The sequence below is a fragment of the Vigna angularis genome, chromosome 8, assembly GCF_016808095.1.
Source record: "Vigna angularis cultivar LongXiaoDou No.4 chromosome 8, ASM1680809v1, whole genome shotgun sequence".
NCBI lineage: Eukaryota > Viridiplantae > Streptophyta > Magnoliopsida > Fabales > Fabaceae > Vigna > Vigna angularis.
In genome coordinates, this window is record NC_068977.1 from 8,819,105 (window position 1) to 8,882,348 (window position 63,244).

General features: G+C 30.4%; 5 protein-coding genes and 1 long non-coding RNA gene across 14 annotated transcripts in view; 2 read left to right on the forward strand and 4 right to left on the reverse strand.

Annotated features, from left to right (window-relative positions):
• Nucleotides 1–37, reverse strand: part of LOC108345309 (protein PHYTOCHROME KINASE SUBSTRATE 4) — a 1,506-nt gene extending 1,469 nt beyond the window's left edge. The window contains exon 1 of the mRNA XM_017583902.2: nucleotides 1–37. This exon is cut by the window's left edge and continues 1,469 nt beyond it. The gene's annotated coding sequence lies outside the window, so the exon portion shown is untranslated.
• A 20,650-nt stretch (nucleotides 38–20,687) lies between these two features.
• On the forward strand, nucleotides 20,688–21,524 carry LOC108345509 (heavy metal-associated isoprenylated plant protein 45). The gene is made up of 3 exons (XM_017584084.2): nucleotides 20,688–20,726; nucleotides 20,959–21,034; nucleotides 21,138–21,524. Exons 2-3 carry the CDS (start codon nucleotides 20,980–20,982, stop codon nucleotides 21,458–21,460), a joined length of 378 nt encoding a protein of 125 aa, XP_017439573.2. The 5' UTR covers nucleotides 20,688–20,726; nucleotides 20,959–20,979; the 3' UTR covers nucleotides 21,461–21,524.
• A 6,009-nt stretch (nucleotides 21,525–27,533) lies between these two features.
• LOC108346129 (bystin) lies at nucleotides 27,534–36,605 on the reverse strand. 4 transcript variants are annotated; one of them, XM_017585120.2, is made up of 11 exons: nucleotides 36,125–36,605; nucleotides 35,118–35,244; nucleotides 34,930–34,981; nucleotides 34,456–34,783; nucleotides 33,686–33,765; nucleotides 32,961–33,008; nucleotides 32,638–32,784; nucleotides 29,734–29,806; nucleotides 29,576–29,651; nucleotides 28,924–29,012; nucleotides 27,534–27,769 (listed from the first exon to the last, which is right to left on the reverse strand). In XM_017585120.2, the coding sequence occupies exons 1-10, from the start codon at nucleotides 36,431–36,433 to the stop codon at nucleotides 28,933–28,935; spliced, it is 1,320 nt and encodes a 439-aa protein (XP_017440609.1). In that variant the 5' UTR covers nucleotides 36,434–36,605; the 3' UTR covers nucleotides 27,534–27,769; nucleotides 28,924–28,932. The 4 variants fall into 4 exon arrangements, with proteins under 4 accessions (XP_017440609.1, XP_017440612.1, XP_017440610.1 ...); XM_017585123.2 differs by having other exon boundaries at nucleotides 27,534–27,885; XM_017585121.2 differs by lacking the exon at nucleotides 27,534–27,769 and adding an exon at nucleotides 27,904–28,041.
• A 4,478-nt stretch (nucleotides 36,606–41,083) lies between these two features.
• Nucleotides 41,084–49,667, reverse strand: LOC108345765 (UBP1-associated protein 2A). 6 transcript variants are annotated; one of them, XR_008245100.1, is made up of 3 exons: nucleotides 48,247–49,667; nucleotides 41,409–41,553; nucleotides 41,084–41,328 (listed from the first exon to the last, which is right to left on the reverse strand). XR_008245100.1 is itself a non-coding variant. In XM_052867732.1 (2 exons), exon 1 carries the CDS (start codon nucleotides 49,570–49,572, stop codon nucleotides 48,247–48,249), a length of 1,326 nt encoding a protein of 441 aa, XP_052723692.1. In that variant the 5' UTR covers nucleotides 49,573–49,667; the 3' UTR covers nucleotides 41,084–41,328. The 6 variants fall into 6 exon arrangements, 4 of the variants coding, with proteins under 4 accessions (XP_052723692.1, XP_052723691.1, XP_017439994.1 ...); XR_008245099.1 differs by having other exon boundaries at nucleotides 48,235–49,667; XM_052867732.1 differs by lacking the exon at nucleotides 41,409–41,553.
• Nucleotides 49,668–52,969: 3,302 nt separating this feature from the next.
• Nucleotides 52,970–56,119, reverse strand: LOC108345766 (14 kDa zinc-binding protein). Its single transcript, XM_017584506.2, has 5 exons — nucleotides 55,849–56,119; nucleotides 55,297–55,354; nucleotides 54,788–54,877; nucleotides 53,405–53,522; nucleotides 52,970–53,288 (listed from the first exon to the last, which is right to left on the reverse strand). The coding sequence occupies exons 1-5, from the start codon at nucleotides 55,980–55,982 to the stop codon at nucleotides 53,221–53,223; spliced, it is 468 nt and encodes a 155-aa protein (XP_017439995.1). The 5' UTR covers nucleotides 55,983–56,119; the 3' UTR covers nucleotides 52,970–53,220.
• A 3,958-nt stretch (nucleotides 56,120–60,077) lies between these two features.
• On the forward strand, nucleotides 60,078–60,638 carry LOC108345429 (uncharacterized). Its single transcript, XR_001833661.2, has 2 exons — nucleotides 60,078–60,300; nucleotides 60,419–60,638. It is a non-coding gene; the product is annotated as an uncharacterized LOC108345429 (long non-coding RNA).
• The last annotated feature ends 2,606 nt before the right edge of the window (nucleotides 60,639–63,244 follow it).

The window sequence follows — 63,244 nt, forward strand, 5'->3', positions numbered from 1 at the left end:
AACATTGGAAGTACAGACTCTGAAATTCCTTGTCCTCGTATATATTTATGTGATTGTGTGGGGTGTTCTGAGACTAGGTAGTTTCATAGATATGTTGAACAGGAACCTAAGTGTGAACGGATGTGAGAAAATTTTCTAGTACGTTAAAAAGTAATGGTTGAAATTTGTTGAGTCATTGTTCATTTTAGGTTTAATAGGTTCGGAGGTCCCTATATTTGCGGGTTCGTTTCAATTGGGTCCTCTAATTTTAGAAGTGATCAATTAGGTCCCTTATTGTGAAAAATTGAATCAATTAAGGCCTCGCCGTTAGTTTCATACTAACACCGTTAAAGGGGGTGACACGTGTCAGTTCATGATTTTTTTGAATTTTTGAATTATATTTTTATTATTTTTATTTTTATTTTTTATTTTATTTTTTATTTTTTTAAAAGTAAAATTTTTAAATGCCACGTGTCAAACGGATAGTGTGCCACGTGGCAATGGCAGTGTGACATGGCACTGACAGTGCCACGTGTCATTGTCAGGCCACGTGTCATTGCATTAGTCTCAATTTGGTCCCTGTATTTTTATTATGTTGCAATTTGATCCCTATATTTTTATTTTGTCTCAATTTAGTCTTAATTTTAAAAATTAAACAATTTTTTCCCTCCTCAAATTCAAACAAAATTTAAATTGTATATAAATCTTAACAAATATTTTTATGAAAATTGATATTTTTAATAAATATTTTTAACAAGATTAAGATTAAGTTTAATTATATTTATATTTACTTATAGGTATATTTTTAATGAAAATTCACACCAGTATGTTATGTCAATCTTTTATTAAACCCTTATAGGTATATTTAAATAACATAATTAACATTTATATGATATGTCACTCTTTTATTAAACCCTTATAGGTATATTTAAATAACATAATTAACATTTATATGATTAAGTAAATATTTTCATGTTATATATAAATATAAATATAACATGAAAATATAAATATAATTATATATAAATAACATGTTAATTAACATAATTATATATAAATATAATTAAACTTAATCTTAATCTTGTTAAAAATATTTATTAAAAATATCAATTTTCATAAAAATATTTGTTAAGATTTATATACAATTTAAATTTTGTTTGAATTTGAGGAGGGAAAAAATTGTTTAATTTTGAAAATTAAGACTAAATTGAGACAAAATAAAAATATAGGGATCAAATTGCAACATAATAAAAATACAGGGACCAAATTGAGACTAATGCAATGACACGTGGCCTGACAATGACACGTGGCACTGTCAGTGCCATGTCACACTGCCATTGCCACGTGGCACACTATCCGTTTGACACGTGGCATTTAAAAATTTTACTTTTAAAAAAATAAAAAATAAAATAAAAAATAAAAATAAAAATAATAAAAATATAATTCAAAAATTCAAAAAAATCATGAACTGACACGTGTCACCCCCTTTAACGGTGTTAGTATGAAACTAACGGCGAGGCCTTAATTGATTCAATTTTTCACAATAAGGGACCTAATTGATCACTTCTAAAATTAGAGGACCCAATTGAAACGAACCCGCAAATATAGGGACGTCCGAACCTATTAAACCTTCATTTTATTGTTATAGAATTTCATTTCCATATCAGTTTAGAACAATTTTAAGTTTGATTTAAGAAAAAATATGTATTTAGCATATGTAACTATCTACCAATTAAAAATTATTTTAGAAATAGTTTTTAAGATAGTTGATGTAAAAGTTAATAAGTATTAGTAATATTATTATTATTATTGTTGTCATCAGGGTATTCAAAATTAAATTAATCTAATTTCAAAATAAAAAATGAAGTAAAAAAATTGCAATGTAATTAGCCGAGTTGTCACATTGTATCTTTTTCTTCTTAAACTGCGTCTTTTGATTTGGTGGGAAGTTTGAGAGTTGAAAATTAACTCAAACCAAATTAAACCGTATATTTATTTATTTATTATTTTTAATTTATGTTTCTTTTGTTAAAATATAACTAAATTTCATTCAAGACAATTGAAGTGATAACTTATTTGCCGAATGAAAATATTCTAGTGTTATATGGTTGTAATTGACTTTCTAAGACTCTAACTTTTTAATTATAGTACAAAGTTAAAGTGAATTTATAGAATGAGTATTTTATTCTAAATTTGTTTTGTGTTTGAGAACAGTTCATGTTTGAAGTTTTGTTTTGATTTCATTCATTGCTAATTGTGATTATAGTTTCACCAAACAAACATAAGAATGATGAAAGAATGTGTCATATATAAATTAAGTACACCAAGTTGAAATGAAGAACAAATAGTAAATTTAATGTTCGAAAGGAAAGAATTGTCTCATATTTAATAATAAGCATTATTTCATATAGCCTAATGTGTCTCTGTTTTATTGTATGTGCATGACTCTTATGAACATTGTTTACACTTATAAAGAATTGGAAAATGGTTATAAATTAGTTAGATTTACCAAAAAATAATTTAGATAAGTAAGAAATATATACTTATTGATACATCAAATTACTAAATGTTGAGTCAAACATTTTAATCAAAAAATTATATTGGTCGATGTTTAAAACTATCAAATGGGTTATTTTATTATTTTAAAAAGAGTTTAGTACAACAAAATCTAAAAAAGCATTACCTTTTTTATTTAAATTTTTATTTTTCGGAATTACTACCAACATTTGAATTCAACAAGTTCAAATAATGTATGAACTTATATTTAGAGAGAAGTTTCAAGAAGACATCCAGATCATTTTCTTTTATATCAATCTTATTCCAATCACCAACTTTATATAAAGGAAGTGATATCTAACATCAATATAATGCATCCCTACCATCTTACACATGATTCTTGGTCAAACAAATTATACTCAAATTATCATACAATATGATAATCTTTCCTTGAATTAAATACAGATCGATCATCAAACCCTTTTACCATATCTCTCCTTAGTTTCCTTCATTAACATCATATAATTCGCCTTAGTAGTCGACAAGTCTACTTTTTGTTGGAAAGTATCTTTAACTGACTCATGACCCTTTACTCATGAATGTGTAGCCTGTTATGAACCTTCTAGCATCCAAGTCTACAACAAGTCAAACTTAGAGAACCTTTCTAAAGTATACTATAAGTTACCCTTGAAGATAATTTCAATGCCCTTGATTCCACATATATCGTAGGATTCATTTCACAATTTGCCAATATTCCTTCTCTATAGGTTACTCGCATCCTTCACCAAGCTAATTGTTTGGGCAAAGTTTGATATAGTGGAAACAAATGCATACATCAAACTTCCCACTACTAGAATAAGGAATACGTATGTATTCTTTCTCCTAGTAGTTTAAGTAGAATTGAGCTCAAAAAAACTATAGACATTGTGAAAAATCATAAAGTTTAACTTTTGCTAAAAGGTAGTTTTATTTAGAAAAGAAAATGAAATTATATTATGTATGTTGAAAGAGGAGTAGACATGGATAAAAAGTAGTTTGAAATATGCATGAAGAGAAAGAAGGAAGTGTTGTAAAATCTGATAGAAAAAGAATGTAGACAAAATGGTTGTGGAGGGCAAAAGCAAAATCCAGACCACCTAAACAAGAAACATACATGAAATGTCCAGAGGCAGGCAACGAAAGCAATGCATGATAGATACAACGTTAATGCTGACCCACTCACTTTCTATCCAACTTTCATTGATTCAACAATTCATCGGATTTTAACTCATAAACACACTTCTTTCCCATCGCATTTCTCACCACATCACTTCACTCACACATTTCTACATTCACAATGCACTTTTTATTTTCTATTTCAAGCAATATAAACAATTCCTCTATTTTATAATTGATCTTTTGAAAAACATTTCACTGTTTTTTCTTTATAAATAAATAGGTTAATTTAGTAATAACAGTTAATCTGTTACATTTAAATTACTGACAGTTTGACATTATCACTAACCAGAATATTTAGTAATAACCTATTTTATTTATTTTACGAGTACTATTGTTAATATAGATGAGTTGAGGTTACAAACCTTATTCTCCTTTTTCTCTTTCTTTCTCTTTCATCAGGTGGCCACATGAAGATAAAAACTTGAAAAAAAGAGAGAAAAAAAGTGACGAAAGGTCACGTCTCCAGTTTGGATATATATAAACAAAAGTGGTTTAACCACTATTTAGGTATTTGAATAGTGACATTGTGTTTGTTAGTGCTGATTCACTTTTTTCTAATATACTATTACTAGTAATTTCGGAGCGTGCCATTTGTAATTTAAACAAAATTTATATATGGAGAGAGTAAATAGATAAATCAAGATGGATATCGATGGATCTTTTAAGACAAGACTCTACAAATCATTACTATCTTACTTTATTACCATTTATTATAATAAACACTAGTGTAACCAATATTCTTTTATGATGGGTAGAAAAAGTTTTTTTTATGCTGGTTTGGAAACTAATATAAATATAGCATAATTTTTTTTTTACTTTCTATTCGAATTATCGTAGAAAGGTCATATTTTATATTAGATTTCGACTCATTGTAGAAAATTCACTTAGAAATAAAAAAGTTTGTAGTAAAAGTTATTTTTTATATTAATTTTAGACACAACTAATAATGAAATATTCTCTAGTCATGATGAAGTTTCTACAAGAAGAATTAAAGTCATTTATGAAGATGGTTTAAACTCTACTTTTTGGGCCACCTTTGAAGTTATCATAGAGCATAACATAGAGTAGTGTAAGTTTCTTTATGCCATGTATTTTGGCCAAGTAGTGTAGGTTTCTTTAGGTTATTTATTTCGGTCAAGTAAGTAGATTTGTTTAAAGCTTGTATTAAGACCTAATTAGTATAAGATTTTTCCTTAAGCTAGACATCCAAACCATGTAAAAAGTATGTGTCATGTGTCATGCTTCCATTGAAGATGATTTAACTTTAGTAGTGGCCACATGTTCTTCCCTCATTGGAGAGGATTTGTGGACACTTGCCCACTCCTGAGAGGAACACTTTTTTGGTCAATGAATGCAAGGGAGAGAGATCATGCTTTTAGGAGACACCCTCGGCTTACAAATAAAGGTGTCTCCTATTAAATATTTACCTTTGATTTAGAGTAAAGTTATGTTACCAATTTTGTGTCATACTACTCTTATTAGGTCATCCTAGGCCAGAGCAACCCAAGTGGTCTCCTCTAGCCACCTTTCTCCAAGAGTTGACCCAACCTCTCTTATAGAATCAATAAACACCACCACTATCACCATAAAACATCACAAAATCATGAGCTTAGCTCCCTTGTCCATCAAAGGTTCCACACCCATCATCCTTTCGCCCACCTCCATGGCTTTCCTTCTAGTTTTGACCCAACTTAGCTAGGAGGTTCCCATCATTTGGTCTCAATAGCTTAGGTTCTTCAAGAGCTAAGTCTTTTGGTCCTTTATCTATCATTTTATTTTCATGTTGTCCTTGTGTTATCTCCTTATTTTCTTGTTGTAGCTATCTTGAAATAGTCCAAATCAACCTCCCTTACTTTACAATTAATGTTGACGATTTTCAAAATTAAACTGCATCTAGCTTAGAGGTCAAAAAATATGTATTTATAGTCAAATTAAAGCCCTTTAAGTATAATTTCCAACAAAAAATAATCATATCATCTGGAGTTTTATAGAGAAAGTTATGATCAAAATAGTCAGCAAAGATCATAATTGCCAAAATGTTGTCATCAACGTTTTTCAAGTTTTATTTTGGTAGTTTTAACTATTTGTTTATGTACTTTTAACTTTGTTGTGTGTTTTTTCATCTTATTTTGGTCATACCACATATTTTGAGTCATTTTTATTTTCAAATCATTCCATATTGTCTAAAGTAATGTTTACTTCTTTTTATGTCATTTTTTCCTAATTGAACTTTACAAAAATCATAAAAATATATGTTCAAGTGTGTTTTTCGAAACTGAATTATATATGTGCCTTTGAGTGCTTTAAGTTTGCATATACTTATTGTTAGATCATCAATAAGTTCTTAGAGTTAGGTTTCCTTTGTGTCATTGTTTTGAGGTTCATGTTCTATGTTGATTCTAGTAAGATTTTCTTCCATTTGGTATATTTGAACTTGTGAACTTTCAAAAGAGTTTTCAAATCTGAATTTGTGTTGTGTAGTAGTGTTTTTATGTGCTTAAAAATCAAGACAAAAGAATAGATAAAAGGTATGAAAGAAAAAGCAAAAGCAAAAAGCAAAAGAATATTCATGTATTACTACCACTACTTTTTGGTGTGCACTCTCATGTTGATTTTGTGAGCTATTTACATGAATGTGCTACTGTTTTATAGCCTTCTCAGTTTGCAATTGAAGCTAAAAGTGTGTCCATTAGGCATCATTTGTTCATTACTTGCTAAAGACAAGAAACACCACTTTTACTCTAGTCTTATTTTTTGGTTTTTTATATCTAATCTAGAGCTTTTTTTAGGACTTTATTTTCTTGTGCTAACCTTCTTTCTTGACCATTTATTTTCTTGATTGTCTCCTTGTTATTCATGGTCTTTTCTACATCAAATCTCTTTTGAATAGCCTCTGTTCATTTTAGACCCTTTTATTGCTTTCTCTTTTGACTCTTTTGGCTTTTGTGGTGTTATTTCCCTTTGTGTGGTATAGGTTTGTCTTTGTGGTGAGCCAACACTTGGAGGTAACATCCTAGGTGATGGAGGCCTAGTTGGAGCTTGAGGTCTTTGTGGAGTTACAAGAACACAAGAGAGTAAACACTTAGTGAGAAGAGTGATTTGTGTTTATTTCATTTTGAGTTGTAATATTGTGTTTGATCTGCTTGGGCCAAAATATTATTTCATCTACTTTAACCCTTGATTCGTTTTATAGGATTTCTGTTTGTAAAAGCGCTAAGGAAATGTGAAAAATTTTAAGAGTAACTCATGAAGGCAAAAATGAAGTTAAGCGTGCTCGAAAGAACTCTTTAGTAAAAGAATATGAGATGTTCCTTATGAAACACTGGGAAACAATCCATGATGTGCAGAGTTGTTTTACACATATCATAAATCATTTATCCGATTTAGGTAAGAATTTTGACATTGAAGAGTTAAATATTAAAATTCTAAAATCTTTGAACAGGACATGATAGCCAAAAGTCACAGCTATCACAGAGTCACAAAATCTTGCAACTATGTCTATGCCGACTCTGTTTGGTAAATTAAGAGAGAATGAGATTGAACTTGAAAGGTTGACAAAAGAAGAGGATCAAGGAATAAAAAGAAATATTGCTTTTAAATATGAGATTGTCTATAGCAAAAGCTTCAAAGACGATGATGATTATGATTGCGAAGATCCAGAGAAATTGATAAAAATACTCACAAAGTTCATGAAGAACATACGAAAATACAAAGATCGCAAAAACAAGCATCAAGGATCCTCCTCAAATTTTAGGCGTTACGGTTGTGGAGAATTAGGACATATCAAAGCAAATTGTCCCGATAAAGAAAGAAAGCTCTCCAAAATAAAGGAGTGGGAAGAGTATAATTCAAGCTCTTCATCAAGTTTTGCATCAAGCATTAACGACTTTAATGAGCAAGCAAATATTTGTTTAACGGACAACGATATAACTGGAAGCTAAGTAAGTACCTCTAGTGATTCTGATAATTCTGCAAGCAAATATCTGCTTAACGGACAACGATATAACTGGAAGCTAAGTAAGTACCTCTAGCGATTCTGATAATTCTGATGATATAGATCTTCATGAAGATGAATGGCATGATACATATAAGGAATTATTGCTAGAATCAGAAAAACTAGATCTTCCTTATAAGAAATTAAAAATTGATTTTAAAAGAATTAAAATCAAAATTTGAAAATATGCTTGAAGAAAATGAAAATTTGAAAAACAAAATTTTCTATTTAGAAAAACAGAAATTTATTAGTAGTGACGAATCAATATCTTGCAAAAATTTGAAGAAATTACAATAAATAATCAAAGGAAAATGTAGTAAAAGCTCTATAGTAAAGGAAAAGGCCGTTAAAAATAGGTATGTTCCTAAATATAAGAATAGAACTAAAAGAACTTGTAGAGTTTAGGTAGAAGAAGGAACCACTTATTATAGGAACCCAAATGTTGTTACTTGTTTCTATTGCACGAAAAATGGTCTTACATCAAATAAATGTAGAATAAAACATTATGGTGTTCCAAATGGAATATATGCATGAATTCCTATTGTAAAATAACATGTCTCTAACTTCAAAGGACCTAAATAAATATTTTGTTTTGTAGGTTATATCAAAATTAAGGAAGAAGTTTATGTATGTGCACCAAAACTTGGTAAAGTATGGATTGTCAAATTAAGGGGAAGTTGTTAGTAAGAAAAAAAAATTTGACAATTTTTTTTGTATTGTTTTATGTTTTGCATTATGCCTCTTGTTTCCAATTAATAAAAATTTGTTTTATTATTTATTTGTTTATGGCTTATATTCAAGCGAGTCTTATTTTAAGGGGAGAAATAATTAATCATGCATAGCTCTTTTTTTATAATGATAAAAAAGAGGAAGAAATATGTTTAAACGCTTTAATATATATGTATCTCTTATCTACTAATGTCCTCTCTTCTTTAAGTTGTGTATGAGTTACTTATTATGAGTACATGTTAAAAAAAGCTTTAAACTCAATGAGTTTTTGGTCATCATAAAAAAAGGGGAGATTATTAGTAAAAAGATGAAACATAATAGTTTTGATGATGCCAAAATCAAGTCTCAAGTGCTCACTTTTCAATTATGAAGACTTGTATTATGTGTTAAAGCTTTTATAATAAGTAGTTTATGTATAGGACTTAATGTTTTGTTTCATTCCATGTAATTTATACTTTAAAATTGTCTTTGGAGTCAAAATACTCTTCAATAATCGATTAACTACTTAAGATAATCGATTATCACAAAGAGGTTTTTCAAAATGCTAAAAACTCTATTTTGGCCTCTAGAATAATCGATTACCAAATACTAATAATCGATTATCCACAATTGATTATGACTTACCATAATTGATTATCACAACTAGCCGTTAGAGTTTTTTAGCATGTTTTTTACCGTTATGCATTCATTAAATAAATAATCGATTACCATAAGTGGATAATCGATTATCACGCGAGAAAAGGCTGAAAACATAATTTTGGAGGTGTCCTTGACTGAGGTCTTTATAAAGATGTTTTAGACTCCCATTCTAAAACACAACACACAACTGAACCTTTCTTGACGAAATAAAGTGTGACCTATGGTTTGTGTAATTCTTGTGCTTTGACTTTGAGAACTTGGTGTTGGCAAGAGCGAGAACTTTCATTGAGAGTGTGATTTAGTGTCCATAATTTGTCAAACATTCGGAGAAGGTGTTCATCCCATGTGGTCTTCAGGGGAAGTGAGTATCATCTCTTCAGGTAAGAAGAGATGTGTTTCTAAATCTTAAACTTGTTTTTCTGTGTGATTGTAACAGTTTATTGGTTTTGTGATAGTAGAAGTTAATCTCTATTTGGGATTAATAACTATACTTAAGATTCTTGTGATCTGAACCAGTATAAAATTATTTGTGCAATTTTCTCTCTTCCGTTAATCTTTATAATTATTTTAATGATTTGCTACGTAAGTTAAAAAGAGAAAAGGAAAATTATTTTAAAACATAAGAAATCAATTCACCCCATCATCTTGATTTTTTTCCAAACACGCAAACATTTCATTGCACTACTCTAACAAGCTTGACCAAATTGTTCAGCAACTTCTTAAGGAAGGTTTTTCCCTTTCACTCATTGTAAGATAAGAAATTGCCTCTATTTTGTTCTAATTGTAAAATGGTTGGTCATGATTTATCTAATTGAAGACAATTACAACAAGATGCAAATGTTATTTCTAGTGGGGAGAAAATAATTAGTGCAAAAATACAACAATATTATCGTCCTAAGCCGGTTGATGCACAAGATGGGATTAAGGGCTCTTTAACTCAAGTGGTAGAGCCTATAGTGGAGCTTATGGTGGAGTTTGTGCTTTAGTCTTTTATGGTATAACCTGTTGTTGAGTGACAACCTAAGCTAGTGGTGGTTAATCGTAATAATATTTGTATTATGAATGGATCTCCTCTTGTTAAGAATCTAGATGGTGGTGTGCTAGTGGAATTTGATTCCTTGACTGATATGTCTTCTTTGAGGATGTCACTCACATAGTTTGCAAGCTTTACAACAATTAGATTCAACTTATAGTAGTTTAGAGGTAATTCCTTATTTAACATCTAATAAGAAGCTTGTTTTGTAGAAAATTTGAAAATAACTTATAGATAGACTAATATGCTTGATGAAAGGAAATATTATAATATTAAAGAAGATAATGAATTAATTCAAACTACCAGAAAACTTAATAAGAGTAGACTAAATAAAATTAATACTAAACCTTTCAAAATAAAAACTTCTAAAAATTAAAGTTATTTTTTAAAATATGAGAGAATTAACTAATGATAAATTCTTTTAATATGACTATGAATTTGTTCTTTTCCTTATATATAAATTCAAAGTATGAAATAATTTTTATAAAGAAAATAATAGATTTATTATTAAAAAAAATCAGTATCATCATAAATATTGCAAAAGCTCAAACTCTAAAATAGTTATAAATACTCAACGTTTATTAAATCAATTGTAATAAGTCGACTATTTGTTCATCTCTAAATGAAAATTAATTATCCACATGCTTATTTAAATTATTCTTTTGGATTCTCTGTGGACACTTATATATCCAAAGGCTTAAATTAACATATATGTTGACGGTTATGCACATCAAAATTAAACATTATTATTAATTATCAATTTACTCAAAGAATCATAGTACTTGATTAAAAATAAAAAAGGTTTATATTTAAATATTTATATCGATTATACATTTTGTTACTTAGTTTTATTATTAAGAATGTTAAGAATAATTCAATTATGAGTGTGTATTCCAAATTATATTAACAAACTTAAAAATAGAAAAAAAAGTTATAAATAATATCAATTTCTTATATGAATTGAACTTAAAACACATAGATTATCTCCCAGTCATGATTGAACCCATTGAAAAAACCCATTAAAAAGTGTAAAAAATCCTACAAATACATACCAATATCAAAGGGAAGTATATACTTAACGCTCTTATATCAAGTTATTTACTTAATACTCAGTTATTTCTTACAAATTTATTGTTGTGATGCCTTTTGCACTGATAATATGTTAGGGTTAGTTGAAGTTGTCTATTTGTGTCTTCTTTCTTCGTGGTTATCCAGTTATATAGGGATTGCGTTCTTATCCACGATAATAGGATGCTCATTGCCTGCATAATGCAGCAGAGAAGTTGGACATTTCTTGTTTTCAAGCCTGTGGTCTTTTGCATTGCATAAATGTTTCACGTGTACCAAATAGCATCTATGGCGTAGTTGGTATGACAATTCATATGAATTTTCCTATACCAGAATTACATCATCTTCTGTTGTATCTTTGATTCGCTCATTTCTCTTTGGCTCTCTCTATCCTCCGTGCGGTTTGTTTTAACATATGTGACATATTCTGCATGGTTGGTTACGTAAGGTCAATTAAACACAGCATTTAAAAAATTTGGTATTGATGTTACAATTGCTTATGCATTGTTGCTCAAAATGTTTATATACCACTCATCAATGTTTAGATGAAGAGATTTTTGTTACCAATTTAAGTTATATATATAATAAATTATTAAATATATTAAGATCATTATATTTATCAGTCAATTTATTAAAGTGATATAATTAAAAACATATATGTTATAAAATATTAACTGTATAGAGCTTTTAAGTAATATTTTAATTTGGCAAGAGATTAAATTGAAAATATATATTGAAATTCAAAAAATAACGGACAAAAGTTATATCAAGAAATTATAATTCTCATCTATGACCTTATATTGTATATTCCAAATTGTTTCTCTTCGTTTTCATTATAAGATAAAATTAAAAAAGAATCAAAATGTAAAGTTAGAAGATCAAATAATCATTATTCGATCTATATTGTTTCCAATTATTAATACAAATACACTTTTTTATACTTCTCTTGATGCATAATATGGTTTAATTGATTTTTGTTATTGGTCAATTTTTATTCATAATCTACATATTCAACAATAAATGATGTATGAATCAAAGACACATAAAAAAAATATACTACTTTTAATTAAAACATTACAACAAGTTCATGAATTATTTTTATATGTTGTTTAACTTTTTTTATATGTAATTAATGTTGACTATTGAACATAAACATACAACCAAGAAAAACAATAAAGAAGGAATTCCACGATCACCGATTACCATTGCCCCTTATATCTTTAAGAATTGAGGTTAACTATGTTCTATATAAACTTTTTTTATTAAGGAGTTTTGTTTGTAATACACGTCCTTTTAGTCCATGTAGTTTCATAATTATGTAATTTTGATTTCTATAAAATTTTAATTGGAGATTTAGTGGTTTAAGTTTTTGCATTTAATGCAATTTTTGTCCTATATTAATACGACATCTAATTCATTATAAGAAATACTACATGTTTATAAGTAAAAGTAGTGTTAATTATTCATTTATTTAAGCTATTAATAATATATTTGACAAATAAATATACAATTTAAATTTTGTAGAGACTGTACATCATAAAAATACAAAAAGTGGATTTAAACATAAAAAATTAACTTTTATATACATTAAAATCAACTTGTTTACTTGAACTTTATAAACCTGGTCTGATCCAATATTTCCAAAACTTTTGAGACGTGTTTTTTTTAAATTTGTTTGTTGTTGTTTGGATGAACTTGTTTGTTTTTTGTTATTATTGTTTGTTATTAATACTACACTACACGTTCATAGTTCATGTTTTATAAAATACCAAAAACTGAAATTTGTTGTTTTTGTGCTTTTCAGGTTTTGTAGAGTTGTAAAAAAGATCACAATTAATTAAAAAAATTGATTAATATCGAATATTGACAAAATTCGACGTTAACGTTAACTTCGTATATTAAAAAAATTCGATATGCGTCATTCGCGATTTCGCCGTTAAAAGTCCAAAATATTCGACGTAGACAATTTTAGTACTAGAAACATAAGTTAATTTTACTTTTTATTTTCTTCTTCTGTAAATGTTTATAAGTAAAAATATGTAATTTACCGAATTGCAAAATGTAGTAAAAAATTTAAGTTTTATTAAGATTTTGAAAGGTAAAAATTTCTAACATTTTTATTAAGATACGAATTTCGAAATCTGAAGCCAACGTCATTATGATTTGAAATAAAATTTTATCTCGATAATTATTTTTTATAATACACATACTAAAAAAATTATATTTACCTGACTCGACTTCATCCGAACTACAAAGACTAAAATTTAAATTTTAGAAGATGAAGAATTTCAAACTCTTATTTCTTTTTTGTAAAATTTTAAATTATTTAATTTTAAGTAATTATTCTAACGAAATTCTAGAATTTCAATTTCTTCCAAAATTCCTTATCCAAACATTATTTTTTGTTTATAAAACATTTCAAATTCTCTTAAAATCAAGTAAAGTACTCTCTTAAAATAACTTGTCCAAACGCATTGATATTGTATTTGGATATAAGCAATTTCTAAAACATTTAAATATAATAAATTTGAAATGATTTCATTTTAAATGATTTCATTTTTTAAATGTTTTGTTTGAAAGTGAGAAATACATATTTATGTCTTCATTTATGTTTAATTTTGAAATTTTAATAAAATTATTGTGTTTAAAATATTGATTTAAATAAGATTTATAATAATTAGAATTATAAGATTTGTAATAATTAGACTTATAAGTTTGTGAAATAAAATGTCTTAAGAAAGGAATTTTTAGTTATATAAATTATTTTTGGATATTCTTATGTTTATTGATGCAGCTGAACTTAAATTTGATTAATTAAAAATGTTAAAATAAATTGTTTCAGCTTCAAAATAAGGCCAAAATTAATAAATTCTGGAAAAAAAAATATACAAGGAACTAAATGCACTCATAACTTTCACTTATCCTCTCCTTTTTCAGCAATGGGCCACAAAATTAGCTTTTTCTGTTACACCTCCCTATTTATCCATTTTCACCCCTTCTACCACTCACAAAATCAGATTTAATCAGATCATGTCATGTGTGCATCAATCCTAACACACAAAGTTGAACACGTCAAACGCTGCTACATGTCCATGATCCTCCACACGCCAATTTGTCCAATGACAAGTCTCCTCATCATCATCTCCATCTTCTCTAACGGAAACCTAGAAGCTCCACTATGACACACCAGATTCATTCGCTGGCAACACCACCACTACAAAACCCTAAATCTCCATCATGAACATGAAACCGAGAAAATGCAACAAATCGCTAGTCATTAGAATCCTCCATTGCATCACTCATCTATCTTCCACTATTATTCGCGATAGCCATCGCGCACCAGAAATCTGAAATCACCCATCTATCTTCCACTACCATCTAACCTACAAATCATAATATCGCACCATTACAACCCAAAACGTGAAACCACCTTAGAGCAACTCATGTTCATTGTGCCACCGTAATCAACGCCACGAGCAACCAACAACCCAAATCACGAGTCATGGTAAACCAACTTGCATCTAAACAACATTTAAAAATTATACTTTAAACCTAACTTAATTCTATAAAACTCACTTATAAGATGTTATATATTCTAAACTTTACCTTATCTATACCTTATCTATTGGAATCTTGAACATCTTACTTAACTCTTCTTTTAATCTTGCTTTAATATATTATTAAGCTTAAACATAATTATTACTCTTAAATTAATATTACACACTTACGTTAGTGGATGAAACACAGGTACAATGTATATATGTGAGGAATATTCGTAAGGTGTGGAGGGATATGGACATGAACATCATGTTGAAGAGCTAATTGACCCAAATCTGATTTAATTGGAGAGTGTTGTTGGAAAGGGGATGAAAGTAAAGGTGGAGAGACAACAGCTTAATATATCCAAGCATATGCCAATGCAGTGGTTGTAAGTTCAGATTTCTGAAAGCTACACATTCAGTTGCTTTGCTGTGTTTCCTACATTAAACGTACATAGCTTCGTCTCAACTTTAATGTCCCCTCAACTATGAAGAATAAATAGCTAAGTAGGAAAAGAAAGAAAGAACTTATACTCCAACAACAGTAGAAAACCTTTTTTTATTTTTATTTCAAAGTAATATTTCCCACTTCCTTTCATTTCTTCATAAAAGTAGAAATCTCAAACTTTTCAATAATTATATTTTCTTCGATTTTTCTTGATACAAACTACTCACATCCTTCTCCAGAGACAACCTTTCTTGAACAAATTATTTTGTCAAATTGCTCTAAGGTTTAAGAAAATCGTGAAGACAAAGCTCATCAAATAAAAATACGTACAAATTATTATAACAGTAAATGGAGAGTGTATAAAATTTAATCAAAATTCATCTGTTTCCTTGTTAATATTATATAGATTCATATATTATATGATTTTTTTCTTTTTTGATGTAGCAATAAGCATAAATTAAATTCAAGAATATATACCGCTATAGTGCTTAGGTTTAATATGATACGATTTGACTTGTTTGACTTTGTTATTAAAAGATGTTTTCGATGCTAATTAGACTGTCAATAGTTGTTAAAAGGAGGATGAACAATTTTCACACTTAAAAAGGGAAAAAATCGTTGAGAATGAATGAAAAGGGTCTCAAACTTTTCCCCAATAGTCTAAGGTGTCAAATTCCTCTTTATGAGATTTTTTGCATATATGATGTTTCAAAATCATGAAAAGGAGGGGAAAAAATGGAATTTGCAACCCATGTGACCTAATGTCGATGGAATAAGTTCCTTTGTAGAAGTTGTACTTTTCTCAATAAATTAACACCATGATTTCAAAATCAATAATTATTCATATACTTCCTTAGTACATATACAATTTTATTAATCATCAATTACTAAAAATAATATTTTATTACTCCTTTTAATATTAATTATTTAATCATCCATGTAGAATAAAGTGAGAAGACAAACGTTAGTATTTTTCAAAGTATTTTGTAAAAACGACCATTAGTCTTAATAAATACTTTCTTTATTACATAAAATTAAAGTAGTTATGTTCAAAGGTATTTAATGTTCCTTGTTTCAACTGAATTAATTTATGGCTTAACAGTTATACTAAACACTAAAATAAACTACTAATAGACTAAGAGTGTATAGTACTTCTACGAATTTAATAACATTTTGTTGTAGCTTTCAGGTATTGTATTCCGTATTTAGGGTTTGTTCTTGTCCTAAATTTATAATATTAACAAAATTTTATTATAAAAAAATATCAATGAAATAATATTTATCAACGAATATTATTAATAGAAAAAAAATTGTTAGTAAAATAAAATTTATTATAAGATTTTATTAATGAGTTTTAGGATTTTAATTATCAGTAAAATTATCTGTCTATTATTGATAAAATTTGTTAAGTAATTCAAAAATTTTATTATTGATAGATATTATTGTCGACAAATTTAGTTAATAATTTGTTATGTTGGAAGTCCCACATCGACTAGAGATAAGGCCAAATTATAATATATAAATGAGGTGCAAACCTCACCTTACAAGCCGGTTTTGTGGGGATGAGTTAGGCATAAACTCACTTTCTAATATGGTATCAGAGCCATGATAATATATAAGTAAGGTGCAAACCTCACCCTATAAGTTAGGCATAAACTAACTTTCTAATATGGTATCAGAGCCATGGTTAGAGCCTATCCTAGCGAGTTCTAAGTGGGCATTCACACCCTATAAGTTAGGCATAAACTCACTTTCTAATATGGTATCAGAGCCATGGTTAGAGCCTATCCTAGAGAGTTCTAAGTGGGCATTCTACTCTTCTCTTCCACCCGCAATCGGGCCGCTATCGGACCACCCAATTTCTACTATCACGCACGAGATGTCTATACCTCGGCGTGAAGGGGGTGTGTAAATGAGGTGCAAACTTCACCTTACAAGCTGGTTTTGTAGGGATGAGTTAGGCATAAACTCACTTTCTAATATGTTAAGTATATGTTTTTGTGATTACATAAATATAAAATATTGTTGTGATTATTATTTGTATCCACTTATTTTGATGAGTTATTTTTCAATACAAATATTTTTAAAAGCTTTATATTTCATTAGTGTTAGTTATTATTATCCATTAATATAAGAATTAAATGAAAATTTTTATATATAGTTTAATTTATATTTTATTTTCTATTATTTTTAATAATTTTATTTAAATTTTATTTTAAAATTTTATAAAATATTTCTTTTTTAAATTTTTAAAGAGAAATCCAACAAATAATAAAATAATAAAGAGGTAAATTTTTTTTGTTGCGAGTTGAATAATAGATAAGTTTTATCCGTATTTGATCCTACCTGTTATCATTTCTACATACACACTGTAAACAAAACTAAAAGTTTTTGTAAAATTTACAATAATGATATAGGATTTATTTCATAAAATCACATATACGCTACACTGTTAATTACTTTTATATCCGAGATACTGATTTCAACATATCTAACAAATCATCGTTTATATTCAATCCAAATGAGCATAAGTGAACAAGACACTCACTTCCAAATCTATCTCCTTAAACAAGAATTACCTCAATGCGAACATATTTAAGTTTGTTACATTATATGAATGTAATTATTTGCCAAATATATCTCTATTATGGTATTTGGTTTATACTAACAAATAAAAGAGATATTGGAGTCCCTTCAAACCAAACTTTTAAAATTTTATATATGAGAATTTACGAGATTTAAATTAGGTACACTTTTAATTTTTTTTAATAAAACACTTTAATATTGATAAATAATAAAACAAAATTATTAATATTTTTTTTCTTACTATTAATTTACTTATAGTTTTTTTCATCTCCACTTTTTACATGATTTAAAAAAAATGTTAACACTTAAATAAAAAAAGAAAATCAATTTTTTCACTAATTATAAAACATGATGTTAATGATCTAATTTTTTATCTTTGTTATAATGATAATAATTAAATATATGAATTTTAAGCGTATTATTTTGGCTCTTCCAAAATTATTAGTCAAGATCTGTCACATAAGAAAAAAAGAAAGTTATTTAATACTGGTAACTATCATTTGATAACCTTTTTATAAGTATAAAGTAGTTCTAAAAAAAAAGAAGGAAAAATAGAGAAGAATAGTGTCAAATGGAAATGAAAATTTTTTTGGTATCAAATTATGATTGTCTTGTGAAATTTTTTTTTTTATTACTTTAACTCGTACTTAGATTATACTCGTAATTCATTTTATGATTTAGGTATATAGAGAAATACTAACTTATCAAATTTTTAGAAGTTAGGATCAGATGACCCTATAATATTTTAGAATTTGTTTACTTAAATTGGTATTAGACAATTTAAATTCTTTTCAAAGTTTATACAATAATATAGAACTTTAGTATGTATTTATGTTGGACCATGATATCTTAACAACTTTTTTTAACAATTTTTTAACAATAAACTATGTTTCACTATTTTATTGGTGTGTACATTTGAAACGGACCAATCAAAAGTTACCACATAGACTATTAAAAAAATTTGTTAAAAAAACATTTTCCATTTATGTTTGTTTGTTTATGATTGTTTCAAAACTTAAACCATATCTTACTACCTAGGTCTAACTTTTTATTTTACAGGTTGGAAGTACTCCAAAAACAAATTTAAATCATACATTAAAAAAAGTATTCTATATCTATTATGATTGATTATAGATTACTTATAGAATGTTAATTTTTATATTAATTATGGTAGAGCTGTCAAATGGGTTACAACTTGCGAGTTAATCTGGTCCATCATGGGTTTCGATCGGGTTGGATTTGAAAAATATATATTTTTTTATACTGAGTCAATTTTTAACCTGACTCTTCCGGATTGAACCTGTGGTGAGTCGGGATGGCTCACCAACTCACCTAATTTTGTTTTATTAATTTATTATGTTATGAAATCCTAAAAAATACCATCCGACTGACTTATTATATGTGGATTGTATTGTATTTTTTTTATTATTTTAAATTATCTTGAGTTTAACATTATTTTGAGAGTGAAATTTATTTAGATTTAAATTACAAAAACTTTTGTAATATTTTTTATTTTGAAAAGAATTATAATTAAGTAAACCAGTAAGTCAACCCATTTAACCCGCTAACCCGTAGTGGAGTTGAGCCAGGTTCAATTTTTTCTAGCTTGTTAATAAATGAACCGGATTGGATTAACTCACTAAGTAATCAATCCGTGATGAGCTAGGCCACATCGTACCGATGATCTATTTTGACAATACTAAATTATATTCATAATTGAAGAAAACATACTCAGTAGTGTTTGATACTAATGGGTGTAAAATATATATGTATTCTATATTGAGTAAATAAGTAACAAAAGTGTATATTTAATGTATTAAATCCGTTAGCAATTTTCAATATAGATTAAGGAATCAATGTAAAATCTTTACTACCACCGATATAGAATAGTGTGTTAGGCCATTTGAGTGTCAGTGTTCATATTGCAAATAAAATCGATACCCAACAAAAATTGTACTTTCTTTGCTTTATCTAACACAAATAATATTCTTTGAAAAAAAATCTAAAAAAAATATTTAGGACTTTTAATGAAGCAGATATTTTAAGATAAAGAAAATAAGACACGAAAAAAAGGACAGGTGATTTGTATCCAATAGAAACACATTTCTACCGGACAAAAGAGAGAATAAAAATAAGCATAGATTCGTCCACTTATCAGTTCCAATTATATTCCTCATCATGAAATTCCTAAATCTTAATGTCTTATTGTTTCAAACTCGCATCTTCTTCATTAATAATTAATAATGGTTGAAAATATCAAATTCATTAGAAAACTAATTTATAAGTGAGATACAACCTTACCTCATAATTTTATTTTAAGTCGTTTTAATAAAAATAAGTTAAATTTAAATTCATTTTTTAATATTATATCTTAATGAATGAGATATTGTTTTGTCTATAATTTTATGTGCGAGATATATATGTTTTGATGCGAAAAGTGTGGATTGAAAATTATAAATTAATCTTATTAATCAGATAAGATTAATTTATACTTTAAAGTTAAATATGCTTTCATTATTTAATTCATAAACTAAATTATAAATTTTTTCATCTATCAACTTTAATAAAAATAATGTAAAACCAACCAACAACGGAATGTTTTCCATATGATAAATATAAAATTCCATAGTAAACTATATATAACTTGTGTCTGTCATTTAACCAGAATGATTTTTTTTACGTGACTTTCATGAAGTTCAGAAACAAATTGCTCTATAATTTAATTTCAACACGAAACATAACTTTTTATAATAATTTTAATTAGGATAAAAAAAATATAGAATCCTACGTTTATAAATTCTCACTTTACAGATCAGAGCGGAAAATTACTTCCAATTAATAACACGAAGCATATGATATAATTGCATGTGCTTATCTAAACGCCTTGTTTCTTGAAAACTTGTTATATATAAATGGAGAAGCATCCTTAGTCCTGGCAACATGTATAACATGTTTGGGTGGAGACCTCGGAAAAAGAAGCTTCCTAATGTTTTGTCAGTAAGTACTCTTTTTGGTTTTTTGTCAGTGCAATATTGCATGAAAAATACTCCTAAACCAAAAGAATTCCTGTATGGACGATGATAGGTTACCAACTTCTTCTAATAATTTTTTTATAATAGATTATGTGTTACTATTTGTCTGTATATTTGAAACGGATCAATCACATTTTATTACCTGTCATTTTCCTTTGTATCTGGTTTAGTGTCATTTTCAGCTTATTTTGTTGCAGATAGTTGAACTTAAGGTGCATATGGATTGCGAAGGATGCGAAGAAAGAATTAGAAGGGCAATCTCCAAATTGAATGGCAAGAGCTCAACCATTCAAAAACTTTTTATTTTATTTTATCTTAATGATTGTAATAAGTTAGTAATTTCTAGGGTTGATGAAGTGTGAAATTTGGCATGCAGGAGTTGATAGCTTGGACATAGACATGGATCAGCAGAAGGTGACAGTAAGAGGGTATGTGGAGAAAGGGAAGGTGTTAAGGATTGTGAGAAGAACAGGAAGAAGAGCAGAATATTGGCCATTTCCTTATGACAGTGAATACTACCCTTATGCCTCTCAATACTTGGATGAGTCAACTTTTTCTTCTACCTATAACTACTACAGACATGGTTACAATGAGAGTGTTTATGGCTACTTTCCTGATCAAGCATATTCTACTGTTCAGGATGAAACAGTCTTTCTCTTCAGTGATGACAATGTTCATGCACCCTGTGCCATCATGTGAATCATTATCTACCTGCCTCTGCTCATATAATCACAACTAATCAAGTTGTCTGAGTTTCATCATCAAAGGAAATAAAAAATAAAAAGAGAGTTGCTATGGTAGCCAGAGAAATCTAAGGTTTTTTTTATGAATCTTTTGATTTAATAGTGAATGAATTTCACAGCAGCTATAAAAAATTATAGTAGTCCTAATCTTGTGTTTGGATTCGACATGATTAAGAGAATAATTATTTTTATATAAACTGAAGTATTTTATGGTAAAATATGTTGTTTGGATAAAGAATTTTGAAGAAATTAAAACTTTTTAATTTTATTAGAGTAATTAGATTATTTAAAATTAAAGAATTTAAAATTTTATTTTTAAAAAAATAGAATTTAAAATTTTTCACATGATTATATTTATATTTTGATATTTGTACTTTGGAGTTTGGATTCAATCATCCAATTTAATTTTGACACAAAGCTTCATTATTTCTATTTTTTTTTACATAAAGAAATATTAGTATACAAAATAAAAATATTTCTTTGATGTAAATTAAGAAACATTTTTGTAAATATAGAATAAAAAAAATCTTATAAAACATTCACTATAAAATAACATAAATCAAAATCAGTTAAAAAAATATTAATACTGACATTTTTTAATTTTTAATAATTATTTGATATTTAAATTGTTTTGAATTTGATGACAATCCAAATATATCTATTCACTAAATTTAAATTTTATATAAAATTAAAACATTTAGAATATAAATATTTTAAAATAAAATTCATTCATATTTAATATGTGACATTCCAATCACATGGTATAAATACTACAAAGAAGTTATCATATATTCAATAAAGTAGAACAGTTAACGGACAGGAAATATAAAGTTTAATTACAATCATTTAACATAATATAAATCAAACTTCATATACAAGTTATTAAAACAAAACTATATACAAAATTTCAGGTCTAAAAGAAACTAAACATCAACTGCATCTCCTTCGAATGCTTGCTCTACCAAGACATCATCACCACAGATCATGCAATAAACAACTATACCATTTAAAACTATAAACATAAGAGAAAGTAAGTTAAAACACCCAAACAGACTCGAACCCACTCGTCCAACGAACAGCCAGAAATAGACTTCCTAGCGAGCATAGGCTCGCCCAGCAAGAGACAAAACAACAAGCTTCACAACTCCAACGAGCTGACTCGCTTAGTCTCTGAAACTCTCTGCTAGAAACCTTGTATACTTGGTTGACGAGCAGCCTTTACTCGCCCATCGAGAGCCAAAACAGCAAGCTCCACAAGCCCAACGAGTTGGCTCACCTAGCCATTGGAACTCACTGCCAGAACTCCCATAAACTCGCCCAGCAAGCTCTTCTTGCTCGCCTAGCCTCTCTACATAATTCTGCAGCACCTAAACTACAAAATTTGCACCACCAAACCCCTATAACATATCCTAAACACTTTTACCAACTTCTAACACTCCTAGATTGAGTTCTAAACTAAAATGGACCTAACCAAATGTGTATATCCCAACTTAAACTAGTTTTCAATTATTTTACAACAAGATTCCAACTTAAAAACAACTAAAACCTCACTTTATAGACTTTAAATCAATTCTACTTATTTTAACTCATAGAAAAGCAACTTATGGACTTTAACAAGTCAAAAATGACTTAACAACATACTTCAAACCTTTCATTTTGACACAAAACCTATATTTCAAAATCTTACTAGTCCAAACCTACAAAATGAACTTAAAAACTTTATAAACTCAAATTTTTTACTACTCACACCTCATACTACAAATTGTTAACAACCCCAACAAGTCTTAATTGGTCACAAATTATCATATATAAATCAACTTTATCCTTTTAACTCGTAATTCAAAATTTCAACTATTAACACCTCTATTTTAGACTAAAAAGACCTATTGTTTCACCTAATCTTTTTTTCTCAATAACTTAGCAACATTTAACACCACCAACATCCAATAACAGAAAAAATTCATAGCTAAAGCAAGTCTTAACAACATCATCACATTCCATAATCATTCACAACATCAAGCATCCAAAGACTAGTTAGAATCATTCAATTACAATTTATACTAAAATTGATATTTACTTTCAACTAAATCAACATAATTTACTACCAAATCATAAATCATACAATTCAAAGCAAAAGTAGAAACAAAGAAAGTTCACTAGCTTCCTTTACCTTAAGAAGAACTACCAAGCTCTAAACACACACAATTGTTGCTTCAAGAACAAAGAACTCTAGAAACGTCTATAAAACACAGAATTGTGATCAAAGAGAGTCCTTAGAACCTCTGATCAACAAGGAACTAGGGAAAGAGACCATAAGACACATGCAACAAAGAATTTGCGTGCACGATCTCAACCTAAGAACTACAAGAAAAAGTGTTGGGAATCCAAGAGTGAGTCAAAGTCCCACATTGGATAGAAATGAGAAAGTAGAGCAATATATAAAGGTGAAAGACCCATTAGCCCATTGCCTTAAGGTTTTGGGTAAAGAGTGGTGTCGATCCTTTATATGGTTGGGCTCTAATGTTATTGGTGTTTGTGTAACCCACATGGAACCTCCTCCTCGATAGACCCAATAGTGGTATCAAAGTCGATGGTTTGTCTAGGTGACCGGCTCAGACGAGTATAATGATCCCTATACCGAATTCTTCCTGGAAAAGGGTATTCAAGTAAGCGAGTTCCGTTAGGAGTGTACCTATGTGGAAGGGACTCACCCTTGAGGGGGAGATTTTTGGAAATCCAAGAGTGAGTCAAAGTCCCACATTGGATAGAAATGAGAAAGTATAGTAGTATATAAAGGTGAAAGACCCATTAAATCATTGCCTTAATATGTTTGGTAGAGAGTGGTGTCGATCCCTTATATAGTTGGCTTAGATGTTATTGGTGTTTGTATAACGCACAAAGAATTATAGGCACTTCCTAATTGTCAAACAGATGATCAAGAAGTTATAATACACAAAAAATTAATTTATTCTTTATTTTAATTTTTATATATTTAAAAAAAAGACGGGTTAACGGGTTAATCCCACCTTTAGTCCACTAATTTGGCTACCTAGGTGGGCAGGTTGAATAGACGAGTTGAAAAATACAACCTGGCTTGCCAAATTTTATCAAGTTGACTCGTGAGCATGAATCCGTTTTTTCATTCCTAAACACAAGCTTTAAACATTTCATAGTACATGTCAAACGTTAACCTCTAATTATTTTATGCTCGTAAAGAATACAAGCTTCTTAACTTTGTCAATAAGTTTTCCCAACATATCACTGTCACAAAGATCTCACGAAGGACTTACTAAAAGTATATTTGTGCAAATGACACTCTAGAAGAAGGCAAGTTGTAGCTATAGAGTGAACCATCTGTGTCAAAACCTGCACTATGCTCAAAGGTGGAAAGAAGTCACCTACCCTACTTGTAAGTCTTTTTCATGCTCCAATGGTGTTGTCAAAGTAGGTGCACGTATTCAATGCTTCACACTAAGAGCATTAATGCATCTCAAAGCCCCAAACGGAAGAAGAGGTTGCTTCATATAGAAGACTTTCAAAGTGGTCAGAAAAGAAATTGTAATGTCTATATTCTTGATGTGCCTATATAAAGATATGTTTCAAAAGAAGAAGATGCAAATTGAAAAACTAAAAATGAAATAAGGAAGAGATGGTACAAAACATGCCACCTTAGAGAGAATTGGAAGCATAAGTGTACTGGAGATGCATCACTTGAAAAATGTTCTTCAAGATAAGATCCAACAAACTCTCAATAAATTCAAGGATGATTACAAGTCTATTTATTCAAGTGTGCCTTTCCTAGAAAGAAGTGTCTTATCTATAGGTCATGTGGTTTGGCCAAATGTTAAAAAGAAATGGATTAAAAATAATGTGAACATATTTTTAATGATGGTCTAAGTGTGAACGCAAAACCAATAAATACATTGACGTGAACTTAAGTCTAATAATTTGTGAATATACTAATGCACTAATCCTATTATTACTCAAACTTAATCAACTAATCATGTGTTAATTATGCTTTAGATAACATGTGAAGTTGTTACAACATTTAAAAGGGATGCGGGATAATTTATATTTATCACACGAGCTTGAAAGTGACTAGTGGAGAAAATTATAACTTTCGATTGACTTTCTAACATTGGGTCATCCATCTCTTAGATTTCTAGAATATTTTCAAACATTTTATAATCTTCTCTAAATGATTCTAGAAGCTCCTAAATTTACAAGATCTTTTAATGCTTCTACCTCTTCTCAACTCCTATTCTCTTTTCTCTTATCTTCCATGATTCTGTGTTACTAGAGATTCTTATCGGCATTGATGATTCTTATATATCTTTTGTTGAGCTTGACAATATTGATGCAGTGTTCAAAGTTAATTTGGATAGGCACCTGCTTTAAGAACTTCAAGATGTTCAGCATTACAAATTATTTAACCTATGTAAAAAAGGTTTTCTTGCAACGAACGGTGGAAGTGTTGGTGGTAGCAGAAAATTGTTTGCACTGAGAGTTTTCCTTGTAGTTAAGAGCAATTATGAGTTCTTTCATAACATATCTCCTTTATATTTGAGAATGAATCGTTATGTTTATGGGGTTTTATTGCAAAAGATATATGTCAGGACCAAGGTGTTTAAAATTGTGTTTTTATAAGAGACGCTTGTGTAATGCATGAAATGTGTTAAATCGTTCACTGGTTATATAGCCTTTAGACACTCTGGTCTAATGAATGTGAAAAATGATGCATGAGAATTATATAGAAAAAGACATATTATTAATCATATTTTTCAACAAATTCTATGTTTCACGAAGTTTGTAAACGTTTTAATATTTCTATAAGAGGTTTTGTAAAATTATCAACTAGTTGATCTTTTGTAAGTTAAAATGTAAATTTACAATCTCATTTCAATATAATATTTTTAGATAGGTTAATGGTAACACTCTTCAGCACAAAAAATAAAAAATATAAATATTTCCTTCTTATATGCTCGTCTAAATTCATTCCACATTAACTTAGAAAATTGTTCATTAGTAACACTAAATATAATATAATTTACATAAATTTAAATGAATTTAGATACTTATTACATACCGATGGACTTTGCTTTGCACCATAAAAGACTTTACATACGGAAGGATTTTGCTTTACACTATAAAAGACTTTTTCACTGCTGAACTAAAAATGATCTATTCAAAGCATATCTTAATATGTTAAAACAAAAGATTTTGTGTTTCATATATATATATATATATATATATATATATATATATATATATATATATATATATATATATATATATATATATATATAAACTTTTGCTGATAAAGGAAATCATAAAAGACTTTATTTAGATTGAGAATGTAACATTTTCAAATTCGAAGGACTATTCTAAGTAAACTTCTTTTATTAGACTACTTAAAAACGTATTTTATACATCTTTTTAATTATTATTTTCATCCATTTGATAAAACATTATTTCCCTGGAGACAATAAATAGTATATATCTCTTCTAATCTTACATGAGGATAAATTTTCATATATTCTATTTCTTCTTGTCCTGGGTGGCATTTGATATAAACCTTACATCACATAAGCATATATTTTCAATAGTCCAGTTCACCAATTTGAACATAAGAGTACTTCGATTATTTATCCCTCATTCTCTATATCGTATTAGGAACTAGTCTTTTGTTCTATCAAATATTATCATTTTAATCCTGTAGTGCAAGAAAATTAATAATATAATGAAACGTAGTCTTAAAAGTGAAACAATTTCTAACGTGAAAACTACTCTGATAGTTTAGACAATCTACTAAATTGTTCTTTTAAACTGAACTAAATTATAGTTTAGCACAGAACTTAAAATAGTTCGATTTCAGATCAATTAACTACTTGAGGTCATCAATTTTGGATTTTGCAAATTTTAAAACAAACCATTTAAGTAAATATATGTTTGCCTGTAATTTACATAACATGATTACTACTAAAAAAGATCATTTTCGGAACAAAACAAACCCTATATGCCACATATGAAACACCAGAAAACATTCTAGCAAGTTTAATTGTATTTTCGATAAGATTACATCAGAAAAAGAATAAATGAGATTGCATGTCGAAAAGTCACAGTAAACAAAAATGGCACCAAAACAAATAAATAAATCTCATGCATTAGAGTACAAGATTGCTGACACCAAAACTGCACCCTCGGGAAGCTTAATGAGGGCATGTCTATTGAAAATTCTCACTCAAGTGAAGCGCTATGAAAAACCCTGCAATATATAAAAGCTAGCACATCAAGATCGAAAGACATGCAATACCACAAGCTACAAAACACAAACGATAGCGCATCAAAGCCAAGCACAGCACATATTGAAGTGATGGCCACCTATTACAAAATATCAAAATTAAAAAATTATAAGTTACAACTTTTGTATTCCAAGCTTAGATACGATAGGAAGTGTAAGACAAAGTTGACATTTAGCTTGCAATTGACTGGAGATCTTTCTCTGTTGCTGTTGAATTAGCAGTTCAGAATTCATAGCTGATTGGGGAAACACAACTATGAGACCAACCATGCAAGATATTATCATATCACCTTCAACACAAAAACCTTAAAGCTATGGGTTTGTGAATCTTCCTCTTTATATATTATTTAACTTTCTTATTTTTACTCAATGTAAAACTCAAACTTCCTTGGATTTCTAACATAATTATGTGTTGTGGGGAACACACATGATTATTCTTATTTATAATGAAGAGATATAACAATAAGAAATAAAAATAATATCTAATAATGGAAAATAAAACATAAGATATTTCTCTATCAAATTATACCATAATTCCTTATTTAATGCAACCAAACCATATCTTTAACATAATAAAATCATATCTCTAACAATATACACACACATTATAATAAAAAAATTACATAAATTTAAAAGACATTAATAATTGAAAGTCGTAACTCAGGGTCAGCTGATGGTTTGCAACATATACACGAGAACAGGGTATCAATTAGCATGCCCAAAAGAGTTGTATACTTTCAAAACAAAAAAGAGAGAAATTATGAAATAATCCCCAAAATTTTGGATGAATAACTATCACTTAGGGACAGAAAAGGGCTTGATAGTCCCCCCATGGAACCAATTTTTACTGCTATTGCTTCTAGCAGAAAACACTCAGCGGAGAAAACCTGAAGGCTCAGGGTGGCTCTACATTGCTACAGAACCATAGCTAGCTTTGATAACTATGCTACCAATTTGAATTGGGTATTTAGATTTATTCAACAATCACCCAACAGTCCATCGCAGTCAACTTTACAAGGTAACAAAGTAATCCATAAATAAATGAAAGTGTAAGAGGAAATGCATGAAAAGTATTGCTAATAAAAAGATAAAATCTAATGGCAAGATCAGAACCATACCACAATAAATTAATCCTCCTCCATTGGTACATCTGGAATGTCAAATCTATCCTCTTCAATAGTCTTGTTTATCACAAATACTGGACTGGGTATTGGTTGTCAAGGAAAGAGTATGCAACAGCAATATTTATCAAAATCATAATTGAGCTAGTTCCAAGTTAGAATTAGACATGCTACAAGATGAATGCCAATTGCTGTAACCAATCAACAATTTCTTGCTCATAAATTAGTGTAGTTCAGAAATTTAAATAAATAAATAAAAAGACACGATCTTCTGTCAGTTAGGTATTTCGGCTGTCATGTCGTGTCAATTACTACAGTATCAGCATATTTCTTCCTGAATTTCTGCTGAATTAAATGCCTTGAATGTTTACAGGGCTGAATAGTTGACACAAAAATTTAAGATATTAACACTCAGCAGGGGGACCTGAATTTATTATAGCAAAATTGCATTTAAAGCTTCTTCGTATTAATTAGTTATATTATCTGAATTTCTTGTTTCTAGCCACGTCAATACACTGAAGCTAACATGCAACTAAGACTTCATCATGAAGCCCTCCTAGATCATACGTGAGTTACTATAGATACCATATCATTCATCAACCTTAAGAAAGACAAGTATGGGTAAGAAGGTGGAAAATGTAAAGGATATAAATTGACATAAGGTCTTCCTCCTTTTCACCTCGGTTGCGGCTGTGTTCTAGCTCTCTATAGATTTCTGGTGTAACCTGCAGTAGGAGGAAACAAAATCAATCGGAGCCAGCAATTTGAAACAGAAGAAAAGCAACCCATTAGATTTGATGCTCTCACCAATTTATGCTTCTGCTTTTCCAGTAGATCCCTTAATCCATCCTTATCTTCCTTTTGCAACTCATTCTTATACCTGAAATATCATAAAAAATCAACTTAAAATTAAAAAGGGGTCAGTAAAATTAATCATTACTTTATTTCATGTTACGCACTAATTATAAGTAGGTTTAATAGGTTCGGAGATCCCTATATTTACAGGTTCGTTTCAATTGGGTCCTCCAATTTTGGAAGTGATCAATTGGATCCCTAATTTGGTCAATTTGATTCAATAATAACATTTTCGTTAAATACAGTTAACGACATTAACTTTTTTAAGCTGAGGCATCCAGGTGGCACCGTATAGGTAGATTTTTAACATTTTTAATTGTTAAATATATTAATTGTTAAATATTAATTGTTTAACATAATTTAATATGTTTAATAATTTCTCTACCCAGATTCCTCCTGAATATGGCACCTGGCAGCACCTCCAGTACCTCGCCGTCTCCAGCAACGAGCTCATGGGAAACATCCCTCCGGAGCTTGGAAACCTCCCCACGCTTCACGAGCTCTATTGTGGAAACCTCACTCTTCCTCTTCCAAATCCCCTTCTGACTTCAAACCTTCCTCACCTTCTTCTTTTCCATTCTAATCATATTATTTTTATTTTTCTCAAACCACGGTCAGACATTCCAACAAAACAACACCAACAGTAGTCGTCACCTAGTCTGCGGCGGGCATCGCTTTCTCTTGGGAGGAGGTTGTCCAACGGGCTCAAGGTATCGCCGGTGGTGGTGGACTCCGCCGCAAAGAAAAAGATGGCCACCATTGTCGCCGGGATCTCGAAGGTCTCCGATGCGCTGGTTGGGTCCAAGAGTGCGAGAAAGAATTGGGATGAGCAACCCCCGGCCACGCCGATTGAAACTGAACACAAAGAAAAGGGTGGTTCTAATTTTGCAGAGAAATCCAATTTTGCAGCTATGGGTATCATCATTCATGAAAAGGGTGGTTCTAATTTTGCAGAGAAGTCCACCCTCACACATCTCAGCCGCTTCATGTGCCCCCACTGCAAGAAAACCTCTGGAACCTTGAGCCCTTGCACCCTTTCTGGTTCCTCTCTTCGGCCTCCATACCTACACCACACAGAACAACAAAACCGCTCATCAAGCTTCAGTTTTTCACCATACAGAAAAAGGGGGTTTGTGTTCTCAGACTCCATGCAATGTTGACCACTCAAACCCTTCTCTGCACGAGAGAACACGATTTTGACAATCTTTGAGCACAAAGAGAAACCAGAAACGTCAGTCAGTTCCAACAACGAGATTGGAGTTGGGTGTGGGAGGGTGAGAAGAAAGTTTCCCAAAGAGAGGAGAAGGTGAGGAAGAGGAAGGGGAAGTGGAGAAGGTGGTTTCCACACAACGAGATATTTCTAATTATATATTATTAATTGTTTAACATAATTTAATAGGTTTAATAATTTCTAATTATATTTTCATTTATTAATATATTTAACAATTAAAAATACGGTGCCACCTGGATGCCTCAGCTTAAAAAAGTTAACGTTGTTAACTGCATTTAACGAAAATGCTATTATTGAATCAAATTGACCAAATTAGGGACCCAATTGATCACTTCTAAAATTGGAAGACCCAATTGAAACGAACCCGCAAATATAGGGACCTCCGAACGTATTAAACCTTATAAGTATTATTCATTGATGATATAGGAATTATACCAGAATTCACTTTCTCTGCTCTAACAGTTTGTTTGTCTTGGATGATTTAGGGAGGATAACGGATATTTCTTGTGTTTGTAAGAAATTAAGTATTAAGTATTTGAACAAAAAACATGTAGAGCCACCATTGGGAACACCATTGCAGTGTTTGCCCAAAGTTGAGAGAAAGATGACAGGTTTTGTAGTTAGAGTGGGCCAAGTATTTGCAAAAGTGAATAAAAAAAAGGGTTGATCTCATGTTGACTAGAAACATAACCAAATTATAATATATACACACACACAAGTGAATGCAATCCTTATTTAACAAATCAATTTTGTTTGATTGAGTTAAGTTTAAGGTTCCCTGTCTAAGAAAAAGAATCGGATAATATGTAACATGGGCTGGGAGAGGTTATTATCAGTTTTATCCTTAAAGAAAAATCAAATCTGGGCTGAGAGGTTATATAGCAAATTCCCCTACTTTAGTGAAAAACAGATCTGAAATTCAAAACAACACCATTTTGGGACATCTTCTCCAGCCCCTTGGGTTACATGGAGTCACACCAAAATGGCATGATTGTACACCAGTCTAGCCACGAAAGGCATCACTGGCTACAACACGACCCACAATTACTGTTGGTGGTCGCCCTACTCAGCACCTGTACTATCGCATGCTATTGAGTACTCTGCTAAGGAAGAGGACCCTTCTATAGAAATCCTTATTCTCCATATCCATTTTCTTTCTTCTATCCTTTCTTAATTCAACACATACAACTTCAACGATGAGTTTTTATTAGTTACTGCTCTATCAAGATTATTGTGGAGGTTGACTAGAAACATAATCTAATTATACTACATATACAGATGCAAACCTCACTTTAAAAACTAGTTTTGTAAGGTTAAATTAAGCCTAAGTTCAATTTCTAATATGATATCAAAATCTATCCTAAAAAAGTTTGTTGAACCTATAGTGTTCCACCCTATCGAACCACCCACAAATATATAGTCTTGCACTCAAATTATTGTGTCCCTAACATATGAAGGTGTGTTGGAAATATCACATTCACCGGAAATATGACCAATCTATAATATATAAATGAATGCAAATGTCATCTTATAAATCAGTTTTGTATGATTCAGTTACCCCTAAAACCACTTTCTAAAAACCATATTAGAGCAGCTTTAATAAAAGTAAAAGGTTAATCACTGACCTCTGCACAAAAGCAAGAAGTGACTGGTGCCATATGACAGGCATTATCCTGGTTTCATTCAAAAATCTCATAAAATGAGCAACAACTGCATCAACAACACGATATGGCAAAGCATATTTTTTCTCCAGAAGAAGCTTTATGAAATAGCTGCAAATACGGTAAGTGTGTATTAAACATTGAAGGGAAAAAAATTAAAGGAAGTTTCATCAAAATGACTAATGGTTCACTATTGCTGTAAAATATAAACTCAACTCATGAGAAATTTCATAAACTGTATTTTCATAATTATACTTTATTAAAAAAAATAATGCAGTATTAAATACCTTGTGGTGCCGCAATACTCCATTCCAGAAAGCTTCAATAGAGCAACACTGCATACACATCCAAGTGTTTGGATACATCAGACATTGCATATGACTCAAATAATTCAAACTCATACTTTCAGTTTCAACATGAGATAGCATACATACAGCATGTATTAGTTTCATTATGTCAAAATGCCTCATACACTAGGGTAGACTACCAGCTCAGCAGAGTTAGCTACAGCTGTAACAGTTGTAAGATAACTGTAACAGCTTGCAATACAAATCCTGATTTCTTAGATTAGAGATTCAGAATATAAATAACACAATTTTCCAGTTTCTCTAAAATTCTTTAAATCTCATAAATCTTTAACATGAACCATGGTTTTAAATCCTAGATTGTGCCACCAGTCAACAAAAACACTATAGTTTTTATCGGGTAATGGTACCAAGGAGATGTGTTTAAAATCCTTCTGTGATATTAGGAGTGCTTAAGAGAGAAAGGCCTGGAAAACCAAGTAAACACCTACGCTATTTTATTGGATAATAATAATAACAAGGAGAAATGCTAAAATCTTTACACAGCAAGAGAAATCCATCCCTACATCATCTCTCCAAAATACTAAAGGCTATGTCCCATAAACTATTGTCCAAGAAAGCGACTCCCAACCACTATGGTACAGATCTCAGTGAACTTCGAATAATATGTTATAAACCCAAGTTTCAATTAGACATAGTTAACATACCTTGAATGAAGTGGAGGAATAGAAACCTTTTCTATAATGCTTCCAACAATGACTGCTTCCCTGAGAGTGCATGTGCGTGACTGTACATGAAGAAAATTGTCAAACATTGCAACAAAACTTACAAAACTTATGTTGACACGGTTGGGGTAAACTGGAATTAAAAAGATTTGATTTCATTTCAATGAATAAATTATTAAAATCGCCAAAGAAAGCATAAATAAATAAATAAAAAGAAATCATTTAATTTGAGAGAAGGTGAATGAATTTACTTAAAAATACCAGAGCTAATACTTTCACTAATTTTTATATAACTTCGTAGGTAATTTGTCAAAACAACAACACATAAATGGAAATGAGCAAATTCTCAACATATGTGCAAACTATAATATAAAGATTCTGCTTTCCTCACAACCAAAGAGGCGCTTTCTATCTGTCAAGTTAACATGATAGAACTTATATATCATTCACAATACACCATAAACATAACTCTTTCTCAAGTTAATTCATCACTCTAGAATCATGCTATTCTGTATTTTCTATTTTCCACACAGAATTCATGGTTAATTTCCCCCTCTTTCTTCCAGTAATTATGACAAAGAACTTCAAATGCTGGTCACACCACCAAAGGATATGCAATATGTAATTCGATGAAAATGAACAAGTATGTACAATAGTTTAAGAATTAACAGAAATCCACAAATACAACTTGAGAAAATATCCACCAATAATTAATTTGAAATATCAAAACCAGCATAGACACTAGCAAATACCTCACATAGGGGAAACAGTATTCCCTTAAAGAATGCAGCAGGTTTGTACAATGCCTTTTTCAGAGTTTGGTATAAGGCAAAATGCAACCGTTTATTCTTCCGTATATCTTCTCTCACTCTTGGAAGCAACACAAGCTTGTAGAAGCGTTCTGCCTTCTTTGCACCAAAATTAGAAGCAAAAATCCTGGTGGCTTGGTAAAGAGCATTTGGAGACCAATTCTCAGGTTCAGTTATATACAGGACCTCCTCCCAAAGTTGCATAGAGGGGATGTGTTTAAATGCCTTGGGTATTTTTCCTATTGTATATTTGCTGAGATGGGTCCCAACCCTACCAATAGGGAAGAAGGCAAACAGCAGTTAAGTTGAGGACAAGAGATAGAAACTACATTTAACCAGCTAAATAACCTGACAGAAAAGAAATTATTAATCCAATTTACATATTGATAATAGAACTGAATAGGAAGCTATACATACCCCTTGTATATGTCAATTATGGATTTATCCAATTTTGGGACAGGTCGGATTTCTGCAGACAAAAACATTACAAGTTCAAGAGTGAGAATAATACCTCCAAGCAGACAGAGAAAACATGCTAAAAGCACTCAACACCAAAACCAAAATGAAAGAAAGCATGAGCAAAATAAAATGCAGTCAAGTATTGCCTGAAGCAACAGAAGAATCCTTTTCTTTTATTCTTTGGACAATGAGGTCTGCCAGTGTTTTCTGCTGACCAGCATCTTTTGATAAAAATGCTTCCATTAGTTTCTCATCCTCCTCATTAATTTCCTCCTGAATTTCAAAAAATGATCACATATTAACAAAAATCACCCACATCACAATAATGAGGGAAAATAATTGAAATGAAAAAAATTCACTCCATCCAAAACTGTTCACTAATAGAAAACAAAAATTTCATACATTTAGTCCAGCCAAACATTTCTGAACCTCCTCTTCAATTACACAGTTACAAATTGTCACCTTATTTCTTTTCTTCTATAAATATCAGATTTACAAACAGACTCTAAAGATACCGAGTTCACATCTATGAAGAACCAAAAAAATAAACCCCATATTACCCTACTTGAAAATTCTTTCATAATCTACAATGCACCGATAGATGAAGAAAATAAAAAGACAAAAAATGAGCTTATTTAATAAGTTAAAATCAACTCAAGTCCTATGTAACATTTACTTGTATACATACTCTTTTATCTTACTATTTGAAAGCATTGTTTCGAAGTGTTCTTTAGTAAGAACTTTCTCTTCTAGAAAAAAAATATGAAGAAAACAATAAAATTGACTTCTACACAAATTAAAATTGTGCGAACAAGTTATATGACAGAGCTTCTTTAAAGTAATTCATAGACAAATAGAATTAAATGGTGAAGTAAATTCCATTTTTGTTTCATGGTTTTCTCTATGGGATGTCCATAAGGAAAAGTTTGTTCCAATATGACTCAAATAAGTATAGTGTTAGCTATGGTTCTGAAAATTCTTATTCAGGACAGAACCTATAGTGCCTGAAAAATATAAAGTGAAAGTCATTTGGCAAAGCCAATGGTTAACCAAGGGTTAAAAAAAGGGAAAGAGCGTTCATAATTTTTGGCAGTTCAATGAAACAAAAAGTCATGAAATGAAGGAGAGAGTAAGGGTGAGAGAGTCAACTCACTTCATATCCAGCGAATTGGCTCTGCGTTTCAGAAAAGCCGGCAAATTCATCAATATCGTCTCCGTCTGCTTCCTCCGCCTTGGGAATCTCTTCGAAGAAAGTGGCAGTGTTGTCATTCGCCCCCTCATCTTCCTCCTTTTGCTGCAGCAGAGCCTCCTTCATGATCTTCGAGCTGAGTTTGGAAGCGATGAGTTTCTCTTCCTGCTGGTACTGCTTCGGCGCTTTCGAACGCTTCTTCGTCTTTGCATGGTCGGCGCCATACGGATCAAACGGTTCCGGGTTCTGAATCCGCTCCTTCCTCTTCGCCATTCTTCGCTGCAATTACTGAAAGAAGAACAAAAATTGGATAAGGGAAGTTCACGGAGTAGCAGCTTATTCTGCTGCCTCTCACAGAGAATCTCTTTTGCTATCGCCGGAAGTGAGAGGTTTAAGAGAAGAGGGTTTTCTTTTCTATCCTCGCTGAATAATTTGTAAACCCTAATTATAAATAATTTGGGCATTGGGGATAGATATATTTTTATTTTATTATAATTTATAATCAATATGTTGATATTATAATTACAATATATTTTAATATTTACTGTAGAAATATAGTTTTATTGTATATCATATTTAAAATAGTAATATGTACCTTATATTCGCAAATTAATAAATGCTTATTTGTAAATATGGACCTCGTTAAAAAAAAAACTATTAAGATATAAAGTTTGATTTTAAACGTAATAAAAGAATAAACTATACAGAAAAGGAGAGAGACTACTCGATAAAATGTGTTAAATACATTTTATAAACATAGAAATCCTGAGTTGAAGGGATGTTAAATTTATCATTTTAATAATGACATCTATAAAATTAATTTTTATATGTGCTTCATTTTATTTTACTATATAATTGTTTCTATAAAAAAAATATAGTGTTAACATATAAACTAAATATTTCATTTTAAATTATAAATATAATGTAAACATATTAAGTTTTTTTTTCAAATAACAAATATCTTATATTAAAGAGTTCAAAGAAAATAACCAAAAAGTAGATACAAAAATAAACTTCAAAAGCCCTAAAGTTTAAGAGATTACGCTAATTTATTATCAGCATGTAATATATATAGTATATATTTTCCATCCAAGTTAAGATTATATATAAAAGTCATAATAAAAATTTCATTTAATAGGTTTTATTGGATATATAATATTTGTAATACTTTGATCACAATACTAAGGTAAAAAATTTAGTTGTTAATCCAAAACTAAAAACACCTTTTTGGTGTAATTTTTTTTTTAAAATTATCAAAATTACCAGATTTAAAAAATATATAAAAATAAGTACACTATTTGCTATGTTTGTTTACCCAGGTAATATACTATAGCTTATATTTACCTACATAACACACTTTTTTTTCACATGTCAAAATTAGTGTTAGAATTCTGAACCTAGTTTGTGCTTTGTTTTGCCAACAGACCCAGCCATTAATTTAATTATATATATTTTCCCTCTACATTCACTATAAGACATTAGACTTTCAAGAAGACCCTCATTCAACAATTCAAGATTTCAAGCTGGATATTCTTGAGCAGTCACATAACGATGTAGCACTGCAACACTTGGAGAGGTGTAAGTCTTTTATTCAACAACGAAAATACGAAAAAGCCCATATAGAATTGCTAAGATGTAAATCGTCATTAATTATCTTGAAAGAAACACCCGCTGTTCTCCTCCGCCAACTGCCACAGCAAACAGCCGCTCAAGCCAACGAAGAAACAACCACCTGCCACACCTAGGCGCCAACAGCCGCCCCGTCTTCAAGGTTTCCATGTATTCTTTGTGATACTTAAAATTTTTTTTTTTTGCATAATTGTGAGTTTGTAATACTGTTTGTGATGGATGATGTATGAAATTTGAAAAATACAGTTACCATTTTCATATAATTTAGTATATCATCACCGAATTCTATTATCAGATTTTTATTTGCGAGGGTGACTTTTTTTTCTTATATAAAGGAAGTGATATACTCTTTTTTCTAAGACATTACGCTAATTTATTATCAGCATGTAATATATATATATAGTATATATTTTCCATCAAAGTTAAGATTATATATAAAAGTCATAATAAAAATTTCATTTAATTGGATATATAATTTTGTTTTGCTATGTGAATTTAATAAAAATAGAAGCTGAACGAGAAAAATAAAAAATATATAAAAATGTAAAATAAAATAAAATTAACGTACTAATATTTTAAATAAATTAAAAAAATCATAAGTATATAGTTACATAATTAAAGTTAATAATTATATTGATGTTGAAACTAGGGAAATTAAATTGAATTTATAGCTTAATAATTGTATATAAAATTAGGAAAAGTAAATTGAATTTATAGGTTATTAAATTAAAGTTAAAAAATAAAGAAAAAAAATCCATAATGAAAAGTCTTGTTTATTAAAATAAATTATGAATAGTTTGTAGTAAAATAAAAAATAAAGAATGAGATTATTTAAGATATTTGAAATGAAGTTGAATTTTCACAATTTATTTAATTATTTAATGTAAAGACGTAATTTTTAAACCTTTATTGTTATTGAGTTTAATATTTTGATGTGAAGAATGAAATTATTTGTATTTGATTATGTAACTAAATTGTTTTAGTGGTTGTAGGTATGTATATAATAATAGAATATAAAACATAATGTAAAGAGAAAAAAAAAGATTTAAAGAAATTAAATACACTTAACATTTATAAAATAATTATTCTATAAGTACATGAAAAATAGGGTAACCCTCAACACAATATAATCATGATAAATAGGGTAATCCTAGACACAATATAATCCTGATAAATAGAGCAACCCTTGACACACTATAATGATGATAAAATAGGATAAATATCCTAACAAATACTTTTAGACTAATTGAAAAAATAATAAATGGGAATGATTAACAATTCTTGGAAAAGAAATATACTTGACATAATAAAAATGAAATTAACATAACAAAATTATACATATAAATTACAATAGTTGGTATATCTTTTACACTTTCTTCTTTTGTCAATATAACTTCAAGTTTTGAAGTTATCATATTCTTTGGCAAAGGTTGATGGACATATTTGTGTTCTTTGCATGAATTATTCAATACATTGTCAAGTCTGTAGATGTAAGATAGATCGATTTAGATGTTGAATTTTTTTTTAATAATTAATTATTTGTGCAACATCATTATCATATTTTATTTCAAATATATCATGTACAAGCTTACTAGATGATAGAAGTTTATTTTAGTAACTCTTTTGTTGTTAACAAAATGTAAGATTGTATTCGCATGGACTTTTCATGATGCTTGCCCTTTTGAGAGGTCCTCCAAAATAAACTATTGTAGGTGAACATTGTAACACCCCAATTTCCAAGGAGTCACGAGTTATTCAAAAATCAGTAAATATTTCAAAATTTAACATAACGCGAAAACGTATTTTCAAAACTTCAACATTTAAACGTGCATAAAACATAATAGTTTCAAAACATTTGTCCAATGAAAATAACGAAGGAAATAAAATAACTCTCATTACATTATACTATCATCGTCCACATATCATTCACAAACACAAACATGTATGGATAAGCTATCGGTAAAATAATCATAATAACATGATATAAATTTATTGATTAATTGAATAATAATCAAACACCTTATACATAATAGTAATAACAATAGAATTTCTAGTCTTCTAACATAACAATCCAATCAAACTTAAGGTAATCCTTCAAACCAAATTAAGGGTCCAATGTGATCACCAACAACACACATGGAAGTATCAGGTAATCCTCAAACCAGAAATCGATTATGGGAAATAAAAAAAATAAAAAAGACTCACACGAAGGGGCTCACAGATGTGCAACACAATTTATTTCAAAAAGCCACAATAGGCCATGTCTTTCATAATTTCCTAACACATTGGTAAAATCATTGAAGCTGGCCCTTCTATACCAATTGACACAATCATTGCTATCATTAAATTCTCAATAGGATACACTATAGTGTACAAAAAGGCTTGGTTAGTAAAGCAACATGCAATAAAAAATGTCAACAACAATTGAGAAAAATATTTCAACAAATTATCTATCCTAATACATGCCATAACAACATTTCTTCCTAGTTTCCAAAACAAACTCAACATAACAATAATTGATGACAACCAAGTCCTTCACAACAACAAGGTACACTTAAAAGAACATTTCTTGGCCTTCAAAGCATGCATTGATGGCTTTTTGTTTTGCAAACCATTAGTCTTAGTCGATGGAACATTGCTAAATGGAAAATATATGGACACCTTTCTTGCAGCTATTGCACAAGATAGGAAGAATAACATCATATGATTGTCATAACTGAAGATGATTGAATGAATTTGAGAGGATTTGAAGGTAAATTTTCTGGTGTTTATTTGAGTGGATTTTGGAGGTGAAAGTAGATTTGGAAGTAAAATTTTTTAATTTGTCACATCAATCAAATTTTACACTAATTCTCACAAACTTTACTTCCAAATTCACTCTCACTTACCTCCAAAATCCACTCAAATAAACAACAAAAAAATTACCTTCAAATCCTCTCAAATTTATTGAATCACTCTTCCTCAAATCCATTCAAGTAAACAAGAACTTAAGAGTCTCAGGAGGTAAGTAACACCTTAAGACAATTTGTGCTTAATTTTGAATCATCACAATTACAACCCATGAGTGCAACATTCAAAAGACTAAGGAGTAGATGGAATGAAAATAACTATGTGCATATATATTGCATTCAACACACATAAAATTTCATCAAAAGATTCAAGAATATCATTCTTATGAAGGACTTTGTGAATATTGTCAAGGACTTCACTTTTCAAACCTGCAGTTAATTCTATGCCATCTTCAATTTTTTTTTTAAATTTATCACTAATATTTTATTACTCCAATATGCAGCATAGCATAGTAATGACTGAGCCGAGAACTAACTATTATTACAAAATCATAAAAAAATCATAAAGGAAGTGAATCCAAAAATAATAAGTTGGATTGACAAAATTCCAAGACCCCATTAAATTTATATTTTAAAAAAAACCTTATCCTTCCCATTTTTCTTCCCCTTGCTCCATGTTGCACATATACTGCTGCACCTTCCTCCATCTTCAACATTGGCCCTTCTTCCATGGTGCGCATATACCCCTGTCTGAAATGAAAGAAGATGGGTATAAAACACAATGCACAAGTTATGGGTATAAAACTATATATATTAACTTTATACTTTACCTTTCCCCTAATTTCTTGATGATAATTTAAGTATAAACAGTGACAAATCATATTCATAGAATTTTTCTTCACTGGCAAACTATTCCTTCCAAGCTAATTTGATGATAACTTTCTTTCTTGTGTGAACGTAGAATGGCAAGCCAACCTATAAATAATACAAGGCCACCAACAGGACAAATCAAGGGACAATGCATAGGAAGTAAATGAAGTAGGTGCATCCATTCAAATTTACCATTCCAGAATATATGTTTTTTTATACATTTCAGATTAGATATTTTAGAGGATAATTCCAGATTTAGAAAATACTTTTCGCAATACTCGATCTAAAATATAAAAATATTTTTCCAGTATTTTAAAAAATATTTTTAAATCAGAAAATACCTTTCAAAACACCCAATCAAGAATATAAAACAAATTTAAATTAATTGTTCAAAAAAACACTTCTGAATCTGAAAATGTCTTTCACAACACTTAATTCAGAATGCCTTTTTTATACTTTTTAGATTGAATATTCCAAAAAGTATTTTCTAAGTATAGAAATATCTTTCGAAACATTTAATTTAAAAAATATTAAAAAATATAAGGCACAAATATTTTTATTATAATTTTAATGAAAGGATGCAGTAAGAAATACCCTTCAAAAAATTCTGTTCCAATCTTATTTTGCAAAGATCATTCAAAAAGTTGCTAAGATCATTCAAAAAGAATAGAGAAACTAAGCTGGGGTATATGCAAATTACAACATCACAGAAGTAAAAATGGCTCCATCCCCATTCAACAAGAAAATAATATTAAATAACCTCTGCACTAAACTTTCCTATTTTTCTCTTCCACAAAAACTCTCCTCTGAAATTTACACAACCCCAACTAACCTAACTCTGTTGAAATTATTCCAGAATATTATTATTAATTAACTTATTGGGTACAATATGCTTCTATTGAGTGAAGTACTCAACTTCTAGTTCAGACCTTCTATTTCAAAAATCTACAGAAAACTGGATTTATTAGTTTTAAAAAATACATAAAACCGAACTAAACTGTTTATTTGAGGAGTTTGCAATATTTTAAAGAAAATCAAAATGTCGACACGAACCTGTTGGCGGTATGCTTGATATTGGATTTTTTTCATATGATACCATTACCACTTTCCTTGAGTTTTTCTTTCATGCTAAATAATATATTTGGAAAGGTTTAAGCTATTATTTATTTAATGAGGGTATCTTGAATAATTTGACATGAAACATACAAAATGAAAATTGACAAACGGCTAAACTAATCATATAAAACTAGACTCAAGAATACAAATATATAAAAATAAAAAAATTCATAACTATCTTTTAGTCTCGATACACTTAAATATTTCCAATTGAATCTCTATTTCTTTTCCTACTAAATACTTAACATTTTTATATTTCCAATTAAGTTCCTTTCATTTAATCTTCGTTTCATCATTTTATTTGTTTCTGCATGTTAAAAAAAATATAAAAAATTTCATTAATATAAATTGATATAAAGTAACAAATGACTTTTATCATTTTTATTGAAAATATATTAAATAACGAAGTCATTATGTTTCTCATAAATTTCACATTATTACCTACATCGAGGACCTTCATCACCACCACCATTAATGTAAATGATGATAACAATCACTTATTATTCAACAAGAATAAAAATCACTAATTATTTTATATTAACCATAATATCATTTTATATTAATTATAAAATCTCACATTTTTTTTATAGACATGATAAAACCATAGGACCCAATTAACAAAAACTACAGACTTAATTGAAAAATATATAAATATAAATTTTGAATACTTAACATACTAAAAACATTTAATATAAATTCAATTGAAAATATCAAACTTGCATGCCTATAAAAAGAATGGAGGGTGTAGTTTATGAAGCACAAAATAGAAAGGGAGGATCAAAGCAATTTACACAAAAATAAGATTCAAAAGCAACAGGGGCGTAGGTAATTTTGTTAAATACCAGCTTTCTAAATGACATCTCAAGCATAGCTACATCAAAAATATAACTAATTGACAAAATATGGCGGCATCAAAAGATGAACACAACAGAAAAATGACCTACAAAAGAGTTCAATCAAAGGAAAGAAATACTCCAACATCCAACTGGTAAGAATCTCTTCAACGTATCGGTATCTATAATGCAATGGAATCACAAGTTCTACACACAGACAGAGAATCAAAGTAACAGTACTTACGTGGATGGTGTATTTTCTATGCCTCTACCATACAACGCAACACGTCTATTTTTAAGTCAATTTTAAAAAGAAAAATTCTCTAGTAAATAGGCTGTCAAGCACAACATTGCCGATGCACTCACTTTTTTAGACTACTATATGTAAATACATAATTACATTATACATCATAAACTACAACTTGACGTTCTAATTCATTTCAGTACCTCTATATTTGAGGACAATTATAAACCCAGTCCGTTATCACAAATACTGACCACCTTTGCCTTCAACTTTAGATAAAGAATTTGTACGAAAAAACATACATGTTTAAACTTGTACCACAGACAACATGCAAATGCATGCAAGCTCTGGAAGAATGCAACACATTCAGAAAGAAAGTCAATAAATCAATAATGCATCTGCGAACATTTCACAGCTAACTGAAGCAAATTTTAAAATGACGAAGGTTTGCCACATCTATCAATATACAGAGATATAGGTGGTTTCACAATCAGTTGACTAAGGGGTCCTTTTGGGAGGAGGGAGGAATGGGGAACAAGAAAAAGTCAAATTTAATCAACAATGATGAAAGCACTGTACAATGCTCTTCTTCTAGCCTGTCTTCAGAAAGTTTTAATCCTAAACTGCTTCGACAAGAAATATGACCCAATTAGAAAATGACAGCCAAAGGTCTTATACATCCATTTACACAACCAGAATTTGCTTCAGCACAGGCAACTAACTGGTGTCTAGGGAGAACAAGAGAGTATGAAACGAAAAAAGAGTACAAGACCAACTAAATCCAGCACACCAACAGCATCAAACGCAAAATCAGGAAATTTAAGCAAAGAAGACACTCTCTCCAGTGGCTGGCAAAGACCCCAAGATGACTTTGATATTATCAAAAGGTGATTTTAAATTACCATGGCTATGGGAAAACTGTACGGAAGAGAGCACAAACAAATAACCTCTTGTTTGCTTGATAGTAGGAATAAGGAGCTTATTACCAAAGTGCATTCTAGAAGAAATAGGAAGATAACAGACCCAACTGACTCACAAGTCAGTTAGTCACACAGTTACATGGGCCAATAAGGAGTTAAATTGCAACTGTAGTAGTATAGATAATGCAGAGGAAGATTTCGGAAATTCATTATGCAGAGTTCCGAAACTCGAATTAGCAATCATGGGCACAACCTCCCTCCTCGTGAAGAACGCTATGAAGAAGAATCTACTCCAGTGGAGGTGCTTATTGTTTGGAATAAGGAACCTATCACTAAGGAGACGAAAACAACAAGGAACCAGCAAGAAATCGCAAAAACAGCAAGGAAAAATGAAAGCCCTAGGGTGACTTCCTCATGGGTGACTTTGAACCACGTTGGAATGAAGCTTTGAAGGCCAAAACAGAGACAGCAAGGTCTGGCAAGACTAGCGACAGCAATGTGACGAAGTTCCAGCGAGTGGAAGGCGGGGCGTGAACATCACGCACTTGGCAGAGGCAAACTAAGGTTGAGCGCATGGCAATGCCTGGATGAGAATTAGCTTTCGCCTGGCGGGGTTGGTTGATGCTCTTAGAGACGCTCCATATGCAGTGGTCACAAGCAAAAACTGTGGTGGCCAGCAAAGAGACCCCTCTCTTAATCTTCTATCTATAATGAAAAGCTTATTCAAGACTAAGGTATTGTACTAGACACCTAGGTGTAGAACTAGGTATAACTATTTGTATAGCTAATAGATTGTCTAACATAGTACACCTTACCTAGGCTTAAGGATGATATATAGATGTAATTATTCTAACACATTGCACCAACAAGATAAGAAAATCATATGCTATTGTTGCAACAACTAACTAGAGCAGGATATGATATCCTTATCATATCATATCCTTACAACCAAATGAGCCCAAAAAGGAGAGCAATAGAGAAGCCACAGGGAAAGACACTACAACATTTGTGTTAGAATCAAGATTCTAACCATGGGGCATTGCAAGAAATGGTAGCTATTTTTTTGGCTGACTGGTGTAATTGGCTTGAATATCATGCTTCAATTGATTGAACATAGATGGAACTTCATTTCAGCAACCACAAATTGCCTTGAGGACAATTTGAAACTTTTGGCTTTGGAGGAGAGTATAGATACCCCCATTTGACGTAGGTTAACTATATCAAGTGGGTGAACTGATATGGTAAAAAATTTGGCATATTGCCTATGACTAAAGTGGGGAGATTAAGAGGGAAATTATCTTGTCATTTAAGGATCAGATTCTTACAGTGCAGAAAACCTAATCTCTCATACATCCAGGGAAATATTTCGTTTTGTGTCTCTTCTAAACCCAACAGGGATTTAGTGTTCATCAATAAAAATCCACTCTTTCCCTCGATTCTGATGCATTTCTATCATCACTTTTCCACGTGGAGAAGGATTGGAAAAGGCAGAAAAGTCATAGATGAGGAATTCTAATAGTTGCTAAAGTCTACAATATTACTGAACAAAATTAGCAAAGCAACATACTTTTTAACGAAAGTCAGTAAGTCAATTATTTGTTGGTTTCTAAGCAATTTTTTCAAGGTATACTTAACCAAAATAGTTAGCACATTACGCAAATTTCATTTCAATAATACTGGGTGAAAAAATAACCAAAATAGAATATACATGAAAATTAAAAATAAAAAATAGATAAAAAAAGAAATACACTATAGAAGAACCATATAAAACACTACAAAGAAAATATTGAATACCAAGTAGAAACTCAATGCTTCACACAAACATAAATTTCAAAAACATACTTGGCTTTAACATGGATTTCTCATAATACAGATATAAAGTAAAACTCATTACACTAAAACAGTTCTTCAAGGAAATTTTGAACTAAAAGTGAAATACTACAATATTTTATAATGGAAGTAAATATAAAAATAAGTACGCGGTGAAAACAGAACTTCATTTGGTAATTAAAATATTCTGATCTTTGAAGTAATATTTCATTATAAGGACGCCAATTGCATTTGCATCAGCTCCCTAAACTTCAGAAGAATCACCAGGCGAGTAATAAAAGATTGATGCTTAAGTGGAATCTGCAAAAATGAATAAAAAAGCATGAAAAATAATTTCAAAGTGGGAAAAAAATGAAAGGTCACCCCTACAAATTAATTTTTTTTCGCAAAATTGATTGAAGTGATAAAAAAGTTAAAGATCAAGATACAAAATGATTTGACAGTTGACCAAAAAGTCTGTAAATGCAAGACAAATTGTGAATTTCAAGATAATTTTAAATTGTGAATTTCAAGATAATTTTAAATAGTGAATTATAAATTGTATCATACTGAATCTTAAGATTTATAAACACAATGAAAATAGCTTGAAATACATCATACAGGCGATAATGCTCAATATACTAAATTTTAGGTAGAAAACGATCATTACAAGTCTTACAAAACAAAATCATATGTTATGATGAGTGTGAGAAACATCTACTGCAAAAAATGAAATGGATTAGCCAAATATAAGCTATACAATGTGTCAGCAACACTGTGGAACTCATTTCAAACGAATGTAAATTGAACAATTGAATAATTAAATCAAGTGTATTTAGTTGCGACCCTTTAGTTCCTTCTTTTTCATTTAACAAATTATGTTTATCTAACTTTCCAATTTCAAACCTCCATTTGTCGTGCTCAATGAGGTGGTGGAAGTCCATCACAACTAAAAAGAAGTGAGATTTTCTTGCAAAGGTGTGACACATGTACATCAGCTGCCCCACTGGCCTTAGGTCCGTACAACCACAACAGGAACTAGGTCATTCCTAGAAATTCTCCCACTTTGGTCCATTGTGCTTCATGCAACTATAACATAAGTCTGGTTTGTGTGCCTAAAATTATCATGCTTTTCTATGCAATAGTAAACCAAACCCAATAACTCAACAATGGAGAGATAAAAGATGAGAAAGGATCAAAGAAGGAATTGAGAATTTGAGAAGGATAAGATGTATTTTATGCCGGTGTCACCTCAACCCTAATGATTCAAACACATGAGACTTTCAATCCTAGTTGTCTGACATTATTATATTATCCTCTCTATATCCAGTGAGAGCAAGTATGCATGGAGAACAAACATTGTAATCCTTTAAACATGCACATCTTATCTTAAACAGGGTATAGGATAAATTAAAATGTTTTTGACCTTCCTTACAATGCACAGAATCAGAAAACCTACACAAAGAAAGTCAGACTAGTCTTCAAACTTAAACTCTAAACACACCATAAGTTATAAGAAAAAGTATCAACTCAAACAATGGTCCTCAGCAAGCATGAATGATAATAGTATAGCAATAAAATAACAATAATAATCTAATTCCTTCTTATTGACATCATTTTGACCTCCCTCAATCTATAAATGCATAAGAAATGAGAGAATTGTATTAATGGTTGGAATACACAGTATTACCTATTCAACAGATTAGCAACAGGAACACCAGACCGCTTGCTATATAATCATTTACAAAACTTGAGGGGGGATGTATAGGGTTGAAATGGGAGGTGGCAAGTGAATATAAAAATTTCGTTAAACCTGAGTGCGGTTCTATAATGATTATGGCGATAATTTATGATCAAAGAATACCTGAAAGCACACCTAGTGACCCATGTAAGGCACAACGCCACCATACTGTCCCACACCATGAGGCTGCTGCACTCTTCCAGATCCACCTATCCCCACCTGCTGCTGGCTTGCATATGAACCTGGCAACGCTACTTGATTCCCATACCCACCAACAGCAACAGCCCCGGGATTCACACTCCCTTGTCCAACATAACCGCCAGTGTTCGTCCCCGGTGACCCAATACCCAAGAACCCACTCAATTGCAACCCGGCACTCCGAGATGCCAGCAATGCCGTTAGTGCCTGCCCAACTGCCGGATTAACTGGTTGCACCGCCGTCCCTGCAACGCCTCCTCCTACCGCTGGCCCCGCCGGAGCCATCAAGTGTCCCGGCATCGGCACTGCCCCCATACCAACATACCCGCCATTCTGAGAACTACCCGGCACCACCCCCACTCGCTGTTGCTTCTGACCATCAATTGCCTTCTGGCAGTGCAAAATATGCCCCTCAAACTTCTTGTGCGGCACCTCCAACGCCCGCTTTGCACCCTCCACACCCTTATAAACAAATAAACAGAACCCTTTCGGTTTCCCAGTTACCTTATCAAGTCCTAAAGGTCCTTCCTCAATCTCCCCAAACTGCGCAAAAAACGACAGAAGCCTCTGCGGGTCCAATTCCCCACTCACATTGCTCACGTAGATCTTCCTCTGCAAGAAATCCGAAGCCCCCGGCGCCGTCGAAATCGTCGCCGGCGACGACTGGACTGGGCCCACGGACGCCAGCTGGCATGCGGCAATGCGGTTGCCGATCCTTTTCTGCGGCTCGCGGAGGGCATTGCGCGCAGCGTGACGGGTCTTGAAGAGGACGAAGCCGTAGCCCTTGGACTTGCCAGTGGCCTTGTCCACGACGGCCTTGCAGTCCTCGATGTCGCCGTAGGGGGAGAACGCGGTAGTGAGGGTGTCGGCGGTGGTGTCCCAGCCGAGGCCGTGCACGAAGATCTTCCGGTGCGCGGGGTCGGCGTCGGCGGTGCGGCGTATCCGGTCCGCCACGTCGCGGTGCTTGGAGGCGGCCTCGATGAGAAATTTGGCGATCTCATTCTTGCCGAGGGATTCTAGAAGGTTCTGGATTGGCTCCTCGTCGTCGCTTGGAGAGGAGGAAGAAGTGGAGGGGGGCTTCGAGGTTTCATTGATTGGTGCTAATTCTTCTTCAATTTCTTGGCTTTCTTCTTCTTCTTCGTATTGTTCCTCTTCTTTATACTCTGATTCTAGATTCAACTGTGGCTGTTCTTGTTGTTGCTGTTTGAAAGCGCGCTCTGCCGATTTGGCGGGACGAGGTGGCTGTTTTCGCTTCCTCGCCATTGTCTTTGTCTGATTAGCGTATCCCAACTGCTGCTAGAACTTCAGGTTAGGGTTTGATGATATTCCAAATTATGAATTTTTTGTGTCATATTTGCCTCTTTCTTTTATGCTTTTTTTAATAAATCTAATAAAAAGAATTCCTCTTGTAGATTCTCGGGCTACAATTTCGTTGCAGGTTTTCTTCCATACCTTTTTAACATTCAAAATAATGTTTACATTATTTTTAATTTATTTTATTAAAAGTAATTATTATTAATTAATCTATTTAACACAATTAACAGAAACCATGTTTATAAATAAGATTTAAAGTGTATTTTCAATAATTTTAAAAAATAACCTATAAAGTTTTAAAATATCATAATTAATTTTAATAATTGATTTTTTATATTTATGAGTAATATTAAAACAAAAATAAAAGTAATAATAAAAATTTAAAAATATTTAAAAATTATGTTAATATATAATTAATTAAAATATCTAAAATATTAAAGATTATAATAAATGATTATTAAAATTTAATAAAATTAATATATATATATATATATATATATATATATATATATATATATATATATATATATATATATATATATATATATATATATATATATATATATATATATATAGACGTATGAGTAGCTGTATATGTTTTTATTAGTATAAATAATAAAATTAATATTGATAATTAATATAAATATGAAATTAATTTTAATATAAAATATTAATATTAATTAAAATTTAATAACTTAAATTATTAAAAGGAATTAATAGTTTTATTATTTTTATATTACAAATAATTATTTTATAATTCAATTAGTATCAATTGAAAGAGTTTGTAGTTAACTACTATTATTAATTTAAAAATTTGTTATTGTTAATAAATGTAAAATTTAGTTTTAAGTAGAAATGAACTATTAAAAAAAATTTAAAAGTGTATTACAATTAAAATTATGTATGATAAAGAAAACTAAAAGATTTCAAAAATTATTTATGGAAAACAAATTTAAGAAATAATATTTTATAAAAAAAAGTTAAATGTAGAGAATTTTAAAATATTTAAAAAAAAATTAGGAAATTCGTAAATAATAAATTTAATTAATAGTATTTGAACAAACTTATTTTTAAAAACTATAAAATAATATTTAATGACAAAAACACATAAATGTAAAATTATCTAAATATTTACGTAATAGCAATTGAAATTCATCCTCTAGAAAGTTAAAGTAGACAAAAGGAATTAAAAACATAATTGAAATTGAAAGCTTTGTATGACGTAGTGGGAGATGTAAATATTGTCATGAGTCATTTATTAGGCTTGTATAAATATTTAATTTGAAAAAGATAATGAAATGTTGCTCTATAGTTATTCGCATTGGTGAAGAGTTTGACTTTTCTTTCTCACACATTATCATTGACATTATTAAAGTCGAGGATGAGTATTTCATTACTTGAATTGGATTTTGGTAGCTAAATTATGTAACTTGTTTACATTCTCTCCATAGTATAAGATTTATTGATAATTTGAAACAATTCATCATAAAACAGATTGTTTTGGATGATCATTGTTAGAACAATTACTTTTGATTCAGCGGTTAAATAATGTAAAGCTTAAAATATGAAAACATTATATCTAATAAACACTAATTAAATTATGAGTGAATATATTTTGTTTGATAAGTATTAGAACATTATATAGAGTTTAAATGTGTTTTATAAATAGATGTTGATTGATCAAAACAATAAGTACAATAAAATATTTTAACTTAACAAACTCAAAATATTTTTAAAACTTAAGTTTCTGAGAAAATGTTTTCAATGTCTATCATCAAGATATCCGTTTCAAATTGAAGTTTCTGTCAATTTTTTTAAACTTTAGATTAAAGCTAAAATATAAATTAATTTTACTTGGCACAAAATATATGTCAGCATTAGCCAAGTTATTTGTACAAATGATTTTATCACTTTTTCAACTAAAATATTATACAACCAAGAGAGATAAGTATTGTCAATTATTAAAAAGTGATATGAACGTCAAAGTCCAAGAAAATGATGAGGATTATGAAGACCAGGATGAAGACCCAATTCAAGACTTAGATGAATCCATAAAGAGACATTACAATACAAGATGACTCATCTTTTGGAGACTTAATTGATGATTTCACGTCTTAAAGAGGCTAAATTAATTAAATATATTACATGACTAGATTATTAAAATAAAAATATTAATATTATAGTTATAATCATGATTTAAACTAAAAACCATTTAGAATGTGTCATCATGACCATTAAAACATATTATCTTTTCTTGGAATTTAAGGATTGTAATTTCCTTTCATTTACTTGCAAAATAGGCAAGACCTATAACTTAAAGTATTTTCAAACCTTTTGGAACTCATAAGAGTAAAACGCTTTTACCAAAAATATCTGAGGTTATCTCTACTAGAGTTTTTCATGGCATCTTGTCATTTTATCAAGAATTCCCCAATGTGGCAATCCTCCTCAAGCTTATTCATGGCATTTTTTCCTTTTTCCCTTTATCCAGGTTTTCTCTATTTTATTTAAAATTTCCAATTTTTTTTGTTCTTAATTGATTCCAATCCCTAAATATTTGCATCTCTTATATTTAGAATCATATCATAAAGTTGCATAAAGAATTGAAAAACAATTAATGTTGCATGTAGTACATTGAAGGTTTCCCAACATCTAAGCTCGACAAACATAATAGAAAGAAGAAGAAAACATTTATTATAGTTCAAAGCTACTCATCGAACATAAAAGAATTTGTAACCGTCATTCTTCACGAGTCTATTTAAAGACATTGTTTGAAGGACAATTATTATTTTCAAGTGTCAAACTTCTATAGACTTTTCTACCTATTCCAAAAAGCTTTGTAAGAACATTGTTTGTGTTCATCCTAGCAAATTAATATAGAAAGTCTAAACCATTGTATACGTTGAAAGACCTCCTCTAGTAAATTAAAATTGTGATATTTTGAACAATCCGAAAGGTCACCGAATCCGATAAACACGTACTAGATTAGTCATTTACGATAGTGTATAATTAATTTTATTATAAATTATTTTAAAACAAAATAATTAAGGGTAAAATGGGACATTATGAAAAGTTTGAGGGTGCATGAAGAAAAACATGGGATACAATAAGAAGCACCCCGGAAATTATTTCAAAAGTCCATTTACATAACAAATTATTCAAAGACTCATAAGTCAAAATCTCAATCTTTTAGAGATGAAATTATATATCTACTCATTATATTCTTAGTTTTGTTCTTAACTTCACAACTCTAGTTGGCTTGTGGTGCTTCCACCATCCTTTATACTGTCTTGTGAACTTTCCCTTTGTCAGTTTGGTAGAACTATTATCTCTATCAACTAAAATATTACTACAACATTGATTGATGCCACTAATGTTGAAGTGGCAAGTCACACCAACAATAACAATTTAGAAAACAACTTTGGAAACTAACCTGCATTCACCACAAGAGTTTAAATGCATGAAACACTGGCAACCTTAATCACTTGTCACTTCAAGTACAGCACATGTTGCAATTTATTAGTTGTCTTAAAACCATTACCGAAAGACAGCACAACCACATTATTACTATTCTCATCTCTAATCCTTTCTAACACTTTAGCCTGGAGGCCAGTTCATCTGTCTCCCTCCAAGGAGGTGCACATGAATGTGGTAAACTGATTGGCCTGTCAAGAGTAAAAGCACAACTCAATATACCATAGAAGAATCACTTTTAGAATAAAAAACTCAATGAAAGATGATTTATCAAAGCTCAGGATTTGGCCTGGAGAACAAAACTTACATCCCTTTGGCCCGTCGTTGATCACAACCCTGAAGCCGTCATCCAGACCTTCCTGCTTTGCAACCAGCTTGGCTGTGTAAAGAAGACGGCCAAGAATATCGAAGTGCCTTTCCTCTGCCTGCAGAAAATTCAACAAGAACATGAACAAGCATAATTGATACCAAAGTTTCGGTCACTGAGTTTGGTTACTCAGAAAGAAGAAAAAAAGTTGAAGCCTCTCTAAGTGTTGGTGAGAAAGAGAACTATGAATGTAGCATTGCAAATGTGCAGTATATAGTTCTTTTTCTTTTGCTCTTGTCAAGAGATATATGTACAAGAGTGTAAAGAATTTTAACAACAGTACATGATCTAAAAAAAAAAAAAAAAAAAAAATATCTCAACTTTGCAGGAAGTGGAGACACTACAAAAGTCGTAAATTGGTTCAAGAAAATTAGTGTGTTAACTGACGAGTTATACCTGAATGTGATCTGTGATAAATTATTCAAAGAGACTTCATCATCTCCGGTTCCATGGATGTAAATAAATCAAAACTGTTTGCACAATTTCTTCTACCCCCCCCCCCCCCAAAAAAAAAAAAGAACTTCTTTCCATGACTCCAATCTACTATCTTCCAACCATGCTTCTAGGTTTCCCTCTAACCATATTTAATCAAACTATCTTCTAATCTAAGTTTCTTCCATCAATTGTTTCAGGTAACCAAACCCTTTTAGCTAACCTTCATGCACAGTATTTGCAAACATAAGCCATCGCTTAGAAAAAGTGACAATACAAAAATGACCAAACAAATAGGATTAGGTAGCATGCAAATTGTCATATTCTCATCATAAAATATTAATTCAAACAGGATTAATTTACGACAATTTGGTAGGAGCTAACCACCATGAACCTGTTTCAGAGCAAAGCAACTAAAAGTAGAAACACACTAAACTTTATCTAGCTATAGAAGCGGCATCAGCCACACACAGATTTAGTATCAGCATCATCATTCTGAAAGAATGATTACAAAAGTAGCCATAACTACAATTAGTTGTTAGCTAAGTTTTGATACAACCATAGTTCCACATCGAAAGGTTCAAATCAAGTACATGTAGCTGCCAACACTAACACTTTATAGTTGAAAACTGTATCTTTGTTACCACAGGGTAATGCAAGCTTAGCGTTCTGAAGGAATATATAATTCATCACTTGCTTTCAAATACTAGTAAATAACAGGCTAAGTTACATTATTACTTTCTAAAGTGAATATAAAGAGGAAAATAGTTTATGTTCTTTCTTAAATGTGTAAATATAGCAAGCATAACCATACGTGGGTGCAATTGATTTTCCAGGAGTTTGAGACACCAAAATAAAGCTATGTACAGAGAAAGTGCCACTAATAAGTACCTTGGATAGACCACTTAACCCATCTTTCACTTTAGGAATGATAAGAATATGAGTAGGAGCTTGAGGAGTTATGTCCCTGAAGGCAAGCACCTGTCAAAATGGGGGAAAATAATAGGACCATTAATAGTTATTGTAAACCTTCACTGATACCTAACTGAGAGAGGCTAAAATATAGATTAGAAAAATGAAATATATTTGAAATGTCATAAAAGATGAAATTAGAAAAAATCTGGAAGTCTGTTTTCGCAAGTACTACTTAATGTGGTCCTAACATAATCAAAATGTCCAACAACCAGTTTTCTGTGTTCAAGAACAATATATCTAGGCACTAAACGGGAAAGAAATTGAAAATGAAAAAGTAAAAAAAAAAAAACAGTGAAGCTTAAATGTTCAACATAGTGTACATTGTACTGTTTTCACCATGAACTGAATGTTTAAGATTTTCTTCTCGTACGCTCACCAAGAAACAATTAGCATAGAACAAAACACATCAGGCATCATTACATTACCTTATCATCCTCGTAAACCACAGTAGAAGGAATCTCCTTATTGATGATCTTGTCAAATCTGCGCACCAAATAATACAAAATTAATGATAGGTATTCATAAAATTCTCAAGAAACTGAGATGACTTGTCAGATCCTTTTCCAACTTCCAGCACTAATAGGTAGAACCCTCTGGCTCTTGCAAATAAACATAGGTGACTGCATAAATCCACCATAGCCATATAAAAACACGGAACAAATTTCATCAAAAGCAAACCAGCAAAACTAAGGAAACAATTCAAATGGAAATGGGCTATCCCATCAATCAAGCATACATCTTCACGTCAAAGCAGCACCAATAAGGACATACCTAATACCTTTCTTCCCAAAACAAATTGTTGAGAACATAAAAACGCAACCCTTTTAGGGTTTTTGCAAACTCAAAACATCAAACAGATAGATGGGAAGGAATTACGTGAAACAAAGAGATACCCACGAAAGATTGAGAATTGAAATACTTTTGAGGACAAAAACCAAGTAAGGAGAGAAGGTGTGGAGTAGAAAAGATGTAAATACATGGTTGGAGCATCAGCATCAGAGGGAGTGGCAGCAAGAGCAGCTTCCTTCTCGGAAGCCATGGGGCTGGAACTAGTGAAATGAGAGGACAAGACACTGATTCTGTCCCTTTTATTGTTATCTTTGCCACTCATGCATGGAACAATGGTGGGGAAACCCCAAATCCAATGAGTTTTGGGCTGAATCCAAAAAGGGTTCTTTTTTGGTGCCGAAGAGAAAATCCTAACAGGTCTAATTCTTAGTACTTTGTATGAAAGGCTTTTGTCCCTTTGTTTGTGGTCTTTATGACATGGTTGTAATTTGTGTTTGACTTTAGCTTTGGAAAAATAAATTACATAATTAATTAAGTTTATCATTATACTAGAAGCAGTAATGAGGATTATGCTTATCTATTGTATTATATTTGATTAAAAATAATTTGTCTAATTATATAATAATTATTTTTACCTTCAATGATTATTTTAAAAATTATATTAAATATTACTTTTAATAGATTACAAAATATCTTGTCTATATTATTGATCTAAAAACTTAACTAAAATATATAGATAATGAAATAAGATTAGAAGTGCAATGTACGTAGATTCAAAATACGCAATTTATTTATACTATATATTTTTAATATTTATTTTTAGTATTATTTTTTTGAATGTGTGGAAGTAGATATTAATATTTTCCAACGTATTTATAGATGTAATTACATTGGAACTAAGAAAGATGGTTATTTTTTATTTAGCACTAAATTAAAATTAACTATTTAACTTCAACTTTAATCGGATTAAAAAAAATAAAAGACTGAATTTTTGAAAATTTTTGAAAATTTTTTAATTTTATTTAACTCACAAAAAAATTATTTTTTCAATTTTTAAATTTTAAAAGAATATAATAATTGTAATAATAAAAAGTTAGTAAATCTGAACTTAAAGTATTCATTGTTTCAGAAAAACTTAATATTATTTTTAAAAATAAAATATGTACAAAAAAAATAAATTTTTTTTAAATAATTTAATAGACAAACCTGTTTCGTAAACATACTATTAAATTTTAAATTTATCTTAATTGATCCTTAAATTTTATCTTACTTACAAATAAATAAATATTAGATTAAAAATATTACTAGCGTAAATATCAATATTTACTTTACTATCTTATTTTACAGTCCATTATTTATAACCATTGTAAAATTAAAGAATTTTTCATTTTTGTAATAATGTTAATATGATCTACATTTAAATTTAAATAGTGTTTTTTTTTGTGTGGATTTACTGTTTAGATAAGATATAAGGTATCGATTTGCAATGATTTTTTTGTTTGTTTGGAATGATTCAGAGCCAAGTGTGAGCACGAAATAATAGGTCAGATCCTCATTCTATTCCGGACATTTGTGGGTGAATATGTTGTTTTACAAAACTAACCTTGCTTAAGTGTGTCAATTTTGTTGCTTTTAGGGAAAGTTATTTATCTTTCATTTGCTTTTTATGTGAATATAACTTAGCTATGGAGAGCTCGGCTACACAGACAACTCGTTGTGGAGACAACTTGATTATAGAAATAACTCAATTGTGGAGATTATTTGAGTGTGGAGTATGGAGATAATTAACCTTGGAGATAGTTAAATTGTGCAGATAACTAAACTTTGGAGAAAGCTCAATTCTAGAAATAGTTCGGTTATGGAGATAGCTCGACTAGGGAGATTATTTGACTATGAAGATAGCTTTGATGTGGAGATAGCTTGACTTTGGAGATAACTCGATTATGGAGATAACTCGATTATGGAGATAACTCAAGTGTCTAGACAACTCGGGTGTGGAGATAACTCGGTTGTGGAGATAGCTCGATGTCACGTCCTACTCGTCATGTCACATCCTAGTCGTCATGTCGTGGTGTTTCCTTGAAGTTGTGGAAATAGTTGGGTGTCATACACTGCTCAAAGCCAAGTAAGTTCCAAAATGAGTGTGGGAAGTTTGTTGTGAATATTCATATTCATGGTGAAGAATCCTGTAGGGATTATGGTTCATGGACGCAACTCGAATGGGATGCATACACATGCTTGGAACTGGATCTGTTAGCACTAGAAACCAGATCTATCAAGACTTGGGACCAGATATGTGAACACTTGGAACCGATTATGAAGAAGAGTGGAATATGTTCAATTTTATTTGGAACATCGGTGTCGGAATCAGTTCTGTTTTATTTATTTTAATTAATACTTTTTTTTAAAATTTCATTCATTAAAAAAATTCTAAAATAATATTAACTCATTCAAATATTATTTTATATTACTTTTAACATCAAGGGCAATTTGGTAATATTATTTTTTAAAATTTATATTTTTTATTATGTCACATCAATCAAATCTTTCACAAATTTTACTCACAAATTCATTCCATCATCACCTCCAAATCTCTTAAAAAAAAAAATACAAACTTTGCCTTTAAATTCATCCAAACTCATCCTCTCCTTCACTTTTAAATCATTTCTCCCAAAAAAACACAACTTTAATGTTATTTGATTAATGTAGAACTATGCTTTATATGTGTTTCCTCAAAGTTGTGGAAATAGCTAGGTGTCATACATTACTCAAGCCCAGGTGAATTTGAAAATGAGTGTGAGAAGTGTGTTGTGCATATTCATATTCATGGTGAAGAATCCTTCAAGGGTTATGGTTCATGGACGCAACTCGAATGGGATGCATACATATGCTTGGAACTGCATCTATGAGCATTGGAAACTAGATCTACCAAGACTTGGGATTGAATCTGTGAACACTTGGAACCGATTCTGAAGAAGAATGGAATATGTTTAGTCTTGTTTGGAACTGATTCATGGGTGTTAGAATCAATTCTGTTTTATTTATTTTAATCAATACTTTATTTTAAATTTTATTCATTAAAAAAAATTCTAAAATAATAGTAACTCATTTAAATATTATTTTATATTACTTTATCTTCACAAACTTTATCTTCAAATTCATCCAAATCCATCCTCTCCATCCCTTTTAAATCATTTATCTCAAAAGAACACAACCTTAGTGTTATTTGATTAATGTATAATTATGATGTATATGTGTTTCCTCAAAGTTATGAAAATAGTCAGGTATCATACACTCCTCAATCCCATGTGAGTTCGAAAATGAGTGTGGCAAATGTGTTGTGCATATTCATATTCATGGTGAAGAATCTTGTAGGAGTTATGGTTCATGGATACATATGTTCAGTATATTGTAGTTAATATGATGAAATATTTATGCTAAATTTTAATTATTATTAGTTTAATATTTAGTCTTTGTGTGATTTCATTCAAGTGAAGTATTGTAATTTTTATTAGTGTATAAAAAAAAGATTTCATTATAATTTAAAGAATAAAAATAAAGTGACATTTAAAATATTTTTAATTGTTAATATCTTTTTTCTTTTTGTAATTTCTAAAAATATTTTTAAATTTTATATATTTTGTTTATTAACGTTTGCAAATTTAATAAATGTTTTAGTTCTCATGAAAAATATATATTGTACTCTAATTTGAAATGTGTACAATTATAATTTATTTCTAAATATTTAATTTTGAAGAAACCAAAATACGTCTTTTTAATATTGAATATTTGATAATATTATGTTTCAGTTGCAATTTTTTTTATAAAAATTAATATTGAAAGATACATTTAGAAACATTGATATGAAGTGGTGAGGATAAAGATAAGGCAAAAATTCATATATGTTGAGTTTGAATACGAGGATGAAGATAAATTTTTCTTTGGGATGAGTATGAGATAACGAAACTTATCTCTTGACACTAACATTACCACATGGTTGTTGACTTGACATATGAACAATTATTTTTAAACTAAAAAAATAAAATAAAAAAACAAAAAAAAACTACAAAATTAAAATATGAGATACATTATTCACATACTATTAACTATTTAAACCTCATTATAAAAAAAAGACCAAATGAACAAAAATTGACAAAAAATAAAACCTTATTGAACAAGAAAAAATAATCATATTAAACAAAATATAAAAAATAAAAACCAAAACATTATTTAAACCTATAATGTATAAAAATTAAACTTTTAAATTTTTTTATTTTGAAAAGAAAAAAATGGGATGATGAACCAATCCGTTTCGTCCCATTCCTGACACCGTTAGTTTGGTGGACTAGACATAATAAACCATAGGATAAAACTCACTTTATCATCCTAATAATAATAATAACATGCCATATTAGATCTAGGAAAAATTATTTATGTGGATATTGTTCTTTCCTCATTTATGAAATAATGTTGTTCCCAACAACCCTAACTACTTCGGTGGCACCATGACCAAAATTTCTCTTGTATTAATGAAAAGTACAAAGAAAAGCATGTACAAAAGAGTCGTGGCTCCTACATTTTCTTCACTTACACACCAAAATTACTACACTGTGATCTCTATCTGGTGGGCTAAATTGAAGGTTAGGTTTCCTTTTCCATCCATGGCTTCTCTTGTGCTTATTTTGTCTTTTCTATTACGAACCAAAATTGAAACCCAAGCTTCTATTGTAACTGCTGCCTCGTTTGACACTTTCGAAGATGATTCGAGTTTGGTTGCAAGAGCTGAACAACTAAGAAAGTATGACAGAATGTTGGAGATGATGGGTGAGAGGATTTTGGAGGAGCCAAAAGTTTCTATCTTTTTAGTTTAGCAAGAGAGATTAATGCATTTTAACTTCATTTATCTCTGTTGCTGATAAATTGAACAATTTCAGGTCCAGTTTTCAATTAATGTCATATTTTTCACCTTTTTATTCTATGCCTCTTCTCTCCCCTGTTTTCATTTGCAAATTCTGTACTTTTTAATACAACTATTCTGCTAGGATTATTGTGATAATGGCTTGGTATATAGTATATTAGAAATATAACATAAATTTATCAGTATATATTCCCAGTTTTAACAGCACAAATTTATTGCAAGTTTTGATTCATTGTACTTTTTCTTAGAAAAAAGAAGAGAGTTAAACATGAATAGTAATTTGAAAACATATCTGAACTAAAAAGTGGAATATAATAAGATAAACAAATTCAAAAGAAATATGTTTTCTTTTTTAAAGAAGGATCCATATAATATGATGAATATATTTTTGATGAATCTTCTTCTAGATTAATTAGAAAAACACAATACCAATTAAATATGAATATAATTGTAACATCCCAAAAATACAGCAATGAATCATATAATCGAATAATTACATTTAATAATATAGCAGATCAGTCTTATACTATACAAGAACGTACGGTCTCGGTCGAATGGCCTTACAGAAAGAGTTACTATAATTAAACAATACAGAAGTACGAGTCTGACCGAACGGTTTACAAAAGCCAATTACCGAACGGTCATACATTCAAAAAGGGGAAAGTGGCGACAGACCACCTTATTATAAAACTACTCTACTGACCGAACGTCCTAAGGTTCGGTCTTAACTTCAACTTCTACCAAATTTTCTTCTTCCAGAGTATCTTCCAATAGCGCGTCCCCTTCTGCTCACATCCACACGGATGATCATTGCAACGACAAGACGAACGTACAAGACGAGACATGACAAAAAAACACAGGGTAAGCTTATGTAATTTAATTCATGCATAAACATACATTTCACAACATCATTCAAACAAGATAATTCATAGTTCGTTTACACAAATCCTAATACTAGACTGACTGTCCGGACTGTATGAAATCTGCGTAGCTACAGGCGTTCGTGCACCTGGGTGATGTAGTAACTGGGATGCCCTCAACAGCTGCCACCCGAGGTTAACCCTATCTGTCCAAAGTAACCCTAAGGACTAGGACCTCCTGCCGTTCCCACACATGACCTACCCTCCTCTACGTGAAGACGAGTACTCACGGAACATCAGGATGAACATCCACCTTAGCTTACCCACAGTCATACTTTACAACTTCCAATATTCACACATGAGTCGTTCCTCCCCGGAACGCTCGTCCATAATCCACAACATTTCCATATTATATTTTCTTCATCTTTCATTAATAATCATCTCATTTAGCCAATTCGTACAAAGATTCATGAGACTTATAAACAGCGAACGTTCAACCCGAACATGTAGAGCGAGACCGAGAGATCTCAAGGTTAAGAGTGGATTTAATGTCAAGGGGTTGATATCGGGTTGAGAAAGATAACGAGTACAACCATAAATCACCAGAAACTAATGGGAACGAACGTCAATTACAACACTGAGCCAATTAGGTGAACTGACTCTTGAGAATTTCAATTAAACATCAAAAAGACCAGACCAGGAACGAAGACTCCAAAATGAAACCAATGAATAAGGATATTTCTAGACATTCGAAACTAATGCTTATAATGATTCACATGAAGAAACCGAACACTTGTGAATACTTAGATTAATTGAATTTAGTATTAAGAAATCCCAATGCTAGTCAAAGACTGAACACTATAGTGAGGGAGCCCTAGAGAGCTTGAACGAACGCTCGTATTAGGAAGTTTAAATTAAGGAGATAGAACGAGTGCCTGGTGTAAGACCAAACACTTGTTTAGGACGAACACTTGGTATGAGACCAAATGCTACTAAACTGAAAGAGAAGAGGCTTGATAATTATACCTAGATACTATTGGGATAGTGTTTACGAATAACTACAATATACAATTACATATATATATATATATATATATATATATATATATATATATATATATATATATATATATATATATATATATATATTTATAACAGGACACCGAGACACAACTATACTTGGCCGAACGCTCAAGCATAGTGACTCGAAATGCAGACGCTCGTCCTCAAATAAGATTCTTTCCAAATGAAAGAATCCATCACTAACCAAATTCACTAGAAAACCGAACGGTCAAGGACCGTTCAGTAACGAACGTACACTTTCTTAGGGAAAATTCATATCAGGATCATTTATATTCTAACTCATCTATTAACATATAGTTTCACAACTTTATACATTCATATTTCATACCACCCAAACATAGAGATTTCATACATCATAACATAACTTAGTCATATTTCATTTCCACTCATTAAATAAACGAATGTTCATGTACTACAATCATATCAACCATCATGCATCCAATTCATTCAATCAAATAACGAACGTTCAAACATTTCAACAGCATACAAATTAAATTAAATAAGCTTCCCTTACCTTTTAAGGTAGTCGAACGTTCACAGATACGAACTAGAGTTCCCTTCTAACAGAGGCCTTAACGTTCTACAGCACGTTCTAAGAACTATAACCAACATAAAACCAGAAAGATACTCAGAATGATAGGATCAATTCATGCAACCAAGAATCTGGGTTTGCATGTTACAGAAAACACACGAATGGAGGAAGGATGAACTTACCAGTTAAGA

Coding starts and splice junctions, on each gene's coding strand:
- LOC108345509 (XM_017584084.2), top strand. CDS start 20,980: ATGGATTGCGAAGGATGCGAAGAAAGAATTAGAAGGGCAATCTCCAAA. Junction 21,035..21,137: donor GGCAATCTCCAAATTGAATG/GCAAGAGCTCAA, acceptor TTTGGCATGCAG/GAGTTGATAGCTTGGACATA.
- LOC108346129 (XM_017585120.2), bottom strand. CDS start 36,433: ATGGCGAAGAGGAAGGAGCGGATTCAGAACCCGGAACCGTTTGATCCG. Junction 34,982..35,117: donor GGATTCTTCTGTTGCTTCAG/GCAATACTTGAC, acceptor TTTTGTCTGCAG/AAATCCGACCTGTCCCAAAA. Junction 32,785..32,960: donor GAGTATTGCGGCACCACAAG/GTATTTAATACT, acceptor CCGTATTTGCAG/CTATTTCATAAAGCTTCTTC.
- LOC108345765 (XM_052867732.1), bottom strand. CDS start 49,572: ATGGCGAGGAAGCGAAAACAGCCACCTCGTCCCGCCAAATCGGCAGAG.
- LOC108345766 (XM_017584506.2), bottom strand. CDS start 55,982: ATGAGTGGCAAAGATAACAATAAAAGGGACAGAATCAGTGTCTTGTCC. Junction 54,878..55,296: donor TGGTTTACGAGGATGATAAG/GTAATGTAATGA, acceptor CCATTTTGACAG/GTGCTTGCCTTCAGGGACAT. Junction 53,289..53,404: donor CAACGACGGGCCAAAGGGAT/GTAAGTTTTGTT, acceptor TACTCTTGACAG/GCCAATCAGTTTACCACATT.